The 63,125-nt window shown below is 41.7% G+C and overlaps 6 protein-coding genes across 8 annotated transcripts; all 6 read right to left on the bottom strand.

Annotated features, from left to right (window-relative positions):
• Positions 1-6,607: 6,607 nt before the first annotated feature.
• LOC113021861 (potassium voltage-gated channel subfamily S member 2) lies at positions 6,608-28,672 on the bottom strand. Of its 3 annotated transcripts, none has more exons than XM_026166670.1 (10): positions 28,455-28,672; positions 20,456-20,637; positions 20,194-20,327; positions 19,153-19,317; positions 18,902-19,073; positions 16,375-16,458; positions 15,286-15,447; positions 13,922-14,005; positions 8,466-8,558; positions 6,608-7,648 (listed from the first exon to the last, which is right to left on the bottom strand). In XM_026166670.1, exons 2-10 carry the CDS (start codon positions 20,624-20,626, stop codon positions 7,199-7,201), a joined length of 1,515 nt encoding a protein of 504 aa, XP_026022455.1. In that variant the 5' UTR covers positions 20,627-20,637; positions 28,455-28,672; the 3' UTR covers positions 6,608-7,198. The 3 variants fall into 3 exon arrangements, with proteins under 3 accessions (XP_026022455.1, XP_026022457.1, XP_026022456.1); XM_026166672.1 differs by lacking the exon at positions 28,455-28,672 and adding an exon at positions 26,111-26,230; XM_026166671.1 differs by lacking the exon at positions 15,286-15,447 and having other exon boundaries at positions 28,455-28,671.
• A 2,793-nt stretch (positions 28,673-31,465) lies between these two features.
• LOC113021768 (odorant receptor 131-2-like) lies at positions 31,466-32,949 on the bottom strand. The gene is made up of 4 exons (XM_026166481.1): positions 32,804-32,949; positions 32,481-32,621; positions 31,934-32,198; positions 31,466-31,855 (listed from the first exon to the last, which is right to left on the bottom strand). Exons 1-4 carry the CDS (start codon positions 32,947-32,949, stop codon positions 31,466-31,468), a joined length of 942 nt encoding a protein of 313 aa, XP_026022266.1.
• A 2,435-nt stretch (positions 32,950-35,384) lies between these two features.
• On the bottom strand, positions 35,385-38,314 carry LOC113021767 (odorant receptor 131-2-like). The gene is made up of 4 exons (XM_026166480.1): positions 38,184-38,314; positions 37,493-37,631; positions 36,796-37,221; positions 35,385-35,666 (listed from the first exon to the last, which is right to left on the bottom strand). Exons 2-4 carry the CDS (start codon positions 37,601-37,603, stop codon positions 35,385-35,387), a joined length of 819 nt encoding a protein of 272 aa, XP_026022265.1. The 5' UTR covers positions 37,604-37,631; positions 38,184-38,314.
• A 2,543-nt stretch (positions 38,315-40,857) lies between these two features.
• Positions 40,858-44,185, bottom strand: LOC113021629 (odorant receptor 131-2-like). The gene is made up of 4 exons (XM_026166328.1): positions 44,009-44,185; positions 43,119-43,182; positions 42,699-42,818; positions 40,858-41,673 (listed from the first exon to the last, which is right to left on the bottom strand). Exons 2-4 carry the CDS (start codon positions 43,164-43,166, stop codon positions 40,858-40,860), a joined length of 984 nt encoding a protein of 327 aa, XP_026022113.1. The 5' UTR covers positions 43,167-43,182; positions 44,009-44,185.
• A 7,697-nt stretch (positions 44,186-51,882) lies between these two features.
• On the bottom strand, positions 51,883-53,315 carry LOC113021765 (odorant receptor 131-2-like). Its single transcript, XM_026166479.1, has 2 exons — positions 53,169-53,315; positions 51,883-52,704 (listed from the first exon to the last, which is right to left on the bottom strand). The coding sequence occupies exons 1-2, from the start codon at positions 53,313-53,315 to the stop codon at positions 51,883-51,885; spliced, it is 969 nt and encodes a 322-aa protein (XP_026022264.1).
• A 3,621-nt stretch (positions 53,316-56,936) lies between these two features.
• LOC113021764 (odorant receptor 131-2-like) lies at positions 56,937-58,645 on the bottom strand. The gene is made up of 2 exons (XM_026166478.1): positions 58,499-58,645; positions 56,937-57,764 (listed from the first exon to the last, which is right to left on the bottom strand). Exons 1-2 carry the CDS (start codon positions 58,643-58,645, stop codon positions 56,937-56,939), a joined length of 975 nt encoding a protein of 324 aa, XP_026022263.1.
• Positions 58,646-63,125: the final 4,480 nt, after the last annotated feature.

The raw sequence follows: 63,125 nt of genomic DNA, 5'->3' as shown, positions 1-63,125 counted from the left end.
TTCTACGTAGGTTTAGCGGTGACGCAGTCAGTCGGCGAGGTGACGGTTTGTGTGTGTGTCCGGATGAAAATGAGCTTCTCAGGTCATAAAAACTCCTCAGGGCTGTGAAATAATGGCAGAACCAATTAGAAAACGCTGTAGATGGTTCAGAGTTCCTTCATACACGGTCACGTCTGTATATATGAGCAACACTCGGCTGCATGTGTATATTTTGATTCATTCAGCTGAAAAGTTCAGTGTCAAAAACAGGACTTTAGAAAAAATGTGAGAACGGCTGCTTTCAGAGGGAAACCCTTCAGATGGATTTCATCACACAATGCTGAATTTAACGGGTGGTTCAAATCCACAATGTGCACATTTTACTGTGGCCTGCGGTGCTCTTTATCCACCAGCCATGTTTTAGTCACATGGCCAGTTTCCTTTCGGTCCACAGCATCATAGCAGAAATAAACATGTTAGCAGCCTGCTGCAGAAATGGTTCTGCCCTCTGTGGCTGTTTTCATCCTTCATAAGAACTGTACAGTGGGTTCACTTTTCCTTTATGTCTGTTTAGATTTGATTGTGGCTTGAAATTCGAATTGTCCACCTTGGGAAGCTGTAGCTGACCGTTGTCTGTCTACAGCTCAGCTAATTTGGATCATTTCTCTGTGTTCACACTGTTTTTTGAGCCTTTTTGTGATGCAGATCATCCATCAGGTCTGTGGTTACAGTCATTGACATGCTCGTGTTTTATCAGCCTGTTACTTTGCAGTAATAAGCAGCTGTAGGCATGTCTGAGACCAAACTGATAAAGGTGGATGGATATCAGTGCAGGCCGGAGGAAGAACCTGTGAGTTTGTTTGAACTGCCCCTTTAAGCTGGTTGGTGTCTCCTGTGTTTCTCTGTAAGATGATGACTCATGAGCACAATTCATTTCCTGCTGTGTTACAGGCAAAGCTTTTTCTGCCTTGTCCTACCAACTGTGGATGCACTGTGGGGCTGTCAGAATATAAAAACTGGTTTTGATCCCTCGACGTTCAGAAAAAGGGGACACATATTTAAAATAATGGCGCCTGATTGTTGTTGAATTATTTGCATGAGCTGCTTGTTGCTGCCTGAAATTAAGTCAAAGTCACTGGAGACTAGACAACCTCTTTTTTTTTTTTCTTTAATGTAACAGAGACACTTTTAAATACTTCTTTGATTTTCCAACCTTTGACTGATTCTTCATAAACTGCTGAATATGGAAACCACAACAAACATCAGAAAGCATTTGCAGGTTTATTTTTGGTACAGCCAAACTTCTTCAACCTTGAGACTGTTGAATTTTTACTTTGATTTAATATAATTGACATGCTTGAGTTTAAAAAAAAAAAAACTGAGCAGCATGTCAGTTTACTCAACGAGTGATTCATGGATAAATCCATACACTCAAAATGAGGCTCTCTTTAATCTCTACATTTGTTTTGTGAACATTTCTTTCTTTAACTTTTTGTTTCGTGCTGGTTTTATATAACTAGCTGTTTAATTTCACCTCAATATTCAAGCACAAACATTTTTTGGATCAAATAAAGACCAGAATTGGATTCCTGGAAAAAAGTGAACAAACGAACAAAACAAAGAAAACCAGAGAAAAACATGAAATGTTGCTTTAGTTCAGCAACTCCAGATTAGACTTTTTATTTTACAAGTTAATCTAAGTGAAAATCTTTCTGCCGTCTTGTGTCTCTGCCTTTTGTATAAATCTGTTTGAGCATGTCAGGATCTGAGTTTGCTTCCTGTTGGCGTCGGCCTTAAAGTCAGCTTGTGTTTGAGATCACTGGTGTTTGGTTGGTTTGTGTCCTTTGTGGGTTTTTTGTTGTTTGCTTGTCTAACAAAGAAAATAAAAAACTAAAGCAATAAAAGATGCTGCTTTTACTTTTGTACATATAGATTCTTATTAAAGTTCCAATTAAATCAAATGTAACTGTAAACACGCAGCAGACACTTCATTAGGTACACCTTGGCAGTAACAGGCTGGACCCCATTTTTCCTTCAGAACTGCTTCAATTCTTCATGGCAGAGATTAAATATAAAGAACACTTCTCAAAGATTTTGGTCCATGTTGAAATGACAGCATCACAAAGTAACTGCAGATTTGTCAGCTGCATCCTTCATGTAACTCTCCTGTTGCAGCACATCCCAAACTGAGACTCAACACACCAGGCAAATTATATTTCATCATTTGTTCACCAGTTTTAATAAGTCTGTTGCAATTATTGCCACAATTTCCTGTTGTTATTTGACAGGTGTGGTCTTCTGCTGTCTACAGTTCAAGATGCTCTTCTGCATATCTTGGTTGTAACGAGCGGTTATTTGAGTTACTGAGTTACTCTGACCTCTGACATCAAACATTAACACAGTTTCTGCTCACTGGATATTTGCTCTTTTTTTTTTAACCGTTACCTGTAATCAGCAGTTTCTGAACTACTCAGACCTGCTGCTCAGTTGGAGCTTCAGCAGGTCGTCTTGACTCTACGTGGCTAAATGTACACTGTTTCTGCCATGTGACTGTCTGTCAGTATTTCCATACTGGATTTTATATCTGATAACTGATGTTCCCGTTTGCACAGTCATGCTCTGCCTTCATCATCAGCGTTGGCTGCAGGACTCTCACTGCCTTCTGCACTTTCTGAAAGTTTTCTCGTGTCCTATCAGATCCATCACAAACACCCAAACTTTTTAGGCACGCCTCGTCCCCCTTTTTCTTGTTTCCTCTCCTTGTTCAGACTTTTGACTGTCAGCCAAAATAGCAGAAATGAATTTTTAATCAGCCAGTCACGAATCTGATCTCTCTCTCCTTCAGTCTGTCTGCAGATGTGCTGTTTGTCCCGACAAAAATAAAACAGAAAGAGTGTGTGTGTGTGTGTGTGTGTGTGTGTGTGTGTGTGTGTGTGTGTGTGTGTGTGTGTGTGTGTGTGTGTGTGTGTGTGTGTGAGAGAGAGAGAGAGAGAGTTTTCCTAGAAAGAGGACATCCAGCACTGGGGCAGATCTACTGGGGAGCAAGAGGGGGCAACTGCCCCCCCACTGTAGAGCCTTGCCCCCAACCTGCTGCATGTTGCTGAGTGTTCTTGAGCTTTTTGCTCTTCCTAAAGCTCTAAGATGCTGCCCACCTGCATATTTAGGGTTCAAACTATAGAAATAGGCATTCATGGCCTTTTCATTCACCACATCCAGGAACGTAGGGGCTCTAGGAACGCAACCCCCACAAATTCCGGGGGTTGACTGGATGACTGGATAAGCCACCTTTGTCTGACTGTTGCTGTGATTGGGAGCTACATGATTAAAATTGAATTGAACTAAATGAATTGGATGTCTCTCTCTGAGACTGACAAACCCTGACGGCACCTGAATGGTCGTGCCGTCCTAGAGGAGCTGGACTACCTGTGCTGCTTTAAAGGAGTCCAGCCTCTCCAGGGCTCCTGATGTCACTTTGATCCAAAGCAGCTGAAGTGGAGTCGGAGTAGTTTTTGCTTCCTAACTGGACAGAGAGATGTCCTTGATGCTTAACTGCTCTGACTGATTGTTCCCTTAATCCCTTAATTGTTTCCTTTTGAGCACTGTTGAAACTTTACAGTTCATCCGTTACTTTTTCTTCCAAAGTCCTGAACACACTCTCATCATGCTGAAAAGGCAGACGTTGCACTGTGTTTAGGCTGAGAAACATTGTGCCAAGGCTTTTTCAAATGATGACAAAAACCTTTCTCAGTTTCTCTCCGCGTTTTCAAACAGACAACAGCGTTCAGCCCCAACTCGACGTGGCACAGCTTCAAACTGTGGATCATCAGCTCTCTGTCAGACTGGAAGGAATCCTGCCCGGAGACTCGTCCGACACAAGCATCCATTATGTGAAACTCAAGCTAAGCTGCAGAACAATCTTAATGTCGTTCATCCTGCGGAAATTTCACCCTGCTTGTCTTTCAGAACGAAGCTTTGGCAGAGAGGTGACATTTAAAGGGCCAGTTCACCCAAATCCGATTCTCATTAAGACGTCTTAACGGTTTCAGTCCTCTCAGAAAGAAAGTTGTTATAGTAAGTAAACCAGAGGTGAGTGAACTGGAACTAGAATAGAACTAAATATTAAACCAGTTCTTCTGATAACAGCTTCTTAAGTTAGAAGTTCAAAAGTTAGTCCAGAGCCAGAACAGTGTTGTCGTCCACCGTCTGCTACATAAAACTATAAAAGAAATATGCACCGAGGCTCATGCTGTCGTGTTTAAGAGTTTTGGTTATCCTTCATTTCCTGTTTTTTTTTATTGTGAAAGTATCTTTTCACCTCATTAAATGTCTTGTCTTTAACTTTGTTATTTGATGAGTTTAATGTTTCTGTTTTCCTTTGCTCTCTTTCAGATTTTCCCTTTTTTATTAACTTGTTGTCTCCATTTTAAGAAACATCTTTAGTGCTTTTATAAATGCAGCACTTCAGGTTTCCTTTCTCTCTTCAACACGTGCCTTTTTATCTTCTGTTTGACTTTGACAAGTTTTAAAGGACATTTGATTTGCATTTGATATGATGACAAAGAAAACAAAAGGAAGAGAGGGAGAGAGCAAAGTGCCCAACGGACACTGAATATAAACTGAGTGTAAAAATTAGATGGACATGAAAAGGACTTAGTAGAATTAAAAAGAAAGAGACATTAGCTCAGGTGAATGCTGAGTTTGATGCTCTCAGCAGCGTCAGAACTGACTTTTAGTGACAGTTTGACAGGTTTGGTTCATTTACGAGTACAAAGTGTTTGACGTTTCACAAAGTGATGACTAAACAAACACCAATGACGCATCTCAAACTGAAACAGGCCTGTAGGAATCTATAAATACTGTAAGATGCAGTATATCTTTATTTATCTTTAGAATATGACCCAAATTTAAATGATTTACTCTTGAGTTTCATGTATTTGCTCTTCTGTGCAACAGATTATGATTTTACGGTTTTCAGCTGCTGTCCTGAGTCAGAGCTTAAACGTTGCATCTCATCACCCTCCAGGAGATGAACTGAAGCGTCATCTGTCTGGTTAGTGTTTCCTCACAGAGAGGGTCTCGTGCACCTTTTTGAGCCAGTCTGAAACGTCTGGAAGGATTTTTATAAACATCCACAACCATGTTTATTATAGCACACTCAAAATCTGTGTTCAATTTAGGTTTTTACACCTCAGTGAGATTTTTCAGTCAGTTCTCAGAGATAATTCTGGTTTTTCAGATGCTGCCTGCATCTCACTGTTAATCATAAGGTGACTTTTGGCTTTAGTGTCTTTTTAAACCAAATGTGACAAAATAACGACCCAGTTTCAGAGACAGTTTACAAAGTCTGTTAGAACCTGAGCGGTCCGAGTCATTTGGGACTTGGTTGCGCTTCTTTCAGTCACTGATTAGGTTTATTAAAGATCACGGTTTGGGTTAAAACACAACCCTCAGCAACATAACAGTGACACGGCGCACACCGGCCTCTCACTCAGTAAAGCTGTAGGTTAGTCAGTCACACTGATTTTGACACATGTGGGCTAACTGCATTTGCTAGAGTGACCATATTTTGATTTCCAAAACAGAGGACACTTGGCCCAGTTATGAAGAATTTTAATAATACTGTTTGTTTAAAGAAAATTTTAACATATTTAAAAGATGCCTTCTCTGTGCGGTTAATGAATGGTGAAATAAAAAATGTCATAAAGGCTTTTACAAGTCAACAAGTGCAAATAAATAAATAAATAAATTTACAAAAATTGGCGTTTCTAACCTCAGTTAACTTTGTTTGCACGCCACCATTCGTCCAGTCAAATTGGGAATATTTTCTCTGTTCCATGGTTACTTAAGTCTGAGAAATGTCACCGTACTGGATTTCATAGCTTCAAGAGAGACAATAGCTTCAGTCTTGGTGCGACACTGCTGAACTTTTTTAGCTGTGTTAAAGTCTGGAAATGTTTTTTTGTTGTTTTTTTTTTTAGCAACACACTAGTGCAATCCATGGATGTGTAGCTATTGTGATGCTTCATAGTATGAAATGTCAGTGCACCTTCTGCTCCAGATACAAGCACCCTCGTTTTTCCAGGTGTAACAAAGAACTCAGTCAACTTACAAGATGAATTTTTGCCTCGTGCAGCCTTTTTAAGTTTTTCTGTGTCCATGTGAGCAACAAGATCTCTGGCACCTTTGTTAGACACACAAATGTCTGTGCCAGCTCTGCACACAGTGCACTCCGCCTCCCATTTATTCCGACTGGGATGGTACAAGAGAAATTTCTTGATGCACTTGCGCTTTGGCATCTTTTCAGCGCGCTGCTCCGCGCTCTGTCCCGTCTGTGCGTGGGGAACGACCACTTACACCACATTTCGGGGATGATGTTGCACATATGAGTCCTCTGTAGGCCTGTAGGAAAACCCGGACATTTTCATCCATCTCAAAGAAAAGGACGGTTGGTCACTCTAGCGTTTACCTCTTTCCAGTCTTTATGCTAACCTAAACACAGCTTAACTTTTCTTATTCTACCTGCAGAAAACTACAAAAATGCTTCCACTGAGGCTTCAAATGACAAAGTTGACCAACTTTTTTTTTTTATCAAATGTTACCTTTATACATTTTACTTCAAGAACAAAATAACAATTCAGACTTTCATAATCTTTTTATTCGTTTCATTTCATACACGTGCATGCTATTTCTCTTCAGCCCAGCTCAGTTAAGGCTCAATTGATTCGGTTCTTGAGCAGACCTTCGTGTTTAATCTCGCCTTATGTAATTTTATTGTTTTGGGTGTTTTATCTTTAACAGCTACATAAAAACTTCATTATCAGAAAGAACAAATTTCCACCCTGAAAGCTGCCCACATGCACGAATAATAGCAAACTACCGTCCATCATGTAGGTTTGTCATGGAAACCCAAAGCTAATAATTAAAACCAATTTACAACACGATCCCTCCAACTCCTGATTTCTTTAAATTTCCCAAAATCTGATCAAATCCCAGCCCTCCTGGACTTTAGTCCTCCTGTTTATGCTCGATGAGTTCAAAGGTCAAACTTGAAGCGTACAGATCACTCTTGTGTTGCCTTGTTTTAAATAAAAGCCAGATTAAATATGAATGCAGTCATCGTTTCCATATGAACACGTCATGCATGAGGCAGGAAGTGAATCTGAACAGCTTTGATCTCCTGCCTTGATCAGCTCTTCAGCAGCTCTTCATCAGCTCTTCATCACAGCTGATGCGGCTCCTTCTTCCTCGTTATCGACGTGTAAGATGGATGCTCCACATAACTATAGTTTATTACACCTCCTTCATCCTCATAATCTATATCGTCCTCTTCAATATCATCAATATCATCATCGTCCAGGCAGCAGCTGTCCCCGTCTGACCCCTCGTCCTCTTCATCCTCCTCTGGCACATTCTCGCAGCTCATCCTCATCTTCTTGCTGTTGTTGTTCCTCACCGACGCCTCCAGAGCTTTCTGGCGACGGTAGAAGTGGGAGAACTTGTTGAAGATGATGGTGATGGGCAGCGCCACCACCAGGGTGCCACCCAGGATGCAGCCGCTTGCCGCCAACTTCCCGACCACAGTGACCGGCACTACGTCTCCATAACCCACTGTGGTCATGCTCACTGTCCCCCACCACCAGCAGGCCGGGATGGTGTCCAGGCCCACATCCTGGAATCAGACACAGAGGGATGCTTTAGACATCCAAGGTAATGATTTTCAGATGTATTAATATTATTATGTAAAGAACACAATTAAATAATAAAATACTTTGGTATATAAAATCTATCAGAACAAAGTTGAAGCTCTAATTTTCAAGAGGAAGAGATAAAGACAAACCTCTGACCACACGGACTAATGTGCTCTTTGAATTGAATCATTAGTAATTACACCAACAGGTGTGTCTTCCAACATCACAGATATCCCTGAAAAACAGGATAACTGCCACTTCGACTGTTCACTCACTGATATTTTTATTTGTTACAGACCAAAGCAAAGCTAACAGCTTGATTACGCTGTGAAGGATTTATCAGCGTCTAACGACACTAATTAAAGTGAAACACTCTGTGAGCCAAAACCTTTTAATTAGCCAAATGTCATGAAAATCAGCTCAAGGATTTCATTGGCCGGAGGAACACGAGTGAGTATTAACACAAAGACTTTGTTACAAAGTAACTGAGTAGTTGGTTGAAGTGTGTAGCCATGTTTTCATGTTTCACAATGTAATGTTTGCTACGTTCATCGCCGTGTTAGCATTCCGACATTTATACTGAGAGGAATTCAAACTGCTCAGAAAGTTTTGGAAACATTCAAACTGTAAACTGATGATGGCTGTAAAACCGTACGCCAAACAGACTCTCACTGAAATCACTGAAACTAAGATGTTAAACTTTTAAAAGGCAAATTCAAAGAATTTATTTGAACACAAACTAAAAGTGAAATGATTTCCACCAGTGAGGAACGCGACCTCACGTCAGTCAAACTTTACCTCTTCATACTCAGCAGTGTAGGCGATACCCGAGAAGACGGACACTCCCACGGCCAGGTAGAGCAGCAGGATGCCCACCTCACGGTAGCTGTGCTGCAGGTAAAACATGGAGGGGTTGAGATGTGTTTGTGCACAAAGCCTCATCTGTCACGATCCAATAACTGAGGTTCAATTTGTGACAGCGTCACAGCCAAACGCCCACCGCCACTCCCGCCCAGCGGGAGAAAACACTCATCTGTGTTTTTTCTTGATGTGAACTTTGTGTCTGCAGCTCGCCTGACAAAAAGTTTGTCTCTGTAAATGTGACTCTACTTCTAAAGTTTTGCACTTCCTCATAAAAACTCATAAAAGAAGGTTTTATAAGAAGACTAGAAGAGAACATGTGGAAATACTGATTTGTATTCGACTGCCGCACTCCTCCACCAAGCTGAAAGTCCTCCATATAATGGATGAGTTCAGTTCCTGGTTTCAGGACATCTAGATGTGAAATCACTTTGAAATAAGAAAATCTCAAGAATGTCAACAGATTATTACAGTTTGATATGTATTTATGACATTTTGACGCGATGTGTCCCGTCTCCTGTAACGTTTTTAGGGAACTCTGCCCATAACTTTTTATAATCCTGCCAACAATCACATGAACTTCTTATTGAAAGCAATGAGCAACACAATCTGACAACACAGCAGAATTTAACACAGTTTAAAGTAGGGGTGGGGAACGTCCGGCCTCCGGGCCGCATGCGAGACCGTTTCAATCGGACCGCAAAGCAATAACATGTATATATTTTATATATGTAACTTATAGCATGAATAAAAAAATATGGAAAAAAAACCCCACTGACAGTCATTAGTTTTCTGAGATAAAACAGACGGCTATCTACGTCCAAGTCAAAATCCTGCTCCTCACATACAAGGTCTTAAATAATCAGGCCCCATCTTAATCAATCAATCAATCTTTATTTATAAAGCACTTTTCATACAAAGATGTAGCACAAAGTGCTTTACATGGTTAAAAGCAGCCCACCCCACCCCGCCCTCCAACTCACTCCCCACACTCTCATTAACATAAACGATCGTGAATACATACACACCCCCCCCCCCCCCCCCACACACACACACACACACACACACACACACACACACACTTAAAGAGTAAAATTGGGCTGGGCACACATGAGCCCAGTGAGGAAACACTATCACAGGGAGCCGTCTGCACCGGGAGCCGGTCACAGACCGCAGCCTCCGGGCTGGGCACACAGCAGGAGGGAGGCAAAGGAGCCCCCCAGCCAGGCTGAGAGGACCCCCAGAGCCCCAGCAGCCACAGTCGATCACAGCCCCGGTGCAGAGAGCCCCCTCTGAGGAAACACTGGAGATATGACCTAATAAGAGTATATACAGAATAAAAAGATAAAATAAATAAGATACAATATAAATATAAATAGAGTAAGAAGTTTAAAAAAAAAAAAGAATAAAATGAATAAATATTAGGCAAAACCTAAATTAATGATGTAAATAGAATAACAGGATAGAATAAATAAGCATAAAATTAATAAACGCTAAGTAAAAGCTAAATTAAAAAGGTGGGTCTTGAGCCTGTTCTTAAAAACATGTACGTTCTCTGCGGCCCTGAGTTCCTCCGGCAGGCTGTTCCACAGACGAGGACCATACCACTGAAAAGCTGCCTCTCCGTGAGTATGTGTCCTGACTTTAGGGACAATCAAAAGGCCAGTACCAGAGGACCTCAGGGTCCGCGAGGGTTCATATGGTAAAAGCAGATCTGAGAGATAAGACGGCCCAAGACCATTAAGACATTTAAAAACCAATAAAAGAACTTTACAATCGATCCTGAAACACACGGGGAGCCAGTGACCTTGTAGTACCATATCACCCTATTAGAGCACTTCGCTCTCGCTCTGCAGGCCTACTTGTTGTTCCTAGAGTATTTAAAAGTAGAATGGGAGGCAGAGCCTTCAGTTTTCAGGCCCCTCTTCTGTGGAACCAGCTTCCAGTTTGGATTCAGGAGACAGACACTATCTCTACTTTCAAGATTAGGCTTCAAACTTTCCTTTTTGCTAAAGCATATAGTTAGGGCTGGACCAGGTGACCCTGAATCCTCCCTTAGTTATGCTGCAATAGACGTAGGCTGCCGGGGGATTCCCATGATGCATTGAGTTTTTCCTTTCCAGTCACCTTCCTCACTCACTATGTATTAACAGACCTCTCTGCATTGAATCATATCTGTTATTAACCTCTGTCTCTCGTCCACAGCATGTCTTTATCCTGTCTTCCTTCTCTCACCCCAACCAATCACAGCAGATGGCCCCGCCCCTCCCTGAGCCTGGTTCTGCCGGAGGTTTCTTCCTGTTAAAAGGGAGTTTTTCCTTCCCACTGTCACCATAGTGCTGCTCATAGGGGGTCATATGATTGATGGGGTTTTCTCTGTACCTATGAAGCGCCTTCAGGCAACTTTTGTTGTGATTTGGCGCTATATAAATAAAATTGAATTGAATTGAATACAGCACGTGATGTACGTTATTACATGATTGACAACAAAGGATGAATCCTGGCAGCTGTCATGAAAACGAAGGTGGATTCAGAACGCTGCGTGTTCCAGGAAAGATGGACACCTGATTTTTTTTCTTTGTTTAAGTGAAAGGCAAGCTGTGCCCAGTTTGTGGCGCGGCGCCGGCGCCATTACAGTTCGAAACATGCTAAACATGATGAGCTGAAAGCTCAACGTTAATGCTCTTCCCCAGAGTTTGAGTCCTTAACAAGCAGCTCTCACACGACCACAGACAGACAGAGAATAACGTGTGCAAGTTTTGTGGTGAGTGCATTAATAGCCATGAAACCTCATGAGGCTTAGTAACACGGTACTTTGTAAAAAATGAAATGGCCCCCACCCCTGCTTTAAAGGAAACAAATGTCAGCTATATTAAAATGAAGAAGGATGGTGCTGAAAAAGAAGTGTAAAAAATAAAGAAATGTGGATCCTTTGCACTATGAAAAACAAATCTAAGAGAAAAAAAACTTTGTATGCAAAAAACAGTCAGTGGAGTAAAAAAATGAGTTATCTGAGAAATGGAGCATTTCCACAAATAAGCAGCAGTAAAAGTCAATTCACAATGAAGCTGGTCTTTTTTCAGAGAACTGCTTTTTCATTAGATTATGCTTTACTTCTGAAATGTTTTGTTTTCCATTTTCAAGATCAAACTAAACATTAAACTAATGTTTTGAGTTAAAGGCTTTTTCATTACTTGATATGCAGGAAAGAGACCAAATAAGCTCTCAGTGCTTCATTTCAAATGCCGGTCACGGATCAGGAACTTTATTAAAGTGGTGCTGCACTTTAATAAAGGCTTTAATAATCCTCTGCTGGAAGGAACAAGCTCATGGTATAGGAGACGAGACGGAAACACAATGTGCAGATGTAATGAAAACCAGGAGGAGCAGCATGGTCCCTGATCCTTCATCAACAACTCCACCTCCAAAAAATGTCAAATAAAACAGAACACATGGATTTCCATAATATCAGATTATGTTCACAATAGAATTGACAAAATATCTAATTTTAAGAAAAATAAATGCTCATTTTGAATTTGATGCTGGGACAGGCCGTGCATTCCCACATGCATGCATTATGAGTCCATAAACATCTGGGAACTCAGGAGACCAGCTGTCATAAGTCAAAGGAGACTCTGAAGTTCTGGACTCTGCATTCACAACCCAGCAACCGACAGAGCTGTTTAACAAGTGTATTTACACAAGGTTTAAAAGGCAGCAGGACCTGAGGCTGATGAATCACAGGACGGTGATTCAGGCGGCTGTTTTGTCAACAAAGGAGAGAAGACTCGGTCAGAGCCAGAGCAGAGGAGTGGTTAGACTATCCTGACATCCTGGGAGGGACGGGAGGAGCGGTGGCGGGTGGACAGGCAGGTAAGTTTCCTCCGTTCCTTTCTCAGTGCACACAGACCAGCTTGGAAATCCTGGGAAAGACGTCTGTTGCAGGTCAGTGGCTTAACAGGTATGCTGACTGATCACAGTCTGAGAGGTTTGGCTCGAGCGGGTCTTAAAACTAATCACTAATCCTCAGATGGACGGCATGTGCAGCAGGCGAGAAGCGATTTTCAGTTGGTGTACGGTCCGGACTGCAGGCTGCCACTTCAGCACTTGGACTCTATCCAAGGAGCTGTGCTGCGGGAATAGGAAGGCCTTCCCTGGAAAAGTTGTCGTCTGGATGGAAGCATATGTAATACCATCAGAGATGCAGGTTTCTGAACTGAGTGCTGATAACAAGCCAGATGTTCCCTCTGCTCTTTAGTCCAGAGGCCGTAGCATCCATGATTTCCAAATAGAATTTCACATTTCAGTTCGTCTGACCTCAGAACAGTTTTTCACGTTGCCTCAGTCCAATTTTAATCAGCTACGAGAGACGGCGGCGTTTCTGGATCACGTTACCATACGGCTTCTTGTTTGCACGATAGAGCTTTAACCTGCCGTCCCGCGCAGATGGCACGGTGAGTTGTGTTCATAGGCAGAACCGACCCTGCACACACTGATTTCTCCCAATTCTCTGATTATTTTGATGATATTATGCATCATAGATGAGGAGATATTCACAGCCTTCACAATTTTAAATTCAGGAACATTATTCTGGAATATTTTACTTCTTAGAAACGGTCTCTCTGAGCTTCTCGGTGAATAAACTTTGGGTCTATGAGGTTTACAAAAACATTTTACGCCGCGTCCCAACTTTTTAGGAATTGGGATGGTGCGTCCATTTTCCCCGCTGGTGTCATTGATACATTACACATGATACTAAACATACACAATATACACAAAAAGGTTGCTTGGACTGATTTAGAATATTAAACCAAGTTTCCATCAGATGTTAAAGGTTGCATAAAGAGATTCTGAGCAGATTAATGTGTAAACATGACTTAAAGTGTAAATGTTGCCATCATAGATTGTGCTAGCTTCAAGGCTTTTACAGATGACCTCACTAATCCAACTTATACCTTGAAAGCATGATTTGAATTATAAACCATCCACAGCAATGCTAGCTAATTGGAATTGCTAAGTCATGCGTTTCCTAATGTTGTTTTTCTTCCATCTCAAACACACTGACACAATTCCCCTAAACTCAACAAGTGAACATCAGTGAGATCTTGTGTTAAAAACTGCAGCCCACATGCAAACTTTAGTTTCCTTCCGTTGTCTTTTTTTGTGCGTCATCTCCAAAACAGTGTGCATCACATCAGCTGAGATCTGCTCACAATCCATCAACCTGTATCTGAGGCGTCTACAGAAAGGTCAACAGAACAAAATGTCACAAAACTACAAAATAAAAAAATCAGTCACGTTGTTTGTACGGCTGGTTAATGTCGCTGTGTGTATGGGATACACACATTACAAAACTTTGTGTGTCTGTGTGAGCAGACAGAGTCCCCACTCACCCGCAGTGTTGCTCCCAGTGATCGCAGGCCTGTCGAGTGTCGCGCCAACTTTAACACTCTGAAGATCCTCATTAACCTGAACACCTGAGAGGACACAGAGTGGACTATGAGTCTTTAAAAAGAGTCGAACTCTGGCTGCACGGCAGCAGCTGCAGACATTCACTACACTGATCCAACGGTGGAGTCACGAAGCTTCAAATAACGGGGTCCGTGTATGGACGCGTAATCGCCGCGAGCTTCAGATGGGGTTTTTTCTAATGAGCACAGAAGCCACACCCACCACGTGCTCTAAGCTTTTGTTTGCGAGGAACAGCCAATCGGAAGGAAGTTGCATCAACGACATGTTGGTGTTAAAGACCCTAGCATTAGCTCAGCAGCAGGCCCATTTTATTTTTAGTGCTCTTTAAATGACAGAAAGTAACAGAAAGAAGAGAAGACGAGCTTTAGGGAGATAAGCACAAAGCATTCATGGAAAAATCAGCTTCACATTACTGTAACTCCTCAACCACACTGGGCTACAGAAAAAATGGTTCCTGAAAGATGAGAATCATCTTATAATTTTACAGCCACAATGATAAAATAAGCCCAGGCCCAGTATGATACTGGTGTGATAAAGGGTTGAACAGTGGGTGAACGGAGGCGCCTCATTAAATATAACTGTTTTGAACTGGGAATCATAAAAAGTTACTCAAATGTGAAACGAAACCCTAAAAAAAAAATCCCTGACCCCGATGTTTTCAATTTAAAATGAACTGAACGTCGTTGTTATAAAGAGCAGGTTTCGTGTTGTGGCATTTGAATCTGTTTGTCATTTTAGAAATATTGATTGAGAAATAGCTCCAGTTACACATGTATCATAGTTGTGCACTAATTAGCCGCACAGATCCATGAAATGCTAGACTGTCATTCAGGACCTGGAAATATATCAGACTAATGGAGCTACAATCCATAAGCCTTAGTTTCCTCCTGCTACAGGAGAATCTTAAGTGTGACATTAAGACCTGTGAGTAAGCATACACTCTTACATTGACTTCCTTTATGATTTCTCTTCATCGTGTGTAATATAAAATGAGCGTGGTCCAAGAACTGGTTGTTGTTGCTTGTGTGATCTCACTCTACATGGTCTGCAGTTATTAATACTGTCTCAGCGTTACAGTTTGAGGCTAGCAGAACCTCCACAGATGGTGCATGTAATATTAACAGTGTGCTCTTTGATGGGACTGATGAGATTAATACTGCATATCAGACACTGTCACCATAAATACAAACTATCACAGCCTTTACTGAGCGATTATGACAAATGTGACGAATCCTTCGTTACATTTTTACCAGAGCAGCATGCGGTCCACATCCACAGCACAGACCTGTATGAGTCGTCCCAGGTTGCCCAGCTCGGACTCGGATCCCAGAGTCATGTCAAAGAGCAGAGTGACGTAGATGGGAACCACAGACACCATGTCAATAATGTTCAGAGGGTGATGGAAGAACTTCTTCCTGTTTGGTGCGAGCAGCAGCCGCGTGACGACCTCAAAGAGATCACAAACACTCAGCGTTTGTCACTGTCCTCTGTGTTCAGCGTCTCTATCAGCACTGACATATTTGGGCCTAATATTTAAGTTTAGGTATTTTAACTGTGCCTGGAATTTGTGTTTGGTCTAAACAAAGTAATAAAATTAAACTGATGCAAGTCAAACCAATTGAATGAAGTATGTAACAGCTCATCATGGTCTGACTTTGCATTCTTTGAGGGTTTTTTTCTTTGTCTCGTGAGTTCCCCGCGTCTTTGTGTGATGTTCTTTGTCTTCTTTTCATTTTACTTCCTTCTTTATTTTAAAGATTTATTTGACGGGACAGCAGTAAAGAGGGGAGAGAGAGCGGGGAAAGATACACAGTAAAGGAACGTGGGCTCAAACCTCAAACTGACGTTCTTCCTGTTTTATTTTGAAGGGTATTTCCTCACTTGGCTTCCATAAGTTTAATTCCCTCCTTGTGTACCTTTCTCTCTCTGCTGTATTTACTCTGTTAGTCTTTGTGAAGTTGTCCCCGTGTCTTCCTTCGCGACCTATTTCTCTGTTTTTTTTCACTTCCTGCTCCGTATATTTTCGGAGTGATCCTCTCTGTTCTGTGTTTCCTGCCTTCACCGTGTAGCACGTTGCTATCTTTCAGGAGTATTTAAAGTGCCTTTTCCTTCATCCCTGCAAAGACATTAAACTCTGTGCTGTGTTTCATCTTCCCTTTGATAAATCTCCAGCGTGAGATACATATTTATGATCATTTTAAAGCATATTATCTTTATTGTTTGCTTAACTGATACACAGTTAAGTTTATTACTTTTTTTCTTCTCATTGACATGCATGGGAAATGCCCTTATACACAACCTCAAATATTAGACCCAGTGAGTTTTTAGTGCACAGTAAAACAGTTCACAGCAGGCTTAGTTTTAATCACCTCACCTCGAAGGTGAACCAGCAGGAGCAGAACACCTCCAGCGCCTGCATGGTCGGCTCTTCAATCAACTTTCCATCAGAATCAAAAGTCTGGGAGACAAAAAGGACAGAGGACAGTTTTTAAAAGTGTTTTCAATTAAACATTTAGTGATTTCAAATGTATTAAAATTTGAGAGCCCATTAGATATTTTTATTTTGAAATAATTACAAACACAAATTTTTATTCATGTATCTTTTCAACGACAGGATTTTCTTTAACAGACATCAAAGGTAGAATGCTCAGTTCAGCATGAACGCTGATCTTAGAGCCAAAGAAAAGACAAACAGACACATGGTGGCTAAACAGAAATGATCTGTTGTAATAAATGCAAATACAAACAGGAAAATCATGAAGACCCTGGAAAGGCTCATCCTGGACCAGCTGCGACCCATAGTAAGACCACATCTGGATCCCCTTCAGTTCGCTTATCAGCCTCGTCTCGGAACAGAGGACGCCATCATCTACCTGCTCAATCGTGTCTACACCCATCTGGACCAGCCGGCGAGCACTGTGAGGGTCATGTTTTTTGACTTTTCCAGTGCTTTCAACACCATCAGGCCGACCCTCCTGGGTGATAAGTTAGCAGCGATGCAGGTGGATGCTTCTCTGGTGTCCTGGATTGTTGATTACCTGACAGGAAGACCACAATATGTACGTCTCCCACAGTGTGTGTCTGACAAGGTGATTAGCAACACAGGGGCACCACAGGGGACTGTCCTCTCCCCCTTCCTCTTCACCCTCTACACCACAGACTTCAGCCACTGCACAGAGACCTGCCATCTTCAGAAGTTTTCTGATGACTCTGCGGTGGTTGGATGCATCAGCAGGGATGATGAGACAGAGTACCGGGCTGTGGTCGACTCCTTTGTCACGTGGTGTGAGCAGAATCATCTGCAGCTCAACGTGGCAAAGACCAAGGAACTGATCGTGGACTTCAGGAAGACCAGGAAACACTTGACCCCTGTTTCAATCCAGGGGGTCAGTGTTGACATTGTGGAGGACTATAAATACCTTGGAGTACACATTGACAATAAACTGGACTGGGCTAAAAACACCACAGCACTTTACAGGAAGGGCCAGAGTCGTCTCTATTTTTTGAGGCGACTGAGGTCCTTCAACATCTGCCAGAAAATGCTGAGGATTTTCTATGAGTCTGTGGTGGCCAGTGCGATCCTCTATGCTGTTGCATGCTGGGGGAGCAGGCTGAGGGTCGCAGATGCCAACAGACTTAATAAACTGATCCGTAAGGCCAGCAATGTTGTGGGGATGGAGCTGGACTCCCTCAAGGTGGTGTCGGAGAGGCGGATGCTGTCCAAGATAAAGACAATGTTGGATAACACCTCCCACCCACTCCATGACATGTTGGTCAGTCACAGGAGCTCGTTCAGTGAGAGACTGAGATTACCGAAAAGCACCACTGAACGACACAGGAAATCATTCCTGCCTGTGGCCATCTCCCTGTACAACGCATCCACTTAACACACTGTTTGCTGCTACAGCTACACATGTTTCTTTTCCAAATATTTATTTATGAGTGACTTATGTATGTATGTATGTATATATATGTATATATTGTACTATTCTTAGTTAGCGTATTGTCTGTCTTGTCTTAATGTTGGTTTAAAATGGAGCACTGTAACAAAAAATAATTTCCCCCAGGGATCAATAAAGTATTCTGATTCTGATTCTGATTCTGATTCTGAAAAGTGATGATATAAGGTGGACTAAGGATAAAAATAAGGCATCAAGAGTTTAAATAAAACACAAGTAAAACAGGGTCAATCTATCTGACTGATTAAATCATTTTATTGGTACTTTATTCTTCTTTAATTATCTTTATGTAAATAGTTGTTCGTGTGTTTTGGGACTTAATCAGGAAAAATCTAAAGCACAGAGAGCTGCGTGTCCAAGCTGTTGATTTACTGGTTCATTTAGTTTCCCACCATCACCTTTGGCCACTTACTGAAAGAGTGAAGTCACAAACGAAGGAAATGAACTTCCTCTGCAGACTGTCTGAGCAGTTAAAGGACACACTGGAGAGATTATATCTCAGTTTACTTCCTTAAAAAGCTGGGAGAGCTGGCCAGGACATCGCTGTCCCTGTGACCTGGACCCGGGCACTTTGGTTTTTAGCATCACTCTGTTTGGATGCAAACAATTATCAGTATTTTACTTTGTTTTCAGTTCATAAGGTTGCTTCAAGCATGTTTTTCTGTCTTTCTCAGAGCGGATTTAAGGCTCTTTGTGAAAGACATCTTTGGTAATATTAGACGAGTGTAAGTCACACAAAATTAGTTTGTCTATTTGATTTCACTGAGTTTGACTCTGAGAGCAAACAAACAGTTTTAATGAAACTGTGGATGAAAAGGGTTAAATACTCGAATTGTCTTCATGTGAGCCTGAATCAGCCCGATGAAGCCAACAGATGCTTCCTGCTGAAAGCTGACTGAACCGTGTTGTTTGGTCTCCACGTTTCCAGCTCGCCGTACCCACCTGATACTCTGGCATGCTGTTGATACACATGGTGGAGATGGATGTGAGCACCACTCCGATGGAGAGCAGACTGAAGAGCTTGCTGGGGATGGAGTATCCCGGGTTCTCCAGCGTCAACCACAAACACTTCCTGATGTTCCCATAACGCACTTCCTGGAAGTGCTGCATGTCTCTGCGAAGGTGGAAAAAGGCAGTGAGTTAATAATTTATTTAAAAAAAGGAGAAAGAAAGTGCAGCTGTGTGTCTTTTACTTGTTTAAGTCGGATATCTCGTCCACAGATGTGTCTACACTGCTGGCGTCGCTCTCATCGTCCCAGCTACGATGTCGGCTGCTCTCCAGTTTGCGGTCGTGGTAACGGTAACTACAGCAACTGTCCAGGAAGAACTCATTGATGCCCCAGTACTCGATCTCCTGGCTGTCGGGGAATAGAAGCCAAATCAAGGTTATCTATGCAGTATTAAAAGAAAAGTACAAACTACATCAAAATAAAATGATTTCCATCTGTTTTTTTCTTCATCTGCTTCCAATGTTATTAGTGCACTAAATGGATCCATGACTCCTATAATTATGCTGCATAAACAAAGGACATATGCAAGCAGGCCAAAGGCCAAATTCACGTTAAATCTCTGCTTGTTCTTTCCAGCACAAATATAACACTGACACACCTGAAGATCCACTACAGGATTTGCAGATTTGCTTTGGTGTGAAAACCAGGATGTGTTCCTGAAGGTAACCAAACAGGCTTTTTGAGCAAACCTCAGTTTAACAAACGTTAAAGAAAAGTAAAACAAAAACAATCCAACCGTGGAGCTCAGTCTTTGCGTTCATGTCCAGGACACGGGACCAATCAAAGCCTCCACCACCAGCGCTGCACCCTCAGTGACTGTAGATGATGTCACATTTGTGCACAACAGCAGTGCTTCAGTGTGTGAGATCATGAATAAGAGGTGAGATGTTACAACTTAGTCTCAGTAGTTTGGGTTTGTGACTTTTTCAAAGGATCAGCTGCTTAAATTTTACACGATTGTGTAGAGTTGATGAATTCATTTTACTGTTTATGTTTTTAGGCTTTAAAGTTTTTCATGCAAAGCAACAATGAACAGTGAAGTCTGTTAGCAGCTGCTGTGTCTGATTACAGGTCAGATAAACCAAGAAAAACTGAACAGACTAAAACCTTTGTTTGAGTCACAAACGTCCACAATCAGTTCCAGCTGGATTGGTATGACAGGTGTAAAGGTTCTCTGGGATGCAGAAGGATGAGGATGTTAAAATGAATGTTGCTCAGACAGACCTGAAGGAGAAGACGCACAGCTCCTCCATGATGTGAAGTTTGCCAGTTTGGTAGAAGTGGATGACGTAAGGGAACAGGCCGGGATTCCTATCAAAGTAAAACTCCTTCTCCTGCACATCATAGTCATCACACACCTATAGCAGGAAAGGTGGGAATACGACAGAGGAAGAGTGAAGAAGAAGAGAAGCAGGTGGGCTTTCAACAAGTCAAGCAAAAATCCATCAGGTCTCGTGTCAGTCGTATCCCGCTCACACCCAAACACCTGCAGTATGGCCTCCTCTGAGTCACATGCCAGCAGCTTTCCCAGTCTGGTGTCTGGGAATTTCTTCAGCGTGCTGGAACAGAGGCTCCTCTTCAGACCTCCGACGTTCACGTGGACGAGACCCTCGTCAGAGTCCTGGTGAGCCCAGCTGGGCAGACTCTCCTTCCCCATGGTTAGATCAGCTGAGACACAAAGACAATGAAATGAACACAAACTGAAAAACACCGCTCTGACACTTTTTAGAGACATTTAATTTTGTGGTTACATTATTAAAAGACACGATGTAGATAAAAAAGGAACTGTGAGTCTGATCTATCAGTGTGTTAGCCTGAGTCCTGTAAACATACCCTTGTCAACATATTTACCACATCATGCCAGTATACTCAACCATCTGTCACCATTCATTTCCTTTCACCGCATCCCCGCATGTCTCTGCTGCAACAGTTTCCCTTTGTGTAAGTCATTTGTGATAAAATTGCTGGTTAATTTCAAAAACTGTGAACGTATATGGATAAAACCCAAACAGCCAAGCTGTGCTCAGACATAAAAATCAATTCAGCTTTGAATTAAATCTCCACAGGACACAAACACAGATCTGCAGCAGTTTCTGTGAAGACTTCTCATAACCCCCCCTCTTGATTCTTGTCTCACATGTGAATCTGTCAGTAAGACACATGAGTGAGACAGCGAGAGAAAAGAAGCATTAAAATGTAATCATCTTAAAAGGAAAAGACATCAGAGGTGGAAAAGCCAATTCAAAGTGACGTTTCCTAACTTAAATCGGCGTTTTCTGCCGTGGTTCTGCTGGGCCGAAGCTCAGAGGCATTTCTCATTGTTTTTTTTCAAAGGGAATTTATCGACGCATGGTTTTCTGAGTACACGCGATCTTTACGGTCCAGATTCAGTTACATGAGAGCTGCTTTATATTCGGCAACCGCAGCCTTCTAGTGAGGAGTAAGTACTGCGATTCAGTATCACTAACAATGATAAATAATGCCCCTCTGTTCTACTATCACTCACTCAGACGATCAAGTTTTATTCTTATTCTTGCATCTATACGTCATGTACAGGTAGAGGAAACCTGTACAGTTTATCCTTCTCCTCCTTCCTTCTATGAGTCACATGTTCCAGGCTTCAGACTGTGCTAAACACTCAGATTCACACAGTTTTTTCTGCTCTTGGGTTTTTGTGATGTCATAAAGAGTGGACATCTCCACCCATGTCCATCCTGGACATTATGGATGGGGATAGAAAATAATATATTCCCTAAAACCTTCAGTTTGGGATGAGCGACCAATCAGAAACAAGCTGGGAGGAGCTAAATCGTCTGGTTTCAGACAGAGGATGAACTGGAAGTTTCACCATGACATAAACAAGGATTATTTTGAAGTGCGATCACTCAGAGCTATTCTTGGGGCTGGAAATTAGCTGAATACGACCCCTTTGATGACAGACACAACATTTTAATGGAAGCTGTGATCGTTTGACAGTTAATGTGCATCTGACTGAATCATGACTCATCTCTCGCCCTTAATCTTTGTCTTCTTTATCTCAAGCTGAGTCAGCACTCATTGAACCCCCCATGAAGAGCGTGTAACAAAGAAGAGTCTCAGCTTTATTTTCTGCTCCAAACGTTTGAGCTTCTTTTTAAAATTCTAGCTCCTCTAACTCCACCTGCTGCTCTAAATGCACTTTTAAGACCAGGGGGGCAGAAACTAATATGTAAGTACATAGAGACATTTTCATGTTGACCACAAAACACAACAAGCACTGGTTGAGAGCCAGACTTAATCTAAGCGTAACCACAGTTTGCACATTTTCAAAGTGTTTCTGTGCAAGAAGCAGAAGATTTAAAACGGTTCTTCTGACCTCATGGTTTCTTGCAACTTTCTCCATCAAGTTTAAAAAAACAAAAAAAACATATATCGATGCAGCCAGAACTCCCACACGTGCTCATTTACTGTACTCCCGGTGCAAACACCCACACAGCGCGCATACTTTCACAACAAAAAGAAGCTACACAATGAAATCAGACAACAGATGAGTAAATTACAAAGTTCACATCAAACCCCCAAAATTGTGGAAAGTGCTGTGATGCTATCAGCATCTCCCAAATCTTCCTGCTGTGATTTAAGATGTTTTTTAACAATACCAAGGTAACATGACCGCCAGGAAAACATAATTCAGTCCTGTTTAGTTGCCAAGAATTGTATTAATATCGCTTAGCAACAAGTAAAGGTTGTGAGGATGAAGGTGTCTGCAGCTCTGTTTTCATTTTCACTCCATCACTGCCAGTTTGAGCTGAGTGTAACTCGTGTTTTTGGAGCTACAATTTACAGCCGTCCCCCAAACACACCACACAACAGTTTATCGTGACACTCTTTCAAAGACCTGTCTGAGGGCTGAGACTTGGCGTCATGTGACGACTAGAGCTGGATATTATACGGCATGTCTGGTGAGGATTCCCCCACAAAAAACTTTTTTTTCACTGATGTCTTTAAAGGGAACACAAAAATCCATCAGTATATATACTGCAGTCTAATAATGTGAGGCTTTAAGGCCATACTGTGTTGCTTTTAAAAAATTATGCTCAGTTATTCCTTGTAATAGTATCCCTGCTGGGTTAACTCGCAGACACATTTCCTCTTCATCTTCTGTGTTTTGACTTTTGCAGTCATCAGTCTGAGCTGACGACGTGTCAGGCTGCTTTTATGTGGGGAAATCTGGTTAAACATGTGTCACATGGTCACATCAGTACTAAACTGTTGTGTATATTTTAAGCCACTTTTAATAGGTCAGATGCACTTCAGACAGAAAATGCTGCTTCCAGTTTGGATTGTGATTGATATTCCCTCAGTGTACACCCTCCTTATATTTCTGAGCCTTTGTGTGGCCGTCCTCTACACACAGAGTGGAGCAGGCAGCAGATGCTGCAGGGGAAACAAAGGCAGCACAGGTGACAGTTTGTATTTGTCATCAGAGTGTAAATATCCAAACGGTTGCTTCTCATGTGGTGCTCACTCTAGCAGGACCGAGGACATCCATCCATCCATCCATCCATTGTGAGGCTGCAGTAAGTGCCTCGCTGCAGGTAAAGTGTAGCTATAATGTAATGTAACAAGGTTACAGAGCCTCTAATTACAGAGTGTAGGAAATCGCCCGAGGAATCGCAGACAGGTGTTAACCTAATGTGGACATAATGGCGTTTTAACCAGGACGCTCTGACTTCATCTGCTCCTGAATCTTTCACTGTCTTCCTGCTGGTATTTAATCAGGTTTCTCTGCGCTCAGCTCACTGATTTATGGTCACACGTCCTGGCTATTGTTCGCTTTACCGCAGCTGGAATCTGTCTTCATCCGTCAGCGGCATGTTTGGGTCAAACTCAGAGACGGGTGTAAAAACTCACAGAGCGCTGGACAAGAATAATAATAATAATAATAATTCCATGTACCTTACTATATAACGCTCTTTTACACTTGACCACATTTTTAACTCATTCACTGCCAGCCATTGGCAGTGAATGAGTTAAACCCATTGACTCATTCACTGCCATTGACGGCTATAGACGTCAATGGCAGTGAATGAGTTAACAGAAAAACAGATTTTTTTACATCCCTTTGAATTCGTGTGTAGCTACATGTTTATTTAAAAGTTGACCATGAATAATTTATGAAATATGATTTCAGTCTGAAAACGCCAACATTACATTCAGCTGCTGAAACATTAGAATCCAGCCACACAGTAATGCACAGCTGATATATTTCGGATATACTTCACTGTAATCTCTGGTCTCCTCTTTGCTGTGTTTGGTTTCTTTGGTGATTTTTAGTTAATCGTATTTATGTGAATGTTTTGTCTCTGCATGGTCATTGTCTGTTTTTTTATGGTCGGTCTTTGTGGTTCTCTTGTGTTTTCTTGTTTCATGTGGTTGGTTTTATGGTTATTTTTCATCCTTCATAATTGTTTATGCTCTCTTTGTGGCACATCCTTGTAAATGCATACATTGTTGTGAAACCACGAGAGTTAACGGTCCCTCTCTGAAGTTGATGCATGTTCAGAAATCCATTTCTAAAGATTCAACGACCGAATGCCTCCATGCATTAAACTGATGAGGCAAGAGTATTTAACCACTGAAAACGGCCTCTAGTGATAAAAGCTGAATGTAAACAAAACTTACAAAATAATCTGAACTCAGGAGTGTCTTACTGGACCTCTTAAACTCATCACACAGCCTTGTCTAAGGAGCTTGGAAAGAAAAGCGACTGGACTTTTCACCTCTCATCCGAGAAGCTTCTTCATTCTAAGGTCAAATGGTGGAGAGTCCCAGATTTAAACTAGAGATGGCACGATACCACTTTTTAATATCCGATACAGATTCTGATATCATGAATTTGAATATCTGCCAATACCGATATGAAGCCGATATAGCGTATTTTGTAATCAATAAAACTGTTTTTTATAAATATCTTGCTGCATTTTGTATAAGTTCATACTTAAGTTTTAAAAAACAAGCGACCGAAGCTATTCTGTTATACCCGTATGCAAAAAATACACTACACACAAAACATTTTATAGTTTAGCAACACTGATCAATCTAATAAATCTAAACCTACACCATCCTCCCTATTCTGGTATTTTAAAGAGTAGTTACCTACCTCACTAATAGGGTTGCAAACTCCCAGCAAAAATATTAGGGAACCACCCCCCGCCCTTAATCGATGTAATCAACTTTAATTTAATGCAAGTGTAAAACAAATGCACAGAAATGAATTATTTTTCTACAATAATTAAATAGATTCAACATCTTTCTTCAACAGAATTGCAGACTGCACAGATGGTACCAAAGGAAAAAGTACTATAGCTTACTAGGGTATATGTTAGACTTATTAGTTACTATATACAATAATGGATTTCTATACATTTAATCAGATGACCACGTTTGTTATAAGATTCAGATAATTATTTATTCAAAGTTTTTAAATGACATAACAAAGAAAAGTATGTCTTTGTGCCCCTCCCTCTCCCTGTTAATGCCCTACCTGGCCCCCGACAAAACTTTGCTAGACCCGCCCCTGCACAGTTACCAGCCTTCAGCTATGTAAAAAAGGATCCTGGTGTTAGTTGTCTCTCAGAAACAGTTCATAACTTCCCTTCAACTCATTCAACTAAAAGGTAAACCTGTTTCTCCATCACCTGTTCAGCTCTGATGGTTCAGTTAGGACATCTCCTGGTTTCATCTTCATGTTTCCCTCTCACCACATAACCAAACCGACATCATGACCAGCAGCTTTTATAAATACATTCTGCTGTTGTTTATCCGCTGGTCTCCTCTTTCTAGCGCAAAGTGGGCGATAAACAAACAAGAAAGACGGAACTTGCAGCAGAAAACCCGATCAGCTGATCATTGATCAGTTTCATGTTTGAAGTAATAACAGGAGAGGAAGGGGGAGTGAATGAGAGCAGATGCAACTGCACAGCAAAGACAGAATAACTCCAGCTTTGTGTCTATTTTTTAATTCTAGCTGAAATACCGGACAAATCGCTTCCTTTTCACCTCAGTATGGAACTCCGATGGTCAGTGCAGCTGTGGCTCAATATATCAGTTGTTAAGCTTAACGTGGAAATACTCTGCAAACATTCAGGGATGAACTTACACACTTGCTTTACTTCTCTGGGAAAGTTTTTGCCAAGATGAAATGCTGCGGTTAGGAAGCATGTGGCGAGGCTCCAAATGCTCCAACAGACCGCCGACAGGTGTCGCAGACAACAGTCGCTCTATCACGTGACACATACTGCTCCGATGCGCCGAGCTGGGTTACGCCAAGTAGCGCGTTTTGTGAGGTGATTTTGTGATACTTCGGATCGGATTACATTTTTTATTTCTCTCCGATATCCGATCCAGTAATTTAGGTCCGTATCGGACTGATACCGATACGTAATATCGGATCAGTCCATCTCTAATTTAAACCCCGTGGGAGTTTCCCCCCAAAGAGGGACAAAGGACCCCCTGATGATCCTCTACCTAATCACATGAGCCAAGGTGTGAAAGCGGGTGTGGGTCACAATCAGCCAGGGTTTCAGGTGAGTTCATTGTGAAACCTGGCCCCACCCTATCGAGTGAATTCCTGAGGTCAGATGTCCCAGGATGTGAGTGGGCGTTAAGGCGTCTGGGAAGGATCTCAAAACTGGATTATAGATGGCAGAGAGTTGGTGTTGTAAACCACCGCCTCTGTTCAAAGATGGTCGCTCACAGTGGACATAGATGGCTTCTTTCACTCCTCTTTCAAACCATCTGTCCTCTCTGTCCAAAATGTGAACATTGGCATCCTCGAAAGAGTGTCCTTTATCCTTAAGATGCAGATGGACTGCTGAGTCTTGTCCTGTGGAGGTGGCTCTTCTGTGTTGTGCCATGCGCTTGTGAAGTTGCCGTTTAGTCTCTTCGATGTAGAGGTCTGGGCATTCCTCGCTGGACTGTACAGCAAACACCACATTGTTAAGTTTGTGTTTTGGAGTTTTGTCTTTCGGGTGAACCAGTTTCGGTCTGAGTGTGTTGCTGGGTCTGAAGTACACTGGGATGTCATGCTTGGAGAAAACTCTCCTGAGTTTCTCTGGTACATAGGGGATGTAGCCGGTGTATCAGAGAGTGTCTGGGAGATCCCTTCCCAGACGCCTTAATGCCCACTCACATCCTGGACTAGGTTTCACAATGAGCTCACTCGAAACCCTGGCTGATTGTGACCCACACCTGTTTTCACACCTTGGCTCATGTGATTAGGTAGAGGCTCGTCAGGGGGTCCTTTTGTCCCTCTTTGGGGGGAAACTCCCACTGGGTTTAAATCTGGGACTCTCCACCATTTGACCCTAGAACTGAAGAAGCTTCTCGGATGAGAGGTGAAATGTCTTCAAGCAACCTAAAGAAGTCCAGACGCTTTTCTTTCCAAGCTCCTTAGACTACGAGGACCTGGATGACTGAGAACCTTCACAGACATACCACACAGCCTTCACTGAGCCTGGATTATGTTGTTGTTAGAGTAAACTGCTCCCGACGCTCAGTAACTGACTTTAGCTCGAAGGAGTTTGTTCAGGATAAGAAACTCCCCACGATAACTTTAAAGTATGTTTGTTTTTGTTATCTGGAAACACTGTTCAGCCACTGCAGCTCTAAAATGATAGATTGCCCCAAAGCCTCTGTTTCTGACACCAACACTGACCTAGAGCTGACCCATTTTTTAGATTTAGTTTCACTAAATGAAACAAACATAGCTCTTTATTACCCGCTGCATTGCATCTGTCGTATTAAAATGGGCTTATTATGCTCATTTCCAGCTTCAGATGTTTATTCTCAGACTTTACCACAGTGGCTTTGCATGATTCAGATTTTGAAATAATCCTTATTTGTCATGTACAGGATGGCTTTCTTCAGATTGGCTGCCCCTTGCAAACAGAAGGTTTGTCCCTGAGACAGTTCTTGGGGATGTAAGTGCTGAGTGAACCTCAGACTGTCTGAAACCTCAGTGTTTCAGACAGCTTGTGGTTGACAGGGATGAATATTATTTAAGTTTTTACATATTTAGTATGAACATCCACTGAAATAGTATACACCACAGGAAATTTACAAAGAGCAGAATAGGCCCACTAAGGGCTCCACAGCTTGTTAATGAAGTATTTAAATATTTTCTTGCCCCCCACATTAAATACGAGTGAGACACTGGGAGCCTCCGTGTGTCTGTAATTACATGCTGAGCTCTCCGGGGAGCTGCTTTGGTGCACATACAGAAATAAAGTTGATCTATAATTCAGCACCTGCAGCCTGGAATCACAGCGGTGGGGAAAAAGCATCTTCAACAACAAACTCCCTCCGTGAGCAAGAAGCAGTGCTGCAAACAAAAGGGCGAAACTTCCCAGAGTAATCTGGGATAACTGGAGCTGCCACTTTAAATCTATTTCACTAAGACCACGCGACGAAAAAAAATGCTGGTGTGTTTTAATGTGACTTACCTGTGATGTCATCTTCACCCCATGATGAAGTTTTTCACTCCTCCACCTCTGAAAAAGATGTGATCGCTGGAAAACAAACAAGAAACCTTGTAAAACCCGCGCGACCTCCTCGTGCTGGAAACTTCAGCCTCCTGCTGCAGGGCTGTCACAGTCCGCCGTGCGCGCGCAGCTTTCCTCCATCTGAAGCGCTCATCGGTCCGTCTTCTCTCTCGGAGGCGGTCTTCGGCTTTTTCCGTCACATTCCGTAACAAGAGCCGATCTCCGAGTGAGACACGTCTCCTGTATGAAAGACTTTTTATGATGCGTTTGCGGCGCTCAGCGGTTATTCAGAGTTCAGCGAGGCTGTTTTTAAAGTCTTAATCTGTCCGCGGAGAATCAGCGCAGCTGCGTTAAACCGGCTCTAACACCGTCATCGTAATATCTCTTATATCTTACATCTGGGATGTAAGCTCTGTGTGTGTGTGTGTGTGTGTGTGTGTGTGTGTGTGTGTGTGTGTGTGTGTGTGTGTGATAAAAACGTGTAAAGTCCCAAATGCCACTTCTTCTTTTTCTTCTTCTTCTTTTTTTTTTAAATTCATTTACTTTTATTTCCTATATTAAGGCTTTAATATCCCAGCAGGGACACACTGCAGCTGTGAACAGCTGACTTACCTTTTTTCTTATTAAGGTATAAACTTTAAAACACTTCCTCACTGTATTGCCAACAGTGTCTGTGTCACGTGTTCAATTCTGCTTAAATCAGTGGTGTCAAACATGAGGGTTGGGGGCCATAACTGCCTCAAGAAAGACTCCAATCCGGTCCACTGGAAAATGTGAAGGAAAGCATAAACTGTATTTAAAATAGTGTTTACCTGAATTTGAACTATAATTTAATAAATGTTTACAACTCGTTGCACTGATAAAGACCTTCTCAATGGCTATTCATACAGCACCAAAGTAATTATGTAATAAATAAACGTAAAAAAAATCTCTGATTTAATAAAAACTTTCTGGGTGATAAGCTACTTTCTATAATTTTACATATTTATTTCTTGCAGTTTAAGCCCAAAGTGATGTGCTGACAGATGTCTCTTATCTGCTGTAGCAACATTTCTTTGTTGTGCAGAAAAACTGAGAGTAAGTTTCCTAGTTGGACTTTTTTCTTACATTAAGATATCTCAGGGATTAAATGTGTAGCTTCTTTATACTGACAGAAAACTGATTTGTTTTAGGTCTGAACCAAAGTGCGCTGTGTGTGGCCCACAGTGTAACAGGCTTATATGCCCACTTACATCTTTTCCACAGCTTTTTTTCCCACATGTGATCTTGAGCTTCTTCTCCTCCTTCCTGCATCATCTCGCTATCCTGATTTGTGAATTTGACTAATTTTAGCTCATTTTGTATCAGTTTCTTTACCTACATTTGACAACCTCATAATCTCAGCATGTGAGCATGAGTCTCTATTGATTTCATAATATATTTATAAATAGATGTATTTGTTCATTTGTTTATTCGAGTGCCGTAAACCATTACAAAGGTTTATTCTGCACAAGCTGTGACACACAGAAATTTGGAATATGAGTCATGATGACATTCAGTAAGATTCCAAATTGATTCAAATATTCAGCAAAACTGTCCAGTTCACAAAGTGTTCTCATCATTTGCACATCTACAATCTTTTTATGTCACTGATCTGCTGCACGCTGGAGTTATAATACAGAAATGAGCATTTCATTGAGATAATGGGTCATACTTCTTTCCTTTTATATTTTTTCTCATATATTTTTAAATGTTCTGTTTACCTTTTTATTACACAAATTTTTTTTATGAGGAAACATGGGAAAAACACATTCCTGAGAAATAATAAGCGCAGTGTGTGCAGACCTGGGTTTTTAACATACCAGACTGGAAAAATTGTGTTTTGTAACAACAGATATTTCACTCAGTTTCATAATTTAAACATTTGTGAAAAGGTAACCTTCCTGTCCATACCTTAAGTACACATCATTATTACTATTACACTTTATTATGAACGTTATTGACCTGTTCATTGAGTGTTCTTTATTTTTGCTTTGTAAGGGTATATGAGTAGTACATTATTTCAATATTTAGGCAATCAAAGGGAAATTTTCAAATCAAAAATTACATTTAGCTAGTAAATAAAACAGAAGTCTTATCTCTCACAGCGAGTCTGTACAGTAAGCATTCCATGTTGGAAAGCTCCTGCATGTCTGTGATGAGGGCTCCATCTAGTGTGCATGATGAAGTTTTACAGCTCAGTCTGGGTCGATGGACGTCTTTGCTTCTCTTTTTTATTTTGTTCATAAACATTTTTCAGAATTTTACGTGCGGTGCAATAAGAAATTCTGTCATCTTCTCTGATAACTGGAACACCTAACCTGCTGTAATGCTTCTATCACCACACTGTTAATCACAGACTCCACTTGAGCAACTTCACATGAGTCAAAGTTCAAAACAAATCCTACCCTACACTCAGTTCATCATTTGTCTCATCCCGCTTTCTTTCTTCTGATTGGCTGCCCCTCTTAATCAGAATGTTTCATTAGCAAGTGGGGCTTCTGCATTTGCAGCCAGAGCTGACAGGGCTGTGTGCCTGACAGGGTACATGTACAAATCTATACTGTAGGCAAGTTTTAGCCACAAACTCTTCTGACTGCACCTACATAAAAATGTGCATAAGGTCAATTAATTTGCTTCATTTAGACCAGAGGTGTCCGACTCCAGGCCTCGAGGGCCGGTGTCCTGCAGGTTTTAGATGTGTCCTTGATCCATCACAGCTGACTGAAATTGCTAAATCACCTCCTCAACATGTCTTGAAGTTCTCCAGAGGCCTGGTAATGAGCTAATCATTTGAATCAGGTGCGTTGACCCAGGGTGAGATCTAAAACCTGCAGGGCCCGGCCCTCGAGGCCTGGAGTTGGACAAACCTGATTCAGACCAAAATCTACGTCTGTGCTCACTGGATAAATCAGGTCAAACCACACTTTTTTAGGTATAGCGTGTGTTTAGAGTCAGTGCTTCTCTGGCACCCTGCACTTCCTGCTCTTCCCTCTAGATTTAAAACCTTTACAGCCAAAGTGAACCCTGAAGTGGCTGCTGAGCTTCTGGTCTCTGGCACCATAGATGAGTGGACTGAGCAGACGTGGAAGCAGGTTGGTGAACAGAAAGGTGGTGAATAGGATTATGGTCCTCTTATGGGGCCAGGCTGTGACTAAAATGAGGTTGATGAAGGGAGAAATGTATGACAGCATGCAGATGAGGAGCTGGACTCCATGCAGCAGGATAGTGTTGTGAGCATTTTTAGCAGAGGCCTGGTTAGAAGAAGAAACTGCCCGAGCAGCACAGAGGACCTTCATGTAGGTGACGATCAAAGTGAGGAAGACAAAAGAAAACAGGAGGACCTGAGGGAGAGAATTCAAGTTGATTTGATCCACCAATCATTTAAACTGAGCCATAAACGTAGAAAACGAACATGTCACCTGGATGACCAGACTTTGTGTCTCATGGTACGGTGTGTTGTACACAAAGGAGGGGTAACAGATGACGTTCTTCGTGAAGACAGAGAGGGGCTGGACGACGAGGAGGATGATGACATCTGAGATGGAGGGGATGAAGGAGACAGCCCAGATCAGTGCGATCAGAGCGTACGCTCGCTGCACCGTGCAGAGCTGAGAGTGATGGAGAGGCCGGCAAACCGCAATGTAGCGTTCAACCGCCATGCCGGCCAGATTCAGAGGACTGTTCCTGCATGAAGACAGTTAGAACACACAGGTTTATATTTGCTCATGACGTCTGTGATTCTCTCTTTCTCCCTACAGTCTGAGTACAGCTCAGACTGTCTTAAAGTGCACATTGACTGTCCACTTTGATTGAACAAATAATAGCAGAATACTGCATTTCATTTAAAAGCGTAGTGAATATTTTGTCACCCACGCTTCATGTATGTTAACAGTTTTCAGGTGTACCTAATAATATGGTCAGTGGCTATGTACAAACTGTTATACTGTCTCTCGCACAGATACTTACTGGTTGGCTGTCACTGAGATGAGCAGCATGACACAGCAGGGAGCAAAGCTCAGGGGGGTGGTGTAGGTGAGGATCTGCAGCATCACAGTAACTGTCAGCATAATCATGTCATTGATGACCAGGTGGATGTAAAGCACGTACCTGCAGGAGACGGGGCAGGAGAGGACCAAAGAGCAAAACGAGGCAACAGATGCAAAAAACAGTCCCAATGTTAGGTAGCAGAAATATCAAATTATAATAACAAACTTCATCCTGCTCTCAGTTTTCTTTGATTTATTATTGAAATTGATGTGATAGAAATCTTGTAGAAGGAAATGATACACCTGGGGTCTTGCTGGAAGACAACACTCTTAAAATAGGTATAGACAAACATCCCATTAATGTAGTTGATGATGAAGCCGAGAGCAAAGGAGACAAAGTTCTTTGTGAAGGCGTCATTGAAGCTGTCCTGGCGTTTGGTTGTGTTCATGTCACACCTCGTCCTGCTCGGACACGACAAACCGAACTCACCTAAAACAGAACGAAAGATGAAACTCAGAGAAACAACTCCACATATAGCACAAGGTTCAAGTGGTGTTTTTCATTCATTGCAACCACTGAGACAAATAAAACGTGTTTTTAACAGAAACTTGATTCTGTTGTTCATGATTCTTTTTCAAATCATGAACAAGAATCATGATTTGAATGAAACTAAAAGAAATGACAAAAGGAAGAATTTCATTTTAAGAAAAACAGACAAAAGAAAAATCAAAACAAACATTGTGTTACATGTTAATAAGATGTAGTTTGGTGAATTTTGCTGAAATATCACTGCCAGCCACCAAAAACAAAACATGTAAAATACAATGAGACAATGGAAGTACATTATGACTGTATAAGTCAATATTTATCACGACCGCCTTTATTGTCCTCCACACTGATGGTGATAGATCCTGATGACAAACTGGACTAAAAATGTGACATTTGGATTCATGTTTCTATTTTCATTCAAGTCCTAGTGTGTAAAGTCTGTTGTGCACAGACACAACACTGGTTCATCACTTGAGTTAGGATTTTTTATATAATGCGTGAACAATTCATAGGTCAGTGTCATGATGCTTAAGAAAAGAACAAAAGCTTTCTCTGAAATCGTTAGGTTCAAGGGCTGGACTGAAAATAAGTGAAACAAGAAGAGTAATAAGCACTTTTTAGTCACTCTGCAGTTTGAGATGCCCTGAAAATTTTTAAATATCCTGCCATAAACACCACTTCATCTCTAAAGTCCAAAAACTTGTTGGTATTTGTTCATTATTCTTAAAATGATCACCATTCATATGTTTTCACAAAAAAATTCAAAACTTCAGCATTAAAAGACAGCAAACAGCAGATGTAAGTTACTTCTTCCTACTCTTAAGTCTTTAAGCAAAAATGACTTACTTCAACACGACACCGTTCTGGCCTGTGCTGATGTAACAGGCTGTGCAGCTGCGTGTGAGAAGTGAGAGGAACAGGAAGACGTGTGGTTATATAGATTTCGCTGCCGTAGTGATGTGAGATGATCCTGGAGAGGTGGGGAGCTGCAGGCCAGAGGGTGGATTATCATTTTCGTTTTGAAAACTGTGTGTAGTTGTGAACTGTGAGTTTGTTTATCAGAAATCTTGTGCAAGAATATTATGAGAGATCTAAATGAGGTTTTATTCAAACAGCATGATCAGGTATTTACAATTCAGAAAACCCACACCGTATGAGCAAACGCTTTGGCGACAGTGGGAAGGAAAAACTCTCTTTTAACAGGAAAAAAGCTCCAAAAGAACAAGACTCAGGGAGGGGCGGGGCCATCTGCTGCGACCAGATGAGGTGAGAGAAGGAAAACAGACATGCTGTGGAAGAGAGATTACTAACTGCAGCTGGTGAGGGTTAGGGCAGGTATAAGCACCTCCTGCAGTTTATGTGTTTGTTGTGTTCAACACGTTCTCACTCCCAAAGCGTAACATTTTACGCTAGGTGACAAATCGTCAACATATTAAGTTTCCGGCTACCCACCACGTTCCGAAATGACGACCTCGGAAAAATGAGAACTGTCTGGACTGAATCTACATGTTTGCTCTTTTTCTTCAAATCGCTTAGAAACACGCTATTTAACGTCATTAAAGCCCTGGTTAAGATCAGGAATAAGGTTAGGTTTAGGGCTGGAATACAGGGCTATTACCGAGGGAGCGTCATTGCACTGGATTTCAGCCATAACCCGCCACGTACCATAAGAACGCCGAAGGTCTCCTTTGGTGTTCCTCAGGAACGCCGCGGGACGTGACAAAACGTCGGCATGTTACGCCTCGTGCTCTACCAGCTTCTGCTATATTAGGAAATGACCTGTTTCGTCCAGTTCCTCTGCACGAGAACAGCTGATACCTGGTGTTTTAGGAATGATGCTGATCTGCTCAGTACTGCTGACATCACTGTGGTTAATTTTAGGGTCACTCACTTTAAAACAAAACAAGTATTCTTGCTTTGACCTCTGACAGTTGATTTGTGTTCCGACACAATTATATAAACTTTATTCATATAAAAATGGTTTTGCAGTTAATTACATATATATTTTTAAATGATTGCCCTTTTAGATACTTAAAGCATTATTTTATTCAGGATTAGTTGTACAAGAATAAAACATCACAACTACCTTTATGATTTGTTTAAAAGTTTTTATAGACAAATTTCACAGTGTTTCGGTCGCGCTTTGATTCAGAAACACACATGGATGACAAAAAAATACAGATTTCACTGGAAATGTATTAATCTGCACATCAGCCCATGCACTTTGAGCTTTAATTATTATAGATGTTATTTAAATCTATCCATCCATGAATGCATGACAAACAGGTGAAACAATGATCACACAGTGGGCTGTTTGTGTGCAGCAGACTGTGGTCAGGTTGAGCTGAGGTTCCCTGATTGTTTCACCTGAGGGTTCATTTTCTGTGACGCCAGCCTGAGCAGAGTCACGCTGTGTTCGTGACAGGAAAGGTATCGGGTCCAGTACTTCCTGAACTGCTCATCACGAAAGCCATAGATCATGGGGCTCAGGAAGCGAGGGATGATGTAGACAAGCAGGAAGAAGATGTATCGAATCTCCAGGCTCAGCTGAGGGAAGAGAGAGATCAGAGCCGCCTGAAGGGAGGGAACCACAAAGGCGAGCATGCACAGCAGCAGCTGAAACAAAAACAGAGTGTAGATAAAGCTGATTTATGCCTCTGGACTCAGATATTTTCAGATATATGTTCCTTTAACTGTTCAGGGGATGTGGTAAAAGTAACAATAGGGACAAAAAAGGACAAAGAGGCAAAACTGGCTTCTTTGTAGGTTGCTGGTTGCACCGGCAGCGGGCAAAGCCGGGTCTTCCAGATTCTTCTCCACAGCCACACGTTCCAGCTCCAGCTGGAAGGTGTTTCCAGGACAGCCAAGACATGGTGTTCCAGTTCAGATTCCCAGGAGGCCAACTGCCTGAACCACATCAACTGACCTTACTGTAAAGAGGATGCAACATGGAGGAGCAGCAGCTCTACTCCAACATCCTTCCAGATCTTTAAGCTCCTCACTCCATCTCTAAGGCTAAGCCCATGCACCCATATGAAGCAAACTCATTTCAGCTGCTTGTATTCATGACCTTACTCAGATTTCATTGCCATAGCTGAGGGTTATAATGTAGATGGACTAATAAATCAAAATCTGTTCCAATGCCCACATTGCTGCTGATGCTGTTCCAGTCCACCTGTCCAACTCACTCTCCACCTTCCCATCACTCATGAATAAAATCAGGTTCTCAGACCGATGAATTTTCGCAGTACACCAGACTGGTGGCTCTGGGGAACTCGGCTGTAACCCTTCTCCAAATCTACAAAAAAATGTAGACTGGACGGTCAAACTCCCACGATGCCTCCAAAAGTCCCACAAAGGTGAAGATCAGCTCTACTGTTCCATGGCCTGTTTGAAATCTGCTTTGCTCGTCATGGATTTAAGGGCAGAGCTTCCTTCCCATCAGCCAAAAACAAACTGTCCCCACAGTAAACTGAGTAGTACCCTGATAATTGGAGCAATTATACAACAGTCTCAGTTTTTTAAAAATGGCACCTTCCACACTCTGTCTCCACCTCCTACTTGTTTGTTGTTTTGGGAATTTTTTTTTTTATTCAAGATAGAATTAAGTAAACGGTTTAAAAATCTCGTTGCTCTTCATCACACCATCTTTGAACATTTAAGGGGGAACTAGTGATAAAGGCAGATGATAATGTTTGGTGAATGGTGTCGATTCATAAATGCTTTTTCATGGTGTGACACCCACCTGCACCCCGTGAAGTAGCACGGTGTTCCTGGCTCTCTTCACAGAGACGAGGCTTGTTGAGACAGCCTGCGCTGTCAGCATGATCTTACAGTAGGTGTAGAGCAGCGCAAGGGCCACAAAGGAGAGGTAAGTCCCGTCAAACACACAGTTCTTGTAGTAAATGGACTGGTCACGAAAAAGAAGTGAGTGGTCACAAAAAATCTTGGTGTGGAAGAAACTCGGAGGCTCCTTGACGATCGTGATGAGGAGGTCGGTGATGGGCGGGGTGATGGTGAGGATGACGATAACACAGATGAGGAGGAGAGTGCGAGGGATGTTACACATCTGGCTGTAGTGCAGAGGGAAACAGATGGAGATGTAGCGCTCCACGGCCATGCCGGCCAGGATGAGAGGGGTGGAGCGCGTGGTGAGGATCGCTGTCATGATCTAAGGATGGGAGAGGAGGGTGGAGGGAGAACACAAAGGTTAACAACGGTGTATAGTAGTTAATTTGTAGATCACAGAGTTATATTCTTCTTTACTACCTGTTGTGGATTATAAATCAATAATAACAGTATTCATACTGATCCTGTGAAGATGCAGCACTGTTTCCCTTTCCTCTGTTTACGTTAGATGGTCTGTAGTCAGGATCCCATAGAAGGATGACATGACATGCAAAACATATGTGATGGGCTTGACTGATGCTGCTGTGATTTACCAGAAGGCAGCAAACAGAGGCATGGATCTTCCTGAAGATGTAGCTGATCAGATAGAGAGCTGTCACCAGGGTTAGCTGCAGAGCATCATTGATCACCATGGAGATGAACATGATGTATCGCGGGTTCTCGTAGAAGAGACTAGGGTCAGAACAAAGAGCTGAGAGCTGAGAGACAGATGCTGTGGTTTATGTTTGTGTGTGTACACCATATCATCACATGCAAGTGTTTCTACTTTGGATTTATCTGCTTATTTTTGAACATTTTCCAGGAAATGTCTCTTCCTTTTCTCTTTTCAAACCAGTTTAGGCTTTTTATTGCTAAACTGGAGATTAAACTGGACTAATGCAGCGAAGCTGTTTTCACATAAGAGCTCTGGACTGAATTTGCCCTTACTCGTGTGTTCAAAGGGTCACCTCTGGATGTATTCTCAGTGCTGAAAATACCTCATTTGAGGTGAGGGTGCTTCCTCGCTAGAGCATTACTTTTATACCAGAGTAAATAATATCAAACAGACTTTTCATGCAGCATTATACTCGAGACTCAAATGTTAAATGTGTCCAACATCTGACTTCTCATGTGCATCTTTTCTTAATAAAAACATTTTAATATGGAAGAAGGCAGAAGAATGTAACCTTTGGGAGTTTTGCTGTCCTCTAATACGTTTTCGTGTATCCCTGAGGCTCTGAGTACCTGTGTCATTGGAAGGTGTGCACCATGCTGCCATTGATGATACTGAGGACCAGCCACACCAGCATGGCCACTATGTTCTTGGTCAGAATGCTTGAGAAGCTCTCCTTAACACCTTGTGTCTGGACAGAGGTGGTGTTTGACACCAGTGGGTAAAGAGGCCCAGTGGAGGTGGAGTTCATGACCAGCATCTCCTCCTTCTCACTGTCTGAAGGAGCAAAGAAATAAAACCTACAATTATACAACAGTTATACTAATGAACTTCTTCAGTTATTAATTACACACTGCATCTTTAATTAATGATAAATCTTTGATCAATAGTAAAAAAAAAAAGACACATTTCTGGAATATGTTAAAGTACATGGTATGGATATGTTTTATTATTATTATTATTATTATTATTATAATTATTATTATTAGCACAAGTATTATAGTGAAAAAGGTAACGCTATAATAACATTTTAGAATAATGAGGATAGAAACATGTTAGCCTTCACACACCTGTGCACAGATCTGCTCTTTACAGTAAGGTCAGAGGTCATTTCTAATTCTGTTCTCTCTTCTAAAAAACAAACAAAACATTTAGGAGTGCAGGAACATTGTTTTTGTGAGTAACTCAAACACAACATAACCTATGTTCATATGCACACACTAAGAAAAGAGAGATGATTAGATTTAAAAATCATTCTGTTTCACTGCTGATACATCAACATTATACATCAACATTCACATTTTATATGTTAATATCATCAGAGAAAATATACAAATGAACAGAAGAAAAACCTTTTTACAACTTTCAGCCTTTACAAACCAACAAAATAGGAAATATTCATATTTAAAATATTGCATTAATGTATCCTGAAGCTTTGATAGCAAGAGATGGCAATCACAGAGTGATGTGCAAAGACATTAAACAGACAGATGTCAGAGCCTCTCACCTGCTGACTCCCTGACTGGGCCTGCTGGATCTGATAAGCCCCTTAAATATGATCCGTCCTCTACAGGATGATGTCAGATGACTAATTTCAAAACTGGAGCTTTGAGTGGTGCAAACGTCAGGACATCACTGTTGTCATGCAGCCAGGCAATTACAACATGTTGCTGTGTTTAATGTAAAGACATTATATCCATGTCCAAAGCTGCTGAAGACCATAAAGTCAGAAAAAACCACACCAAGATGGAAATGCTGGAAATTATTTTGTCACAAAAAGAAATCATGTCTGGGTCCAAATGCAGATTAAATCGAGACCTTTCATTTCGATCATTTAACCTACATCATGATACAACCCTTAAAAGCTTCACTGAAAATTAACATTTTGAGCTTTACTCCAGAGATTAATGATAAAAAAAACCCCAAATAAAACATCCAGAGTACCAAAGCTTGTTTTTGTGTTCCTCATCATAGTCATGAAGTGGGTTTATCTGGATATATTCTATGACATTAATGCTCAAATTGGGATACATATAAATTGTTGCTCAACAAAAATAAGATTTTGGTTTTAGAATAATTGACTCTATTATATTTTCATTCATTTTGATATCTCCTGTGATGAGGAGTCAAAAATGATGTGACTTCAAAAGCACGTAGCTCTAATTTTAATTTTTGTAATATGAGGGTAAAATAATTTTTTGTATTAAAAAAGCAGATTTTGAGGTCAGCTGAAACTTTTTTTAAAGGTTTTATCAGATGGTTTTGATCTTGCTTTTCCTTCAGGCTGCATTTGATTTCATTCAGTGTCCCATTCTGCAGTTTCAGTCCGTGAGACGGTGGTGAGCTGGATTTGTGTTAGAAATATAATCAGCAACATTATTTTGCTTGACTGACTTCCTGCTCACTGCGAGTCTTAGCGAAGGATTAGAAAAAGGCCAACATTGGTTATCAAGTAAACCTGGGCAGGTGTTAGTACACCAGGATGACCCCAGGAAACCTGCTGCGAGAAACACAGATTTCAACATGTTACGCAGCCTTTCTCTGTAAAATAAATATAAACCGAGACATCAATAAACTCAGAATGTTTTCATTCAGTAGGTTTTACAGCAGAGAATAGATTTTGCCACAAGGTGGAGCTTTTTTCTATTGAGACTGTACATGTGGGAGAGGTGCTGCTCGGTGTAGCAGTGTCAACAGTATCCTGAAGGATAAATTAGTCTATGTGCTTCCTCTGCATGCTGGGTTTGGAGTTTATCTCTGTCACTGAAGATCGGTGCCACATTTAAAATGGTTTGGCTTAATGAAAGTGAACACAACTCTTACGAAAAGTGTAGCGGAAAAAGAAATGTGCTGACGTAAGGCATCTGTACTGGAGTCCAAACTGCAGCTGAAAAAACAGAAAAGAGTCTGAACTGTTGCTAACACAGAAAAAGTCAGTGCTTCATATCAAACCATAAAAACATTTTTTATGGTCTTGGGTAATCTGTCCTTTATTCTCCCACACAAATGAGTTTTTTTTTATCCCTGATTTAATTTGTTGGGACGTGGCCTCCCCAATAAGCATTCGCTCCTTTGAACAGTTTGTTTTCTCCTTAATCTCTGAGACATTCACACATTCAGACCACATGAAATTAGATATTTGCACTTGCCAGGATTGTCAACATAAAATACATTTTTATGTATTTATTTTTCATTTCATTTAAAACATTGCAAATTAAAGGTTTTCTTCAAGCACTATACAAGTCTTTATAAGTGGTCTTTGTCCTCGGGCGTTACTTTCTTCACTTTGTTTCTGCATCTGTTGCTCAGAAAGTCCATCCTGAGGTACTCCCTGAACTTCTTGTCTCTGACACCGTAGATGATTGGACTCAGAAAACGGGGCAGGATGTAGACGATCAGGTAGTTTGCAAATCTGATTTCGAGGATCCGACCTGGGAAGATGATGTGCAGGACCACCTCCACGCTAGGAGAGACGTAGGAGAGCATGCACATAGCCAGCTGGGCCCCGTGGAGGAGGATGGTGTTCCTGGCCTTCTGGGCTGATGTCTTATCTGTGGAGAGGGCTCTGGCTGCAAACAGGATCCTCAAGTAGGTGACGACCAGAATCAGAAACACACAGGAGAAGTAGATGATATCAAAGGCTTGCCTTTTGTACGCCAGGATTGGGTCTTTGAACACATTCTGGCGCAAGCAGAACACTGACTCATGAAAGAAGCTCAGAGACTCGGTTGCAAGTGTTACAAACAGATCTGTAATATCAGGAGCCACACAGATAAACCAAATCATCCCGATGACGATGTAGGTCCTCCTCACGGTGCAGATTTGGGTATACCGCAGAGGTTCGCATATAGCTATGTAGCGCTCGATGGCCATGGCAGCTAAGTTGACAGGGGTGTTTCTGGTGGTGAAGACTGCCACCAGGATGAAGAAGCAGCAGAAGGCGACGTTAATCTTGTAGAAGATGTAGCTGAGGATGAAGAGCATGATGGTGACAGTCAGCTGGATGGCATCGTTGATCACCATGTGGATGAAGAGGATGTAACGAGGGTCGTCATGAAAGGTCTGAAGGAGGAAACAGAAGGAGTGAAATGTCCTGTGCTGTGATACTTCTGTGTGACACTCCTCGGTGAGTTTGGTGTAGAGGCACATGAATCACTTCTGCATCTGATGCATTCAAACCTCACTGCAAATTTCCAGACATGCACATTAATCGTGAACTCCAGCTTTAAATCACAGCTGTGGACAAGAGTCTATAGAGAGGCAGCAGAGAGGAAGCAGAATGACTCTGTGGTCAACAGCAATAGAGATTATTGTAGAGTTTTGTTTCTCCATGGACTGAAAAGAAAAGAGTGATGGGCGTAAGTAGAGTTTGGGGGAAATACTGCCTCAAAAACAGTTTTATTAGCTGCGGTTTCATGTAGTCCTTTTTCTAAATTCCATAAAAATAAAACGTCCTCTGTTTTTAGACACATTAAGGACGAATAACAATAAGAAACTTTTACAACCCTCCAAATGTTTGCATCACTCACTCAGCAGCAGAAATAATACCGGCCTTATCATCAAATATGGAGTGAATGGGGGAAAAAAAAACCTTTACAGGTGCCTGATGTCACTCACGGTCAGCTTTGTCTTTGCTGCTGTTGTTAGTACAAAATGCCTTCAGTGTCTTATTGGAGTGCAGTGAAGCACACACTCTTGAAACAGCAATATCAAATATCAAAATCTCTGCTGTATCTATATTTCAAACATGCTTTGTACGTGTGTTTTGGTACTTTCTTCTTATTTTTTTGTCACTGTTTTTCTCTATGTGTTGACCTTATAATGACATCTTTAAATTGTTTTGTGTAATTTCCTGTAAGTATGCACTAAACAAACATTTATCAGTTCATACATGTGTGTGACGTGTATGTTCTGTGGGCGCTGCAGGGCCAGTCAACTAAAATATCATATTAATAACATGTTTTGGATTAATAATTATAAATGACAGGATAAATAATAATATGTGACAAATAAGCTGCTGTGTGTGTGTGTGTGTGTGTGTGTGTGTGTGTGTGTGTGTGTGTGTGTGTGTGTGTGTGTGTGTTTACCTGGTGTCTAAAAAACGTGACCACCAAGGTGCCGTTGATGTAACTGAGTGTGAGCCAGACCAGAACCACGATCAGGTTCTTGACAAACGCTGTGGTGAAAGTATCTCTGATGAGCAGCAGCTGATCCAGCAACGAGAGACAAGAAATTCAGTTTATCTGCTTCTGGTGTCTGTTAGCACACACGTGAAACAGGAAACGGAGAATAACAGCAAACAACATCTTCATTGTTTATTTGGGTGATAGTGTCTGGACTGAATTTTCCTCTTGTAGCCTTGATAAAAGTACATTTTACTGAGCAGACTTTCAAGTTTTAGTAATTTGTTTACACCATAAAGTAAATCAACATGAGGATTTTATTTAAATATCAATAGATTTATATTTTAACTGATTTAATTATTTACTGGAGCTGCTTTACTGAACCTGATAAGGGACGGTCATGTTGCCTCTGAGACCCAGCAGTGAGCTCATTCTTCACATGTGAGACCTGAGGGAGGATGGACGCAGACAACACAATACCTGTTTAAATAACTCATCCTAGTACAACTACATTAATAGTAGTATCATAATTTTAATAATCAGTTTAAAAAAAAAATCTTGCATACCACGATTTAAAAAGTGGACACTTTCCCCTAAAATAAAGGAGCTGTGAGTTTTACAATTTTACTGCCACATTATTATGAATTTCATACTTTGTTCTGAGTCTGTATTTTAGTCTTAGCTGCTGATGCTTTAACAGATCAGATTTTTTTTGATCTCCCCCATTACCTGTCTGACATGAGCGTCGGCCAAAACTCAAACCATTCTCAGTTATTCTATAACTATAATATCATACATGTTAACAGCAGATTCATTTAGGTCTGTGTTTAAATAAATGTTTGATTAAATAAAAACTGCCATGCTCTTTCCTTTTCATCACAAAGTTATAAAATTGTGGTTTTATTTCAGTTAGTGCAGTTTTATTCCATATAATGTTAATAAATGTCTACCTGAGCACTCAAAGGGCTTTATGCAAATTGCTTCATTTACCCATAAACACACTTTCTATCTAACATTCACACACATTCAAATTGGATGGATGAATCAGAGCAACTTGGGGTTGCTGCCTCTAGAATGGCAATATTAGTAATAGTAGTAATACTCCATTACATGTGAATGACCTCAAATTTTACATTTAGGTAAATAATATTTAAAACATTAAATTAGAATATCATTTAAAATATAGAATATAGTTAAATCATATAAATAAAGGAACAGAGTAACTGCTGCCATGCAAACAAATTCACACTGCAGAGATTTTAATGAGGACCTACCTGAGTGCAGGTGAAACACAGAAGGCAGGCAGTGTGAGAGCGGAGCTTTTATAAGCGTTTCAGTGTTTATCACAGGAGGGAAAGCTTCCTGATGATGACAGTGATGGTGCTGCTGTGATTGCTATGGTCTCAAATATGAGATTTGAAAAAAAAATCAAATGGTTAAAAAAATAACAGAAAAATAAATGTTAATCTCTGTCAGCTGTACCAACTCATTGCTTTTACTGTAAAACAGGGGTGGGGAACTCCAGGCCTCAAGGCCCGTGTCCTGCAGGCTTTAGATGTGTCCTTGATCCAACACAGCTGATTTAAATGGTTAAATTACCTCTTCAACATTTCTTGAAGTTCTCCTGAGGCCTCATTTGATTCAGGTGTGTTGACCCAGTGTGAGATCTGAAACCTGCAGGACACGGCCCTCGAGGCCTGGAGTTGCCCACCCCTGCTGTAAAGGGACCAGTCATGTATAATCCCCCAACAAAGGCCAAGTCTGAAGCATGAATGCTCTTTGTCACAGTTTCTTAAAAATATATGAATCAGTCACAGCAATTTTCATTATCCTTAATTTATAAGATAAAAAGGCCAAAAAGAAGAGAAGAAAATGAAGCATATTCTGACCTAAGAGGACTTTATTTATTATTTATTACCAAAGCATGATGCACAGTAAACCCCAAACTAACCTCTGATCATTGAAGGCTGGTGGTGAGTATTTTCTGCTTTACTTTTAGTGTTTTCATTGCACATTAACATGGAATTTATACAAAATGTCTCATCATTTCTTGACTAATCCCGGTGGATATTTTCTTTTCATTGAATAATTATAAGCCCCCCCCCCCCGGAAAAAAGAAATATGCTTTATAAAATCAAGCAATAGTATTTATTTATTTATTTATTTGCAGCATAAAAAACACAAATTAAGTTAATAATAAAGTTTTATACTGTTGCAGATGTTACAGGCCTTCGATGGGGTCTGTTTTTAAACTGTATTTTTTAACAGAAAAGCAGAGACAGGAGACATCAGTTGCGTTCGGTCTGCAGGCTCTTCCTCGTCTGGTTTATTAACAGAATTTAACAACGTCCTTTTCTTTTCATTTAGACACACACATTTCTCTTTTAACAACACAAACATTCAATTAGGTCCATAGCTCAAACCCTTTTGGTTACCTTGCACTCTCGCAAGAATAAACTTACAAAATAATCATTGTATATGAACGTCCTTATTTACAATAAATCTGTAACCAATTCTACTGCATTTCAGCATCAAAAACATTTCTGTGCAGCACCACTAACAAGGCAATTAACCCGCTTATATACCATTATACATTCCTTATGCTTTAACAGATTCAAACAACATATTACATTTGTAACCAATAAACAAAAATATTCTTCCATTGCTCACAAACAGTTCACAATCATCCACAAACAGTATACATCAGATTATTTACATTTGACACATAAGAACTGGGTAGGTCCTATTCAACTGTAACTTCCAATAATGTCAGGATAAAAGAAGCGTCTTAAGAGCTGCGTTTGTCACAAAATAAAACAGGTAATAAGACCAGCTGCCTATTTAGACTAAGAGTGAAATGGCGGCTTCCATTACAAATGGCGGTATAGTTAGCTTTCTCTCAATCGGTGAAAACACACTCTCTCACAATATTCGCGGTCTTTAAACTAAGACAGAAAAAGGTTTCTTGCCTTTATATGTACATTGCAGTGAGCAAACTTGAACCACTAACCTGTTTTTTTAACAGAAAAGCAGAGACAGGTAGTGATGTTCGATTCGTGAACAAATCGTTCAATACTCGAGAATCACTTTACTGACTCGTGAATCATGATTCACAAGCCCAACTGACTCACTGACTCATCCCTGTTGCTGTTAGCAAACTAATTCCATTAGTAGAAATATATCTAGCTTATAATTAAAATTGTGGGGGGAAAAAACAACAGCCAGTTTCGTAACAAAAGGATTTCTGCTCTGAACTGGAAGAAAAAACCCTGAGTAGAAGCTCACATCAAGAAAATAGCTCCTCGGTTCAGAGTAGCATCGCGCTGCTAACATGCTAACAACACATTTGAGCTACTCACCCCCTCCCTCCTGTGCTGAATCGTAAGCGTAAGCGAATCACTCAGGACTCGCTCACCCCCTCCCTCCTTTGCTGAATCATAGAGCGAGCGAACGAATCACTCACTCACCCCCTCCCTTCTGTGCTGAATCATTGAGCGAGCGAACGAATCACTCACTCACTCACTCACTCACTCTTCTTTCCATTTCTCAGCATAACCTCTTGCAGTTTGTGGCTCTCCATCAGTAACCAACTTGAACAGGAGGTCTACTGGCATTCGTGGATGTCGACCAAAAAGCAGAAAGAATGGTGAGTAACCCGTTGTTTCATGGCGCGTGCAATTGTACGCATGAACCATCTGTGGGAGATACTCTCTCCATCTTTCTTTTTTTTCTTCACCCAGGGTCCTCAGCATCTGCAAGATGGTACAATTAAAGCGTTCAGCTGGGTTGCCCTGAGGGTGGTACGGAGTTGTTCGAGAGTGCCCCACATTGCTCAACTGTTGTAGAGTCCGGAAAAGCTCGTTCTCGAACTCCCGCCCCTGATCATGGTGCAGCCTTAAAGGGTAGCCAAATCTGGGGATATAATCACTGAAAATCCTTTCAGCTGCAGTTTTTACCACTCTTTTTGCGGGTTGGATAGGCCTGGGCATACCTAGTAAAGTGGTCTACCACAACTAGGATATACTGATATCCGCCCCTGCTTGGCTCTAAGTGGAGGTAATCAACTGAAACCAATTCCATTGGTGAGCTCGTGGTAATGCTGGACATGGGAGCTCGGACATGTGTCACCGGTTTCTTCTGTTTGATGCACGGACACTGCCGGGTGACTTAGGCTTCGATGTCTCGCCTCATGTATGGCCAGTAGAACCGTTGCCTCGCCAGGCTGAGAACTCTTTCTACCCCGACATGCCCCATGTCATCATGCAGATGTTTCAGGACCAGGGATTTGAAGCTAGCTGGTAAGACTAGTTGGCGCTTTTCTGCAGTCTTACGGTACAGAACTCCGTCTTCTAAGCTCAGCTTTGTCCACTCATGCATCATTTTCCTTGCCGGACCGCTCACATTCCGTCTCATGTCATCTGTCAGCTTTTGATCTGCGTCTTTCATTTTCATGATCTCACCTATCGCAGGGTCTGCTCTTTGAGCCCTTTGTAGTTCATCCAAATTGATGGGCGTGACCATTTCTTGGATTACTGGTTCAAGCTGGTCACCTTGTGCTAGAGCCAGAGCAGCGATCCATGCAACATCTCCATGCTTGCCTGCTCCACATCCCTCCCAAGTAGCGGCAACAGCTTCTTTGGAGAACTCTTTTGTACATCCAGTGACGTATCTGTCAATGTCAAGGGGACTCCTCGGCAGGGTGTCTGCGTCAACATTTACTTTGCCAGGTCTGTACCTTATATCAAACCTGAAATCTGATAGCTCTCCCACCCATCTGAACCCAACCGCATTCAACTTGGCGGTACTCATGACATAAGTTATGGGATTGTTGTCTGTGTAGATGGTAAAATACAGGGCATAGAACAAGTAATCCCTGAACTTCTCGCAGACAGCCCACTTGAGGGTGAGAAACTCAAGCTTACCCGAGTGGAGTCTGTAATTCTTTTCAGCCGGTGTCAGTGTTCGGGAGCCGTATCCAATCACTCTTAGCTTCCCACTCTGATGTTGGTAGAGAACGGCCCCAAGTTCTTTATCAGATGCGTCTGTATGAAGGACGAAGGGAAGCTCAAAATCCGGGTAGGCAAGTACAGGGGGGTTTACCAACATATCCATCAACTTACACAGGGCACCCTGGTGCTTCTCTGCTCACTCAACTGGTGTTTTGGGTGGTAACTGTGCACCTTTCCCCTTCTGTCCTATAACCTTCCCCAGAAGATGCTCCTCTTTGGTTTTCTTGGGTTGCAAAAGCTCATAGATGGGTTTTGCTATTCTCGAGAAATCCTGGATATACGAGCGATAGTAACTCAGGAACCCAGCGATCCTCCTCACATCTTCCACTGTGGCAGGTGTCTCCTTTTTCAGGGCGTACACTGCCTCGAGATCTTTTGGATCAATGCGTACTCCTTCAGCTGACACTAAGCCCCCTTCATACCTCACTTCTCTTTTAAATAGGTCACATTTTGTCGGCCGGAGTTTGACTCCGTAGTTCTGCAGGGCTCTCAAGACTTTCCTCAGCCCTTCCACATGTTCCTCAAAAGTCTTGGCGTAGCACAAGATGTCATCCAAGTATGGGATGCAGCACTCATCCCGAAGGGGAGCCAGCATTTCTTCCATACTGCGTTGGAATGCAGCAGGTGTGTTGGTAAGACCGAAGGGAATTCGCACCCATTCATAAAGGCCCCAGGGGGTGATGAATGCAGTCAGATGGCGGGATCCTTCTGCTATAAAGCCCTGGTGATAGGCTTTTCCCTGGTCCAAAATGGAGAACCAGTTGTACCCTCCCAAGGTGTCAATGAGGTCCTGGATTCTTGGTAATGGGTGGCGATCAGGTACTGTGCGCTGGTTTAGGAGACGATAGTCTATACAGAGCCTTAGGGAGCCATCCTTTTTCCGCACACAAACTATTGGCGCAGAGTAAGGAGATCTAGACTTTACAATCCATCTTCTTGCTAGGAGGTCCTCAATATACCCTTTAACCTCCTTATAAAGGGGTTTTGGAATTGAGGTGTACGATTTCTGAATTGGGGTTGTGTCTTTGAGTGTTATCGTCATTTCCAAGCTGGGAATGCACCCCATGTCATTCTCATCACGTGCAAAAGCCCCTGACTCTTCCCTTAACATTTTCTTGGCAACAGTTTGTTGGTCTTCAGTCAGGTGGCTAACATCAACAGGTGGATCCCATTCCTGTGTTGCTTGATCTTCACCGCACTGCTGGGGTATTTGAGATACATCAGCCGGTGAGGGTCACATCGTGCTTAGTGTGGTTGGCAATAGGTACTTTGACATATGGGACTCTGGCATCACAAACTGTGAGGAGGCTGTTGCCAACATCAAGCTGTTGCAGTTGTGAGTTGCTCTCAGTTGGCTCAAAGAGCACGAGGGGGTTGGACCTGTCAACTGTAGAGGAGACTTTACACTTAACATACTTAACTTGACCAGCTGGGATTACTACATCATACAGGCCCACTTTTAGGACACTCTGGCTGACCACGTTATCACTGGTAAGCTTGGTCTGGATGAAGTTGACCAGTGCCATCGCTGTGTCATCCTGGAGGTTCATTGCGCTGCGCAGGAGGCTCACAATGGTGGGTATGAGGTTTGTACTAGCATTTGGCCCCAGTATCAGCTGTTCAATTACATTGAAACCAATCAGGGGGCAGTCCATGGGCACACTGCTTACTAAAAAGGGGACTTGTACAGTCAAGTTTGGGTCACTATTCTCTGGGAGACTCACCATCACGCCCACCCAGCCGTCGTAGGGTAATGGCTGGCCATTAACACCAAGCACACTAAGAGCCTTATCTCCAATAAGTTCTGTCAGTGTCAGAGTTTGTGGTCAGAGAGGTAGGTTTTTGCCCACTGGCGATCAATGAGACTCACTTGTGCACCTGTGTCCAATAAACAGTCCACTGCAAAGCTATGAATGTAACATTTGATTTTACATTTCTTTCCAACAAGCTGTGCCACTCTCTCACTTGCCCCTGTGTCTGCATTTTTCGTTGGAAGGGTCGCCCAACTACTTCTGACATGAGCAAACTCTTCTGAGCACATACCTCGTGATTTTGGGTCTGGCTGTCCACTGGTTCTGGGAGTGTGTGTATCAGCAGAAGGCCAACTAGAGCTTCTGTGTTGGCTTCGTTTGAGACATCCCACTGCCCTGTGACCTGTCTCCCCACAGATAAAACAATGAGTGCATGAAGTAGCCCCGCTTTCAATACACTTGGGACAGCCGTACTGTTTTGCAGTTTGTCTGGGCTTCTGCTTTGGGTGTGCACACTGACAGTGGGTTCACGAGCCTGACTGGCTGTGAGAGACTCCACCACTTTGGTCAGGGTTTCCACCTTTGCAGCCAGCTCTTCTATGACTTTATTCTTACTCTTAGATTTACAGTCAGTCATTTCAGTGTCTTTAGCCGGTTCAAGTTGAGCAGTATGAGCATGTGTTACCTTTTGTCGAGTGGAATATCCCAGCCTTCGCTGTCGCTCACTCTCTTCACTTGACACTTTGTTCACTTGCCTTATCAAGGCTTCATCTGACACACTGTAGTCTGATAGTAGTGGCTTGAGTTCATTACGAATATCACTATATTTTGGTAGAAGACCTTGATGAATGGTGTGTAGAAACACATTTTGGATCGTACGTGTCTCATACGCAACGTCCATGTTATCCTGCCTGGATGCAAACATGACTTTCTGCTTCAGTCCAATCATCCTGTAGAGGAACTGTTGTGGAGTTTCATGGTCATGTTGCTTAGTGCTCAACAATTCCTGAAATAACTCACTCCCACCCTTCTCACTCAGGTGTGAACATAGTAAGCTGTTGAGTTCAATGAGGGTCAAGTCATCTTTACTGATCAACATGTCCTTAAACTGTCCAGGCTTGATAATACGGAGCACACCTTGAATGATCTCTCCCTCTGTGTGCTTCACCTTGAGCCCATCCTCAATCTGCTTACACAGTCCATGGTAGCTAATGTCAGATGCAATGTCCCCAACCTGACCACCATATACTTTAAACTCCCTGCGTTGCAAAAATGGCAGGTCTGTTAGGGAAAACATGTGATCAGGCTTAGATTGTCGCATGCCTGTGGTGGAGAGGCTGTTTGTCACATTCTCAGCTCGAGGCTGGAGTGACTGTGTAATAGTGGGGGTGGGTGTGTCTTGTGTTGCGGATGTCACTTGTAAATCTGCTAACTTTTTACCAAGTGCCTCGTAGTTAGCCTTTAGCATTTCATACTCTGTTGTTTGTGGATTAGCAGACTCAAGAGGCAATATAGCTGAGGTAAGTACATCACTCTGTTCAGGGTGCTTAAGTGTTGTGAGAGTAACAACATTTTCCTTTGAGACTACAAGGTGAGATACTTCAGCTGTACGACTATCAATGAGATGAATAATAGCATCTTTCAACAACAGTAGGTGTGAAAACCCCTGATCCTCTAAGTCAAGCAATGTCTTACAGCGCAGATAAGCACAAACATAATCAAAGCAACTTTCCTCATCACCACGTCGTACACTTGCGGGGTCCACATCAGGTACTGGTGTGATGTTTGTAGCAATCTGGAAGAGTTCCTCTGCTGTCAGTGCATTAAGACTCTTTCTGATCTGCCAAGCCAGTTCTTTTCTTTCACTGTCCTCCATTGTGTGTCCTTTGGCTAGCAACTCCTCACAGTGCAGTCAGCTCAACCACGCAGCCCGTCACCTCTCCAGCAGGGGTTCCCCTCCTCGACACAGGTCCCTCTGCTGCCTCAGTTGCACGTCTGCTGTTCCAACACGCCTGCCCTGTGATGGCTGTCTCTGGTTCATTGATTAAAGAATCAGCAGTCACCCTCGTAGCATGCTGATCCCTGTACGGGCCACCAAAATTATGTTACAGGCCTTCGATGGGGTCTGTTTTTAAACTGTTTTTTTTAACAGAAAAGCAGAGACAGGAGACATCAGTTGCTTTCGGTCTGCAGGCTCTTCCTCGTCTGAGGCCAAGACGCGTTGCAACGGCCTATCGCACTCACCCCTATCTCTCCCTTGTGGCAATGCCACGCAATTACATTGTCCAAAACTCTAAATGAAAAGTGCAATACCACCATAAAATCAGGTCTTTTACATCAAAAACAATTCACAAAAAAATTACAATAGTGACCATACACTTGTGGGCGTCACACAGATGTAACATTAAGTGAGGCCTTTTTAGTAGTGGTGTTTTCTGGGTGGGTGATTCCTCTCTCACGGCAAACGAGGTACCTTCTCACATATTTCCTGAACGTCTGGTCTCGCAGTCCATAAACGATGGGACTTATAAACCGTGGTATGATCTGGACAATGACAAAGGAAGCAAATCGTATTTGACTTTCCCGGTTTGGGAATAAAAAAAACAAGCTCTGTTCAAAAATGGGCCTCACATAATTCAGCATAAGTAGCAGCACCTGAAAACCATGAAGAAGAATAGTGTTTCTGGCTTTTTTGATGTCACCGGTTAGTCCCTTGGCTGCAAATATAATCCTAGCGTAGGTGTATATGAGTGTGAGCCAGACCACGACAAGACAAACAATGTGTGAAGCGTCCCTCTTGTTCAGGCTGTATGTGCTTCTGAACACGAAATCTCTAACGCATCTCACTTTAGAGTGAAAGAACTGCAGAGGCTCTGTAGCCAGGAGGATGAACAGGTCAGGGAGGATAGAGAGTGCACTGGCAGCCCAGATCAAACCAATCAGAATGTAGGTTTTCTTGACTGTACAGATCTGCCCGTGACGGAGAGGCATGCAGACGGCGATGTAACACTCGATTGACATGCCAGCCAGATTTAATGGGGAGTTGTGGGTGACGATGATGGAAATGATCAGCAGGATGATGCAGTAAGGCACGAAGAAGATGCGCAGGGCGTAACTGATGATGAGGAGAAGAGTTGACAGGAAAAGCCACATCATGTCATTGATCACCAGGTGGATGAAGAGAATGTAACGAGGGTTTGAATGTAAGATCTGTAGAGTAAAAACAGTGAATCCACACATGTGAGGGAAACAGGATTCCTTTTAAAGCAATTTGATGTTTCTGCAAATGGGCAAGAAAAGATTTTCACTACATGGTACTGAAAGCAGACTCTACGGTTAGCAATAACTGACACAAAGTATTACAATAAGGATTTTTAACTATTCGAACTACTTAATATTGATTTAATCACATTTTCCTGAAATTTTACACCTTTAAAGAAAGCTTCCATGTTTTCCAGAAGCAGATGATTTTTATTTTATTTCAATAATTCGGAGTAAAAGACTAGATTTAAAGGCATGCCTTGATGCATAAAAATACACTATTTGCAGAGAAGCACACTGTATCAATATTTCCTAATGTCGTTTTTTACATAGAAAAATCTGAAAATGAATCACAGTGAGAGTGATAAACTACTCTTTTTTCATGATTTGTACAACAATGTACGAGTTTATACCTGATATTTTCTGAAGGTGTGGATCAGGGTGCCATTGATGTAATTAATGGTGATGCAGAGGGCTGCAGCTACTATGTAGTTGGTCAGGAGGGGATTCTCCTCATACGAGGTTAGAGTGGAAGAGAAATTGACTGAAGACAAATTCATGTCTGACACGACAAATCCTCCCAGTCTGAAATGACACACACACACACACGCACGCACGCACGCACGCACGCACGCACGCACGCACGCACGCACACACACACACACACACACACACACACACACACACACACACACACACAGAGATGGTGTTGGAGGTTACTGTGTGGCATTGAAAAGGCTCAAACATTCATGAATAAAAGAGCTGTTACTGTACAGCGCATTGATCTGTGAAAGACATTCGATGTTTCAAACACAGCTTGAAACTTTATCAAATCACAACTGCTCACATGTTCTTTACTTTCTTTGTTAAAATCAAACCTCCACCAAACAAGTTACTACAGGAAACTGCATTCATTACACTTCAGTTCTAGCTGCAATAAAACTGCTAAGACAACACTTGTAATCTAAAAATCTAAAATTAAAACCCCAGAAAAAGTTAAAATTATATAACAAATATGGAAAACAGCAAAAAAGGATATCAAACAACAACACAGTAATTTATAGTCTGCAAAGTATTTCCAGTCCAGTAATGCAGTAACAGTACACACTAAATAAAGATTGTACTTACCCTCACAAACAACATGCTCTATTAGATTGTAGGGAGTGCAAGGAATTTATATAGATGCCAGTGTTTGCACGCCGGCTTCCTCCACCTCGCCAAGAGGTTTGGAGTTAGATTGGATAATCCCAAATGATGTTATATGCAGTGATTGGTTGTTTAGTCTGTTTGGTTGCATCATTATTTTGCATATTTGCCCACTTCTGGTGCACAAAAAGTTCCAGGATGAAGAAAAAAATTCAACACAGAAGAAAAAACAAAAAACTGGAGCCACATCAAAAATGAGTTGATCCCCACAGACTCTCACTTCAACTTCCTGAAAGGACAGTTTTACAGTCTGCTTTAAAAAAAGGTTTCATTCCTGGTGTGGAGTTTCTCCCTTTATAAACACGGTATGTTGGGTGACAATATTTTCTTTTTCTCCTGTTTAAAAAAAAAATCTTAACAGGCATGTCTGCTAATCAGAGTCATTAAACTGGACTTTGCATGTTTATGCCACTGGTGCAGTGTCACTGTGCAAATTGTTACTGATTTAACGTTATTAGATATATTTGTGGTTTTGTACTCTTTTACCTGAATCCTCATGCCATGAGACAAATGTTTTCAAAAACATCATCATCATCATTTATTTATATAGCACTTTAAAAACACACCTGGTAGACCAAAGTGCTGTACAATACTAATATGCACATGGTAATAAAACCAGAAATAGCAATAAAAAAAAAAAGTCAGTTACCCACAGAGTTAAAAGCCAGGGAATAAAAATAGGTTTTTAATAAAGACTTAAAACTGGCACTGATGTAGCCTGTCTAACATGGAGAGGAAGGTTATTCCAAAGCTTCGGCGCTGCAACAGAGAACGTTCGGTCTCCTCCAAGTTTCAGCCGTGACTTTGGGACTGAAAGCAGCAACTGCTCAGCTGACCGAAGGGAACGAGTGGGGACGTGGGGCTTCAACAAGTCAGACAAATAAACAGGTGCCAGACCATTTAGAGGTTTAAAAACCAATAAAAGGACTTTAAAACGGGTCCTAAATTCATAATTCGTCACCTATGAGGTGTTTTCAGTTTTGCTCATCATTGAGTGTTTTTTAGGTCTTAATGTCTTAAACTTATACTTTCTTTTAAATTCTTATTCGTTTTGTTTCTTCCCCACATGCAGTGGGTTTTCAGGTGAAAGTAAAAAACTTGCAGTTCTTATGGGATTTGGGGAAAAAATAGACAAGAGAAAATAATTTTGTACCTTGGTCTGGATGTCAGCTGATTTAGCTTTATCTAAACTTTTACAGGTTCCACTGATTACAGTAGGTGCGAGTTACGAGCTGAGCTGCTGGTTCCTTTGTTGCCTCTCTTTTTGTTTGGTTTTCATGTTGCTGAGTAACTTTTGTTTCAAGTCTCCTGAAGCTCTCAGATTGAGATTTTTGATAACTGTGAAGGTGTTTTTCTTTATCATGATGTCTTGTGTGGACATAAAAACCTTTTTATATTTCAGATCATTATTATTATTATTATTATTATTATTATTATTATTATTATTATTATTATTATTATTTCTATTATTATCATCAATAAATATGTTTTGGTGGCATAAAAAACCAAAACGTGTTAAAAATGTGTTACTATCAAAACATTTCCCGACCTCAGGATAAGTGTGCATTTGACATACCTGTAGGAGAAATTTGATCTGCCTTCACTCTTCAGAACAAAGCACATAAAGAGCCTGCAAGGCTTTATTTGGTTAGGACATAAATGAGCGTCATTTGAACATGAATGATGATCAGAAATGGTTGGTTGGTTTTAGTTTACTGTAATTGGCAGTTTAGAAACATACAAACATATTTCTGGCAAAAAACACAAATTTCAAAAGAAGATGTGCTACACCTAAAGCTGTTTCTGTTTGGGTGGATCCAGAAGAAAACAATAATTAGATGAAGAAAGACTGATGAACCTCAGTCTTTAAAACAGAATAAAGCTAGTGATGTTGTTTTGGTGTTAATTATCAGAGTCAGGCTTTGGTGTATAACGCTGGTATCTTTTCAAGTACTTTCTGAATGTCTTGTCCTGTATGCCATAAACTGACGAGTCGAGCCAGAATGTGAACGAGCACCGAGATTGTGTAGCGAACAGTCAGCACTCATTTTGGGAACAACCTTGTCAAACCACTTAGTATCAAATCACAAATCAGCACCGTTGTTTACAGTGCACTCAGTTTCTCATCCACTCATCTTCTTTAGTTTTTTTTAATTCACTGTGTTTATGCACTATTTACCTTCCCACTGTTGCCAGATTGCTTGCTCATAGGGGGTCATCTGATTGTTGGGGTTTTCCCTGTTTTTGCTGTATTGTAGGGTCTATACCAGGGGTCCCCAATCCCAGTCCATGAGGGCCGGTGTCCCTGCAGGTTTTAGATGTGTCCTTGATCCACCACAGCTGATTTAAATGGTTAAATTACCTCTTCAACATTTCTTGAAGTTCTCCAGAGGCCTGGTAATGAACTAATCATTTGATTCAGGTGTGTTGACCCAGTGTGAGATCTAAAACCTGCAGGACACGGCCCTCGAGGCCTGGAGTTGCCCACCCCTGCTGTAAAGGGACCAGTCATGTATAATCCCCCAACAAAGGCCAAGTCTGAAGCATGAATGCTCTTTGTCACAGTTTCTTAAAAATATATGAATCAGTCACAGCAATTTTCATTATCCTTAATTTATAAGATAAAAAGGCCAAGAAGAAGAGAAGAAAATGAAGCATATTCTGACCTAAGAGGACTTTATTTATTATTTATTACCAAAGCATGATGCACAGTAAACCCCAAACTAACCTCTGATCATTGAAGGCTGGTGGTGAGTATTTTCTGCTTTACTTTTAGTGTTTTCATTGCACATTAACATGGAATTTATAAAAATGTTTCATAATTTCTTGACTAATCCCAGTGGATATTTTCTTTTCATTGAATAATTATAAGCCCCCCCCCCCGGAAAAAAGAAATATGCTTTATAAAATCAAGCAATAGTATTTATTTATTTATTTGCAGCATAAAAAACACAAATTAAGTTAATAATAAAGTTTTATACTGTTGCAGATGTAACATTAAGTGAGGCCTTTTTAGTAGTGGTGTTTTCTGGGTGGGCGATTCCTCTCTCACGGCAAACGAGGTACCTTCTCACATATTTCCTGAACGTCTGGTCTCGCAGTCCATAAACGATGGGACTTATAAACCGTGGTATGATCTGGACAATGACAAAGGAAGCAAATCGTATTTGACTTTCCCGGTTTGGGAATAAAAAAAACAAGCTCTGTTCAAAAATGTTCCTCACATAATTCAGCATAAGTAGAAGCACCTGAAAACCATGAAGAAGAATAGTGTTTCTGGCTTTTTTGATGTCACCGGTTAGTCCCTTGGCTGCAAATATAATCCTAGCGTAGGTGTATATGAGTGTGAGCCAGACCACGACAAGACAAACAATGTGTGAAGCGTCCCTCTTGTTCTGGCTGTATGTGCTTCTGAACACGAAATCTCTAATGCATCTCACTTTAGAGTGAAAGAACTGCAGAGGCTCTGTAGCCAGGAGGATGAACAGGTCAGGGAGGATAGAGAGTGCACTGGCAGCCCAGATCAAACCAATCAGAATGTAGGTTTTCTTGACTGTACAGATCTGCCCGTGACGGAGAGGCATGCAGACGGCGATGTAACACTCGATTGACATGCCAGCCAGATTTAATGGGGAGTTGTGGGAGACGATGATGGAAATGATCAGCAGGATGATGCAGTAAGGCACGAAGAAGATGCGCAGGGCGTAACTGATGATGAGGAGAAGAGTTGACAGGAAAAGCAACATCATGTCATTGATCACCAGGTGGATGAAGAGAATGTAACGAGGGTTTGAATGTAAGATCTGTAGAGTAAAAACAGTGAATCCACACATGTGAGGGAAACAGGATTCCTTTTAAAGCAATTTGATGTTTCTGCAAATGGGCAAGAAAAGATTTTCACTACATGGTACTGAAAGCAGACTCTACGGTTAGCAATAACTGACACAAAGTATTACAATAAGGATTTTTAACTATTCGAACTACTTAATATTGATTTAATCACATTTTCCTGAAATTTTACACCTTTAAAGAAAGCTTCCATGTTTTCCAGAAGCAGATGATTTTTATTTTATTTCAATAATACGGAGTAAAAGACTAGATTTAAAGGCATGCCTTGATGCATAAAAATACACTATTTGCAGAGAAGCACACTGTATCAATATTTCCTAATGTCGTTTTTTACATAGAAAAATCTGAAAATGAATCACAGTGAGAGTGATAAACTACTCTTTTTTCATGTATCACTTAAGATTCAGAGCAAAACCAGCACACCAAAAACATGAACGCATAAATATATAATACAAAATACTACTGTACATATGCAGTCAGGCAGCAAATACTGATCTTTATCCTTTTAAACAAAAAGAAGAACGAGCTTTGCCATTAGATTAAACTCAAAACAGGTAAAACTCTGCATCCGTTTCTTTAAGCAGAACAAAACAAAGTCAGAAAGGGTTTGCATTTAAGATCTGCCCTGTGCTGCAGTAATAATAATCACAATTTTTCATGATTTGTACAACAATGTACGAGTTTATACCTGATATTTTCTGAAGGTGTGGATCAGGGTGCCATTGATGTAATTAATGGTGATGCAGAGGGCTGCAGCTACTATGTAGTTGGTCAGGAGGGGATTCTCCTCATACGAGGTTGGAGTGGAAGAGAAATTGACTGAAGACAAATTCATGTCTGACACGACAAATCCTCCCAGTCTGAAATGACACGCACGCACGCACGCACGCACGCACGCACGCACACACACACACACACACAGACGGTGTTGGAGGTTACTGTGTGGCATTGAAAAGGCTCAAACATTCATGAGTAAAAGAGCTGTTACAGTACAGCGCATTGATCTGTGAAAGACATTCGATGTTTCAAACACAGCTTGAAACTTTATCAAATCACAACTGCTCACATGTTCTTTACTTTCTTTGTTAAAATCAAACCTCCACCAAACAAGTTACTACAGGAAACTGCATTCATTACACTTCAGTTCTAGCTGCAATAAAACTGCTAAGACAACACTTGTAATCTAAAAATCTAAAATTAAAACCCCAGAAAAAGTTAAAATTATATAACAAATATGGAAAACAGCAAAAAAGGATATCAAACAACAACACAGTAATTTATAGTCTGCAAAGTATTTCCAGTCCAGTAATGCAGTAACAGTACACACTAAATAAAGATTGTACTTACCCTCACAAACAACATGCTCTATTAGATTGTAGGGAGTGCAAGGAATTTATATAGATGCCAGTGTTTGCACGCCGGCTTCCTCCACCTCGCCAAGAGGTTTGGAGTTAGATTGGATAATCCCAAATGATGTTATATGCAGTGATTGGTTGTTTAGTCTGTTTGGTTGCATCATTATTTTGCATATTTGCCCACTTCTGGTGCACAAAAAGTTCCAGGATGAAGAAAAAAATTCAACACAGAAGAAAAAACAAAAAACTGGAGCCACATCAAAAATGAGTTGATCCCCACAGACTCTCACTTCAACTTCCTGAAAGGACAGTTTTACAGTCTGCTTTAAAAAAAGGTTTCATTCCTGGTGTGGAGTTTCTCCCTTTATAAACACGGTATGTTGGGTGACAATATTTTCTTTTTCTCCTGTTTAAAAAAAAAAATCTTAACAGGCATGTCTGCTAATCAGAGTCATTAAACTGGACTTTGCATGTTTATGCCACTGGTGCAGTGTCACTGTGCAAATTGTTACTGATTTAACGTTATTAGATATATTTGTGGTTTTGTACTCTTTTACCTGAATCCTCATGCAATGAGACAAATGTTTTCAAAAACATCATCATCATCATTTATTTATATAGCACTTTAAAAACACACCTGGTAGACCAAAGTGCTGTACAATACTAATATGCACATGGTAATAAAACCAGAAATAGCAATAAAAAAAATAAAAAAAGTCAGTTACCCACAGAGTTAAAAGCCAGGGAATAAAAATAGGTTTTTAATAAAGACTTAAAACTGGCACTGATGTAGCCTGTCTAACATGGAGAGGAAGGTTATTCCAAAGCTTCGGCGCTGCAACAGAGAACGTTCGGTCTCCTCCAAGTTTCAGCCGTGACTTTGGGGCCGAAAGCAGCAACTGCTCAGCTGACCGAAGGGAACGAGTGGGGACGTGGGGCTTCAACAAGTCAGACAAATAAACAGGTGCCAGACCATTTAGAGGTTTAAAAACCAATAAAAGGACTTTAAAACGGGTCCTAAATTCATAATTCGTCACCTATGAGGTGTTTTCAGTTTTGCTCATCATTGAGTGTTTTTTAGGTCTTAATGTCTTAAACTTATACTTTCTTTTAAATTCTTATTCGTTTTGTTTCTTCCCCACATGCAGTGGGTTTTCAGGTGAAAGTAAAAAACTTGCAGTTCTTATGGGATTTGGGGAAAAAATAGACAAGAGAAAATAATTTTGTACCTTGGTCTGGATGTCAGCTGATTTAGCTTTATCTAAACTTTTACAGGTTCCACTGATTACAGTAGGTGCGAGTTACAAGCTGAGCTGCTGGTTCCTTTGTTGCCTCTCTTTTTGTTTGGTTTTCATGTTGCTGAGTAACTTTTGTTTCAAGTCTCCTGAAGCTCTCAGATTGAGATTTTTGATAACTGTGAAGGTGTTTTTCTTTATCATGATGTCTTGTGTGGACATAAAAACCTTTTTATATTTCAGATCATTATTATTATTATTATTATTATTATTATTATTTCTATTATTATCATCAATAAATATGTTTTGGTGGCATAAAAAACCAAAACGTGTTAAAAATGTGTTACTATCAAAACATTTCCCGACCTCAGGATAAGTGTGCATTTGACATACCTGTAGGAGAAATTTGATCTGCCTTCACTCTTCAGAACAAAGCACATAAAGAGCCTGCAAGGCTTTATTTGGTTAGGACATAAATGAGCGTCATTTGAACATGAATGATGATCAGAAATGGTTGGTTGGTTTTAGTTTACTGTAATTGGCAGTTTAGAAACATACAAACATATTTCTGGCAAAAAACACAAATTTCAAAAGAAGATGTGCTACACCTAAAGCTGTTTCTGTTTGGGTGGATCCAGAAGAAAACAATAATTAGATGAAGAAAGACTGATGAACCTCAGTCTTTAAAACAGAATAAAGCTAGTGATGTTGTTTTGGTGTTAATTATCAGAGTCAGACTTTGGTGTATAACGCTGGTATCTTTTCAAGTACTTTCTGAATGTCTTGTCCTGTATGCCATAAACTGACGAGTCGAGCCAGAATGTGAACGAGCACCGAGATTGTGTAGCGAACAGTCAGCACTCATTTTGGGAACAACCTTGTCAAACCACTTAGTATCAAATCACAAATCAGCACCGTTGTTTACAGTGCACTCAGTTTCTCATCCACTCATCTTCTTTAGTTTTTTTTAATTCACTGTGTTTATGCACTATTTACCTTCCCACTGTTGCCAGATTGCTTGCTCATAGGGGGTCATCTGATTGTTGGGGTTTTCCCTGTTTTTGCTGTATTGTAGGGTCTATACCAGGGGTCCCCAATCCCAGTCCATGAGGGCCGGTGTCCCTGCAGGTTTTAGATGTGTCCTTGATCCACCACAGCTGATTTAAATGGTTAAATTACCTCTTCAACATTTCTTGAAGTTCTCCAGAGGCCTGGTAATGAACTAATCATTTGATTCAGGTGTGTTGACCCAGTGTGAGATCTAAAACCTGCAGGACACGGCCCTCGAGGCCTGGAGTTGCCCACCCCTGCTGTAAAGGGACCAGTCATGTATAATCCCCCAACAAAGGCCAAGTCTGAAGCATGAATGCTCTTTGTCTGTCAAGGCTCGGCTGTGTGGCAGGCAGGAGGAGGACCCAAACGCAAAACTCACAGACACGGGGATGAACTCAAAATCACAGCTTTAATGCTGGAATGGCAGAACATAGGAAATACAAAACTAAACTGGGAAAACTAAGAACTCACAGAGAGACACAGGGAGATCCACATAACATGAGGGACGACGTCACGCTGAACAGAGGGAGACGCAGACAGAAATACACAGAGGGTTAACGAGGGGAGTGGGAACACACGGGGAACACAGGTGACACTGATAACCATAACGAGACAGGGCGGGGTGAACTGAACACTGACGGGAGAGGTGAAACAGGGAGCACAGAGGTTCAGACAGGAGGAGAGAGAGCACGAGTAGAACACCAACATAACAGGCAGGGGAGACACGGAATAAACACGAAAGGGGACGAGGGCTCATAAATACATAGAGGGCACACAGGGGGAAGAGAGAGCACGGGGAGAACTTAGACATGATGGGCAGGGGAAGCATGGAATAAAACATAAGGAGAGACGAGGGCTCACAGATACACAGAGGGGCACACAGGGAGACATGAAGGGCAAGGGATCAAAACTAGAAGCCATAGAATAAATCACACAAGTACAATAATACGAAAATCACAAAGAACTAAAAACGCTGGGTCAGGAGACCCAGGACCGTGACAGTACCCCCCCCTCAAGGGCTGGCTCCAGACAGCCCAAACACAGAAAAACAAAACCAAACAGAAAACAACCCAGGGCGGGCGGCGGGGGCCCAGGACGGAGGGCTCGGAACAGAAAACAAAGAGCACAGAAAACACCGGAGCCCAAGAAAACAACCCAAAACACAGAGCAGTTCAGGGGGCCGACCGTGCGGAAGGCAACGGCGGAGACGCGGAAACAGTTCAGGAGGCCGACCGTGCGCAAGGCAACGGCGGAGACGCGGAAACAGTTCAGGAGGCCGGCCGTGCGCAAGGCAGCGGCGGCGGCGAAGGAGACGACGGAGCAGTTCAGGAGGCCGACCGCGCGGAAGGCAGCGGCGGCCCTCCAGTCCCAGGCGTGCCGGCCATGGCCCGGTGGGCGCAGGGCCAGACGAGGCAGAAGCGGAGGCTGCGGCAGACGAGGCAGCTGATGAGGAGGCTGCGGCAGACGAGGCAGCTGATGAGGAGGCTGCGGCAGACGAGGCAGCTGATGAGGAGGCTGCGGCAGACGAGGGCTCTGAAGAGGAGGCTGCGGCAGACGAGGGCTCTGAAGAGGAGGCTGCGGCAGACGAGGGCTCTGAAGAGGAGGCTGCGGCAGACGAGGGCTCTGAAGAGGAGGCTGCGGCAGACGAGGGCTCTGAAGAGGAGGCTGCGGC

The sequence above is a fragment of the Astatotilapia calliptera genome, chromosome 5 (assembly GCF_900246225.1).
Source record: "Astatotilapia calliptera chromosome 5, fAstCal1.2, whole genome shotgun sequence".
NCBI lineage: Eukaryota > Metazoa > Chordata > Actinopteri > Cichliformes > Cichlidae > Astatotilapia > Astatotilapia calliptera.
Note: the sequence above shows the minus strand (reverse complement) of the source record. Positions and strands in the feature narration are given on the sequence as shown.

Excerpts from the sequence above, each read along its gene's own strand:
- LOC113021764 (XM_026166478.1), bottom strand. The coding sequence starts at position 58,645 with ATGAATTTGTCTTCAGTCAATTTCTCTTCCACTCCAACCTCGTATGAG. Across the intron at positions 57,765-58,498 it reads ACACCTTCAGAAAATATCAG|ATCTTACATTCAAACCCTCG; the intron begins GTATAAACTCGT and ends TTTACTCTACAG.
- LOC113021629 (XM_026166328.1), bottom strand. The coding sequence starts at position 43,166 with ATGAGCTCACTGCTGGGTCTCAGAGGCAACATGACCGTCCCTTATCAG. Across the intron at positions 42,819-43,118 it reads ACATGACCGTCCCTTATCAG|CTGCTGCTCATCAGAGATAC; the intron begins GTTCAGTAAAGC and ends TTGCTGGATCAG. Across the intron at positions 41,674-42,698 it reads TCACGTTTTTTAGACACCAG|ACCTTTCATGACGACCCTCG; the intron begins GTAAACACACAC and ends TTCCTCCTTCAG.
- LOC113021768 (XM_026166481.1), bottom strand. The coding sequence starts at position 32,949 with ATGAACACAACCAAACGCCAGGACAGCTTCAATGACGCCTTCACAAAG. Across the intron at positions 32,622-32,803 it reads GTCTTCCAGCAAGACCCCAG|GTACGTGCTTTACATCCACC; the intron begins GTGTATCATTTC and ends CGTCTCCTGCAG. Across the intron at positions 31,856-31,933 it reads CACAAAGTCTGGTCATCCAG|GTCCTCCTGTTTTCTTTTGT; the intron begins GTGACATGTTCG and ends TCTCTCCCTCAG.
- LOC113021861 (XM_026166670.1), bottom strand. The coding sequence starts at position 20,626 with ATGGGGAAGGAGAGTCTGCCCAGCTGGGCTCACCAGGACTCTGACGAG. Across the intron at positions 20,328-20,455 it reads CAGAGGAGGCCATACTGCAG|GTGTGTGATGACTATGATGT; the intron begins GTGTTTGGGTGT and ends TTCCTGCTATAG. Across the intron at positions 8,559-13,921 it reads CACTGGGAGCAACACTGCGG|CACAGCTACCGTGAGGTGGG; the intron begins GTGAGTGGGGAC and ends TTTTACCTGCAG.
- LOC113021765 (XM_026166479.1), bottom strand. The coding sequence starts at position 53,315 with ATGAATTTGTCTTCAGTCAATTTCTCTTCCACTCTAACCTCGTATGAG. Across the intron at positions 52,705-53,168 it reads ACACCTTCAGAAAATATCAG|ATCTTACATTCAAACCCTCG; the intron begins GTATAAACTCGT and ends TTTACTCTACAG.
- LOC113021767 (XM_026166480.1), bottom strand. The coding sequence starts at position 37,603 with ATGTTCATCTCCATGGTGATCAATGATGCTCTGCAGCTAACCCTGGTG. Across the intron at positions 37,222-37,492 it reads CCTCTGTTTGCTGCCTTCTG|ATCATGACAGCGATCCTCAC; the intron begins GTAAATCACAGC and ends TCCCATCCTTAG. Across the intron at positions 35,667-36,795 it reads TGCTACTTCACGGGGTGCAG|CTGCTGCTGTGCATGCTCGC; the intron begins GTGGGTGTCACA and ends TTTTTGTTTCAG.